General features: G+C 40.6%; 1 protein-coding gene across 2 annotated transcripts; it reads right to left on the minus strand.

Moving 5' to 3' along the window:
• Window positions 1-4,086: 4,086 nt before the first annotated feature.
• Window positions 4,087-28,326, minus strand: LOC147610246 (protein CURVATURE THYLAKOID 1C, chloroplastic-like). 2 transcript variants are annotated; one of them, XM_086786344.1, is made up of 6 exons: window positions 28,058-28,326; window positions 16,256-16,353; window positions 15,960-16,046; window positions 8,959-9,021; window positions 8,832-8,869; window positions 4,087-4,287 (listed from the first exon to the last, which is right to left on the minus strand). In XM_086786344.1, exons 1-6 carry the CDS (start codon window positions 28,320-28,322, stop codon window positions 4,164-4,166), a joined length of 675 nt encoding a protein of 224 aa, XP_086642470.1. In that variant the 5' UTR covers window positions 28,323-28,326; the 3' UTR covers window positions 4,087-4,163. The 2 variants fall into 2 exon arrangements, with proteins under 2 accessions (XP_086642470.1, XP_086642471.1); XM_086786345.1 differs by lacking the exon at window positions 4,087-4,287 and adding an exon at window positions 8,418-8,752 and having other exon boundaries at window positions 28,058-28,318.
• Between the last annotated feature and the right edge of the window lie 43,763 nt (window positions 28,327-72,089).

Genomic DNA, 72,089 nt, shown 5'->3' on the forward strand with positions numbered 1-72,089 from the left:
TTCTAAGAAAAATGTGAGTACTAATTCAACTACATCAAGTTTGCTAAAATCGATTGTTCTGAGAAAAAAAAAGTCTCATGGGGGGCTAGAGGGGTTCATTGAAATCCTTGTGCCATCTCTCACCTATGCCCTCCTCTCTCTCTCTCTCTTGTTGAGAGATGTGGTGCCATGGAGTAGAAGAAAGATAGGGAGTGAGTCACATGAGCAACAGGAGAAGCATGCACATTAGAAAAAGGAATAGGCTAAGGTCCAAAGCCAAAGGTTGAATTACATGGTCATTTGTAAAAGGTGAAGTCAATGGTCAAAAAGGTAGCACATTGAAAGCACAAGAAGACACATGGCATGTAAGCATTTATGGGCACATGGGTGGCACAAGGATGCACACATCTTGTGAGTTAGGAGCTCCGTGAGGGCTATGAAAGGATATATTTGGATTAACTCTAATTGAATGACATCGTGTGGTTTTCTTATGAGCCTTGCCATTTTTTGCTAATATTTTAATTATCTTCTTAATCATCTTATTAGTCCTTAAATGTGAGTTTAATCACTTGCTATGAGTTGTCCTAGATCCATGATTTTTAACATGGTATCAAAGCCACCTAAGACTAGCCATAATAGGTGATAAAATTGGTTAAGAAGATTAGTATTAAGTTAAGCATTTTCATAAAGAGCTCCAAATTTAGCTATGGTTATCTTTGTTAGTAAACAACATTGCAAACAACAAAGACAAAAAGGAGCTTAAGAAAGCGAGTGTGTAGAGAAGGGCGACCTTTCGGGTCTTATCAACAACACTAAAGAGAGGTGCACCACCACCATTACGAGTTGACAAAGGAGCATCGCTTGCAAGCAGCTCAATAAGTTATAAACAACAAAGCAAAATCGCCTTGAAGCAAGAGTTGTGTGCAACATCATGGACAACAAGGAAACAAGGGTAGCAACAGAAACAAACAAATCTAGTCGTAAGGCAGATTGCCATATAGGAGAGAGCTTCCATCAGTTTGTCGTTGAGAGTTAAAGGTAAAAAGAGTATGGCGCAAATTGATTAAGGCTCTTGAGCGTCCAACAGGGCAGGTAGCGAGAAAAGCTCTGTCAAGTCCAACATTAGAAGAGAGCACACTCCCGCCATTCTCCAGAGGAGAGAGAAACTAGCTGCCACCATAGCCACACAGAAGAAGCTTTCAAAGATAACAAAGAGAATAGTGAAAGGTTATGTGCAACCCTTAGGTCCAAAAAAACCTTGTCCTCTTAAGGACCCTTTAGAGTAAGTTCCAAAGCCAAAGGTTGAATTATATGGTCATTTGTAAAGGTGAAGTCAAAGATCCAAAAGGTAGCACATGAAAAGCACATGAGGACACATAGCATGTGAGCATTTATGGACACATGGATGGCACAAGGATGCATGCAAAGAGTTCTCTTTTCTTTTTAACAGTCCGCCACATCTTGTGAGTTGGGAGCTCCATGAAAGCTATCAAAGAATGTATTTGGATTAACTCTAATCGAATGACATCGTGTGGTTTTCTTATGAGCATTGCCATTGTGTTACTAATATCTTAATAATTTTCTTAATCTTATTAGTTCTTAAACATGAGTTTAATTACTTGCTATGAGCCACCCTAAATCCATGCTTTTTAACATGGTATCAGAGCCACCTAGGAGACTAGCCATAGTAGGTGGCAATATTAGTTAAGAAGATTAATATTAAGTTAAGGGTTTTCATAGAAAGCTCCAAATTTAGTTGTGGTTGTAACCTTTCTTCCTCAGAATTTGTATAAACTTGGAGAGGTTATCTTTATGAGATAGAGAGGGAGAGAAGAGTTTCCTTCATCAGTAAACGACAACAACACAAGAGTATTTGTGCACAAAAGAGGACAAGCATCTAAAGCAAAACACCACATCAACATCATCATCATCAACAGTTCGACAGCAACGTCGAGTAGCAAAAAGGCTTGGCAAAAGCTCACGCAACAACTAGAGAATGGCATAGAGAAGAAGAAGCCATCGTCCAACCTCTGTCAAAACATCGCCAACAACAAAGACATAAAGGAGCTTAAGAAAGCAAGTGTATAGAGAAGGGCGACCTTCCGGGTCTTATCAAACAGTAGTAAAGAGAGGTGCACCACCACCATTACAAGCTAACAAAGCAACATCTCTTGCAAGCACCACAAGTAGCTCAATAAGTAGTGGACAACAAAGCAAAATCGCCTTGAAGAAAGAGCTGCACGCTGCACCGCGGACAGCAAGAAAACAAGGTAGCAGCAGAAACAAACAAATCTGGTAGTAAGGCAGATTGCGATAGAGGAGAGAGCTTCCATCAATTTGCCGTTGAGAATTGCAGCTAAAGAGAGTTTGGCACGGATTGATTAAGCCTCTTGAGTGTCAGCAAAGTAGGTAGCGAGAGAGAAGCTATGTCAAGTCCAACCGTGGAAGAGAGCGCACAACCACCATTCTCAACAAGAGAGAAACTAGCTGCTGCCATAGCCACACAGAAGAAGCCATCGACGATAACGAAGAGAAAATAACAAAAAGAATAGTGAAAGGTTTTGTACAACCCTAAGACCAAAAAAAAACCTTATCCTCTTCAGGGGAAGACAAAATCTTCAAGCCTATGTTCTACATATATATACTTTGTATCATCTCAAAAATAAAGACACCCATCATGAAGAAGCTAAATGTTATAAGCACACATGAGTATGCACACATGCACTTACAAAAAAGAATTTATCAAACATTTTTAAGCGGCGAGGTAAGCACACAAATCTCTCACTACCATAAGCAAACATTGTAAAGGCCGCTATATGAGTAGGCCCAAAGCCAATTCTCAAACATTGTAACACATGTGCTTAATGTCAAATAGAGAAAGTCAACCAACTCCCTGTACCTAGTTGCTTAAGACTAGTAATAGAGGCCGCACCATTTTTAAGTTTGACTAGCCTAACGTGAAAACTAGTCATCTTGATTTGAAATGCACTTGACCTTTCCACTACCATAGCCATAGTATTCTAGTAAAAGATTCTCAACAGCGAGCTTTTGCTTGTGCTAATCTCCTAGGCCAAGCCTTCTCACTCTCTTACTAAAGTTTGAAATCAAATGGCAAGAGTTGAGGCCAAGTCATCACCACCAAGTATCTAATATGTGGTGTAAGAAAAGCAAAGGTGAGAGATCACTTACAATGGTTACATGAACTCATGCTATTCATTATAATAACATTCATTTCCACCGTATTCAATGATCTCCTTGCTTCCAATTACTTGCCGATTACAAAACCTCTTACCGAACGAGAAATCCCTTATTCGAAAGGCAACAATGATAACACCAAAAGCCATGTATAGTAATAGCCACTAATACTTTTTACATCAATCAATCTCTAAATTGATTTGGTAATATCAAAGCAATAACAATCACAGGAATGGCATGGACAAAGCCACCCATTGCTAATATGAAGCAATTAATGCCAAGAACTTGTAATAGAGATGCAAGAAGCTTCAAGAACGATTCCAATATGTGAATCTTACAAAGATTCAAGTAAATGCTTTAAGAAAGCATGGAAAAGCATCCATTTGCTTCAAGAAAGCCATTCCATACATTCAGAATCGCTCAAAAGCAACAAAATGCTTCATAATCTTGCCAAATGAAAAGCTTACCAAAACCCTCAAGATTCAAGCAATGTTGAAGAATCACAATAAAAAGAAATCTTTACATTATGCTTGCATTCTTTCCAAAATATTTGCTAATTACGATGAAATCACTATTTTGTGCATAAATCTTGGAAAGCACAAACTTCTTGATAAAACCTAATCACATGAAAGCTTGGAAGATGCCATTACCTTGGAAATAGATAAAAACTTGAAAAAATCAAGCATTAAAGCTTTGCTTAACCATATTTGATGCATTGAAGCTTGGAAAACACTCTTAAGTAGCTCCTAATGTGCATAAGCATTTAAAAAAACACCCTAGAGCTCTATTTTTGCCACCACCCAACCCTATGGGAAAGTAGAAACACAATAGCACTTGCTCATGACAACTATACGTCAAGAATGGTTCAGAAATTGCTCATAAATGGTCCCAACAAGTCCCAATAGCTATTGGTTTGCTGTCTTGAAAGTTAGGGTTAACAAAAATAAGCTAGAAAAAATTAGGCATCATATCTCTATGGCTTGATTTGCTTAAGTTTTGATCAAGAAAGGCTCAAAATTGCTAAGGAAAAGCTTAGGAAAAAATGCTTGAACTAGGGTTTGGAAAGATTCAAGAAATTTGGGAAAAATAGATCGCTGCAAAGTTGTGATACCACTGAAACAAAGTAGAACACTGATTAGCCCGAGTTTGCACAGCTCCTCAATAGAGAAGGGAACGGTCTTCTTCTCAAGTGGAAGAAGTCACCATAGCCAAAATTAGAGAGAAAAGTGTAAATTGTGATTAGTATATTCATTAGCCTTATTTTCACTTATATAAATGACCACCCTAAAAGTGTCCATGGATATAGTCAACCTACTTCCTAACCTTTGGCCCCTTTCACATACACTTAATCCCTTGGCCTTAGGCCGAAAATGGATATGAGACTTCTTTTAAGTCACACACACACACGTGTATGTATGTATATATATGTATATATATGTATATGTATGCATATATATGTGCATGTATATGTGTATGTGTGTGTGTGTGTGTGTGTGTGTGTGTATGCATATGTATATGTGTATATGTATGTACATGTATGTATATATGTGTGTGTATCTATATTATATATATATATATATGCGTATGTATATGTGTATATATATATGTATGTATATGTATGTGTACACACACACACACACATACATATATATACACATACATATACATACATACATACATATGTATGTATGTATGTATGTATGTATGTATGTATATGTCATGAGTAGGTGTGTCCTTTATTACAAGTCTTCAAGGTAGTTTTAATTGGTTGGTACAATGTTAAGTAAACATACCTCTAGACTCATGCCTGTTGACTCGCGCCTTAAGACTCATGGCTCACATGTCCAGACTCACGGCTCATGTGTATTGACTCGCGTCTTTTTTCACGGGATTATGGGCTTATTACTCCCAACCCGAGAAATGTTGGCTTGGTTTTGGAGTTTTCAGAGGTTTTTTGGACTTGGTGAGGAGTGATTAGTCCTAGTTTTTGGTGTATATAAAAGTGATTGTGTGTTTTTTGTTTGTTGATTTTACATGCTCTATACCCCTCACCATCTCCCAACTCTCCTGCCCCTGTTCAAAGCGCACCCCCCCTTTCGCTTTCTCCCACAGGTCCACCTGGTGCTCTCACCCCCGTCCTCCCTTTTGCCTCCCCCTTTTTATATCTGCAACCCACGCCCCATCTCCTGCTTCCCCGCCTTACCCTCTTCCCCACCTCCCCTCCCTGCTTCCGCCCACCCCCCTCCTTACAATCTTGTTTTCCCTTCCAAGTGTTTATTTCTCTCGGGGTTCTTTTATCCATGACAAGTTTCGACATCTTCTGGTCTTAAACCCCCAAGAGGACTCCATGGCAGCTGCTCCGTCATCCCCAACCGAGGCCACCATCCCTTGCCTCTTCTTTTTCCGAAGAGGATCTCTAGCTCCTCGCTTTGACAGTAGCCTCTTTGGAGACCTCCACCTTGGTATGCAAGATTGTGGGTAGCCGCCCGGCGTACGGACAGTTTAGGGATTTGTTACAGGCAAGCCTTCTCAGTGCACCTAGAAAGATCACTCACATTCATCCTCTAAGGCATGGCTACTACTAGGTAGAGTTCCATTAGCCTACAGCTTCGGACAGAGTGATGCAGCTCAGCCCCGTCGTGCTGCGTACGGCCCAAGGCTTCTTTGCGAAAAATAGCAAGGCTTCGACCCGGCGTCCAACCCTTTGGCTGGTTTCTCAGGCTTTCCTGTGGACAGCCTACTTCCAATTCTTACGAAGCAATACATTCTTCTCCTCCAGGTGATAGGTCATGCTATCAGGAGGGTGATGGAAACCCCCACCCCCCCCCCAAACCGCCGCTTCAGCTCTTGCATGGATGGCTGGGATTCCAAAAACCAAGCCCTGGCTGAGGCCTGCGCAGGAGAGTGGCAAACCATTGGCCCCATGCAAGACTGCCGGTCTCAACGTCGAGAGCCGAGAGGCATTAGCAAGCTTGTCAAATCTAGGATGATACGCTTGTGTCAGAAAACCGTTTTGAGCATTTCTCAGCAGCCCCCCGACTATGATGGGCCCACCTCTATTCCTTGGAGGAACCCCGCCTCCTTTCCAGGAACCGTTACCTCGTCGGGACCCCCCTCCAGATTTTCAGCCTCTAGTGGGGATCGTTGACCCTCCAGTGCATGCAGCGGGCCCGGCCTCGCAGCCATCTTCTCCCCCACCCCCCCCGCTCCACAAGTGAACCCTTCTCCCCCACCACCCCCCCTCCCGGCCTCCTCCCCCTTCCCCGCCATCTGCTCCGACGGTACCAGATGGAGCCAGTCGACTACAGTTTTTCCAATGCCTCCCCATTGATGGAGCAAGCATGTTCGAGGAGATGGTGACTCCCATCCGCATTTGTGTCGTGCTATACCACTCCAAGCCGTCCACCCCAGAGAGTGGAGCGTTGATCTTCTCCTTCCGAGTCCAGCGCCAGCTGGCTGTACAGACAGCCATACAGCAACCGTACGCCCATACGTGTGACAGCAATTGGTGGTTTCTCTCTCTCTCTCTCTCTCTCTCTCTCTCTTTTCTGGCCGCCTTCAATCTGGTGGTTGCAGTCGTGTTGTACCTGTTTTCTGTTGGTTGCTTACAAGACTGATTTGGGACAGTTTTGGGACAGTTTTGTCTTGGCTCTAGGAAGAGATCTTGGCCTGAGTCTTGTTTATGCTTTGTGGAAAGTTGCTCAGTATATTGTGGAAAATTCGGTGCATGACTGCACCCTCACCTTGGATTCTTTGTAAAGCTTCTACGTAATAAAGAAGTTCCTACAGGGGGGGCGGCCGTTCCGGCTCAGTGTGTTGTCTCTCTATATTTTGTGGCTTCCCGCAGCATTATTCTCTGTTTTCATATTTGAAGTGTCTTCTCTACTGTTCAAGGTCCCCATGGATCGGGCTCCTGCCCATATTATTACGTGGGGCACTATTGCTTGGGCCACTAAGGCCGCGATCATCATGTTGTATGAGGAGGAAGGTGGGGGACTAGTCCTTCAAGTCTCTCACCTTTGTATTGCCATTGTGCTAGTTCCAGCTCCACCTAGTGGTCATTGGACCCCGGGTTCTAGCCAAAGATGGGAGATTTACAATAGTATAGCTGCGTGGCATATATGGAGAGCTCGATGCAGCGAAGCCATCGAATGCACCCTCACCCCGCCAACGGAATCTATCCGGAGCATCTAGCTCGATATCATTCATACCCTCCGCGGTCAATGGGGGCAACTTCAAGGCAGCTCAAACCGCATGAGGGAGCGTCAAAAGGCCTTCCTCAGGATCTCGCAGTAAGGTCCCTTTCTTACAAACAGTGGTGGCGAGCCACTTGGCATTACAAACCACTTGTGTGGTTATTTCCGCCTCCCCCCATTGTATGAGATAGCCTTCTCCTCCTAAAGCGGCCAACCAAAGGAGAAGTGCATCCTCCCCTTTGTTCATCAAGTCTCACATTTCCCCTTTGGGGGGACGGATTCATACTTAGCCATTTTGGCTATTTTTCTTGGTAACTAATAGAAGGATCTTTTTCCCCAAAAAAAAAGAGAGATTGGGGATTCCTTGTGAGGGTTTGGAAGTCTTAAGGTTATTAATGATGAAGCGGCATTAATTAATACCACAACAAATTTTGAGTGAATATAATAACATAATGTTGTTGGGAATCAAGGTCTTACCTATGTATGAAAGGCTTCTAAGCCTAGTACGTGTGTGTGTGTGTGTGTGTGTGTGTGTGAACATCCCTAAAAAGGGTATGAACACTCATTTATATGTGTGTATCGTCAAGCGCCACCTTCACATAAAAGAGTTCCCTGAACCCTGGGGTCAACAGACGACAATCTCCAACCAGTCTTGGCCTTTTTAGTCAGTCATGATCAAGGCTCAACTGAGCATCTACACCTAGTGAATCACATCTATCTAGATAAAGCCACATTGGCTGGCCTGCACTATTGGCAATACAGTTACATAGAAGAGCAGCTGGCCGACCACATCAACTGGGATACAAAACCTCTGCAGCCAGGATACCTGCAGGAGCTGTTAACTACCAACCCCCTTTATGAAGGGTGCTGGGAGAAGTCCGGGGCAGGATTCAACCGGGGTTGAAAAGACAGTCAAATGGGCTTTGTTATCGATACAGACACGAAGGTCAAGGGGAAGCAATCCTGAGCATGGTCTGTTTCTTTAAAAAATGGCATTCGTTGTATCCAGAGTAAGTTTCTCAAAGATCCAAAATTTTACGCGAGAAATTCCAATAGCAATTTCTTTAACTACTCTTGTTCCAGTCAAGACAATCAACTACAAACCTGTGAAAATAACTTTTCCCTCTAGGCCAAATCTCAAAAACCTAGCCTCTTTGAAACAAAAGGCTTTTTGACATTGATCATCTCTCTATGCTTGCTGATGTCTAAGAGACGAATCACAACATAACCAACTGGTAAGTACTCTAGCATCACAGACCCCAAAATCTGTGGCTACCTCTTACACACTCACGAAATCTGCTTCATGATATATAAACTATTCCCTGCTATCAGAACCAGTGATTTTATTCAAGATACTTTCTATTTCGCTTAGTAATTCCTCCCTGCACACCACGGGCCACGTAATCTCAAGACATGGACTTTGCAATGCACTATATGAAACACAAAAGAAATGACACATACCTGTCAGGTTTGAACAAAAGGTACCGGTATGCAAACCACTACGTCAAGTCATGACATTGGTAAGTATTTGATTGAGGTCTCAGACTACTACTTGTACAAAAACAGATAAAATTGAGAGATTTCTTACCGAAGAATACAAGGCACCAACCAACTCAAAGAAGCTTGGAACAAGAGGCAGATTATTAATGGCCTGCATGTGTGCCTCGGGAAAAAAAAAAAAAAAAAACTTTAGATCAGCTTTAGTGTTGTTAGATCTCCTTCTTTAGAAACACTGTTTTTAGTAGACAATAAAGACAATAGGGAACGGCACTTCACAGGGTTGGGGGAGGCAGCTCTGACTGATCTACGTACCATTTTGGACATTCTTTAGTTTCCATACGTGGATGGGCTTTGGAAGGCACGAGGACACATGAAAGGATATGATGTACAAGCTTTGGGAACAGGAAATTATCCAGTAACAAAGGGCCAAAAACACTTGAATTTTGTTGATGACCATGCCTGGAAGGATGACTTGGAGGAGTTGTGTGATGGCAGTGAAGCCTCTGGGAAACTCAAACATATATGGGAAACCACTCTCGTAGGATATCGGAGCAGGCTTGACGAGGACCATATGAAAAGGTTATAAGGAGGCCACTTTTCTGTGTTTTTATGGTGTAACTGGTTCACGTATACATACTGATGAAGGCAGGACAGTTTATAACGTGTGCACCCTGTATTGTAATGTGATGTGAACAAGATTACTCACCAGGCTTGACATCTTGGACACTATGGCATATTTAGGCATTCTTCTATATATTGCCGATGTTTTTGTTTGTTTTTAACCCTCTATAAGCTGAAAAAAGTAAGTTTTACGTCAACAGGACTATGTATTCAGTTTCTGAGCAATATGCAATATCTCTTTTGCTATACGATCATGTCTGTACAGTACGTACAGCTCTGATGCACACCCGTACATTCCTTACTGCTCGTACTAGGCCCTATATTGCAGCTCTGAGACCTGGTTCTGCCTTCTACTGGCTGATTTACAGTTTGTACTAGCTATACCAGCTGATTTATTGTTTGTACGGACTACACTGGATGATGCACTGACTGTTTTATAGTTTGTACCGACTATATTAGATGATTTACTGTTTGTACCGGCTGATCTATTTTTCTGTACTGGTTGTACCCGGTTGTTTTGCCAAATGTACCTGCTGTTGGGCACTTATACCGACTGTTAATGCCTTTTTTCTATTATGGGCTGCATATGGACCTGTTTGTGCAAGTGTACCAGGTTGTACACGCATGTACTTGCGGAAATTTATGGTGTATATTGTGTTTCTTCATTCAGCTGAATTATTTAAGGTCTATGAACATGGGAAAAATCTGTCAGAATACGCACCGGAGATGATGACCAGATCTGGGAACACGAGCAAAAACACATGCAGAAAAAATACAGCACAAGAGAGAGAGAGATATAGGCGTGTAACTCTGCTCTGTATACACAAGAAGATCCCGGTATGATACACTAGTGGCAAGGGGGCTGGGGGCCTATATATATGCCCCCACATGAGCAGTCGGCCTGCTGAAAAAGGCTCCACGACTGCATCATCAGTCGGCCAGCACCATGCAGCCAGTCGGCCAGCACTGAGGGTCCACGACTGCATCAAGTACAGTCGGCCAGCACCTGTACACACATCCTGATGTAGTCGGCCAGCAAATGGATCCTCCTGCCAACTCAAGGTTGCCTCCCAAGCCACAGAAAAAATGGGAAAAATAGGGGAAAAATGCGGAGAGTGGGGAAAAATGATAAAACACCTCATAAAGGCGGGCACACCCACAACAAAGGCCCTGGTGTATAAATCTAGACAGGAGATGACTTCTAACACCCCCTCTCAGCTCCTGGCTGTGAAACCAACCACTGGGAGCTGGGGTGCCGCCTGAGCAAATCCTGAGAGAGCGACTTCATGAAGAGGTCCACTGTACTGTCCTCCGTTGAACAGAACTCTAGCAAGATGTCATCAGCAACGATCTGTTCACGAACAAAGTGCCTCTGGATGACCATGGGTTCCTCCAGTGGAAGCCCAAACCTACAATGCAACCTCTGCATCCTCACCACCTCATAAGCAGCATCACAAGCAGCCCGGTACTCTGCCTCTGTGCTCGACAGGGCAAAAGATGACTGCCTCTCACTGCTCCATAAAACTGCTCCTGGGCCTGAAGTAGATCTCCTCGTGTCCGGATCTCCTCCCCAAACCGAGTCACTCCAACCGTGGAGTCGGACTCCATCCAGCAATCCCCCTCCTATGTACAAGAGTCCATGATCCTTCGAATGTCGCAGAAACAACAGGAAACGCAATCCTGCCTCCCAAAAGAGTCATCCGCAACCATGAGCTCAACTGCCTCATCAGGAAGCTCCCGTCCAATCTGATGTCCATCAACCAGATCAATGAACCATCCTGCTTCTGAGTCAAAGAGGCATCACACTGCTCACAAGGATCAACACCTGTTACGGTGCATAAACAAGTCCTGGAAACCTCCTGAAAACCACGCAAGGCCTTCTGAAACCTGTCAACCACCCCCTCTGAATCCGGAACCACAAAGCCTGGAGAAACCACCTCCTTCTGCTAGTAATCAGTTGCCACCTGCCTGGCTTTCCGAAAGGTCCCCGTGGAAAGAACATCCTCATCTACTGGAGGTTCTTTGTCCCGAACACAACGAGACATCAGAGCATAAGTGACCTATTCAGTTTCCTCTGACTCACGAACACAAGAACCACCAACATCAGTACTGGAAAGTTCCTGCCAACTGCTGCCATCTACTGGCAAGCTATCCACCATTTGGTCTCGAAAAGCCTACACCTGCAGCGTATCCACACTTAAGTGGCCATTACCAGACTGCAACTCATCACAAACCTGAGGACCTGGGAGAGAGTGTTGAAAGCTTGTAAACTCCATTCTCCACTCCACCTTCCCAAACCACTTGGCCTGTTGCTTTGTCCCGGAAAGCAACAAAATGCTCATCAAACTCCACCCGTACGCCAGTCTTGCAAACCTGATGCACTGACAACAGATGAAAACCAAGTGCCGGAACATACAACACCTGGGAGGAATGCTTCCCCCCTCTGCCATTGGGAACTATCTCCATCCTGCCCTCACTGTGAACTGGGATAGTGGATGTATCCCCAGTAAGAATATGACCAGAAAGCCTGCAGAGATTCTGTAAACCGGAACGGGAAGGAGTCATGTGCCTGGAAGCACCACTATCGAGAATCCACTCTCGAGTATCCGTTGCGGAGAGTCCTCCAATCTCCTCCCTGCCTGAAGAAAATGAAACAGCGGTGTCCACCACCTCCAGGTGCACAAAAGCCGGAGTCTTCATGATTGTTGCTGAGGAATCTTCACCCTTATCGGTCTTCCGCTTGGGACACTGCCTCCAATAGTGGCCTTTCTCGCCACAATCATTACAAGTCCTCTCTGCCTTCAGTTTCTCGCGGTCAGCGTCGGACTTCTTCTCAGAAGACTTCTCCGATGAAGCCTTCCCTTTGCCCGAGTTACGGCCGTTCAACCGTTGGCCAGTTAAGGCCTCCGAACCTCCACCCTGAGGAGGGTTCGTGAATCATTCCTCCTAGTCCAGGACCATGGGCACAAGCTCCTCCCACGTGATGGTGCTGAGCCTGCCACCACTGGTAATCAAAGACGAGTAAAATGCTGAGTACGAAGAGGGCAAATGTGACAGCAACGTTATGGCCATGTCCTCTAACGATATCTCCTTCCCAGCCTGAAGAACTTCCTGCTGAAGAGCCTGCAGCTTGTTAATATGCTCCCGCATCGTTGACGACTTTGCAGGGCTCATAACCCGCATCTGTACTTCCAAGGAAATCCTCTTCATGGGCGATACCTTGTTGTAAAGAGAGGCCAAATGCTGCCATATACCTCTGGCCAGCGTCATATGCTTTACATGATTGATTACCTGTGGTGTGCAGTTGAGAAAGATAAACGAACGGACCCTGGCGTTGACACGATCCCACATCTGTGTTTGCATAGATCTTCATTATAGTTGGAGTGGATTTGGAGACCGGGCGGGGTTTTCAGTGAAAAGGTTGCCAGGAAGGGAAGGATGACACGTTTGGGACCCTGTGAATAGACCATGGGATGATGACAATCATCCAAGAAATAGAAGTTGGAATCCCGTCATCAAGTTTAGCAGAGGGGAATGTCATGTGCAAGACGTGTGCAGACTAATCCCAAGGCTGATCCCTAGGGGCGACAGATAAAGAACCAGATTAGAACCTATTAAGGACCAAATTTTGGAGCTTGTGCTACTATTTTGGGCGGGAGTACCTTGTGGAGAGGACAAGAGGCTGTCGGCCAATTTTTAGAGGAGCATTTCTCTATCAATTGCAGCATTGTATTGGAATATTTGTCCTGGACCTAGCCGACAACATGTCGGCCGCTCCATAGAGGTTTTTCACTCCACCATGGAGTTGAGTCATAGGTTAAGACTATAGATTACGTGTTCTCACCTTTTTGATGGCAGCCATGGGCTCGCCAAGACCTGTACACCTTTTTGTACATTATAAATATATTGAATATTCAGCTATCTCTCACTCCTCTCTCTATCTTCTATATGTGTTTTGCATCAAGCATGTTCCACGATGGTGTTTAGGGCTGAAAGGATACTCCGAGAGCTTCCGCACATCGTCGGGGTGTGGATACGCCCGGGCTTGTAAAAACCGAGGCAATAGGAGCGGTAGAGAAAAAAACATACTTTGATACTGAGATGGTAAAACTTCGAGAAGAGATGCTTAAGGAAGTAGTTAGTTCACTTGCCGAGTGGTTTTCAAACCATCTTCTATGATACCTAGTTCGGTAGCCCTTCTTTCATGCCAGAGCTTTATGTGGGTTCCACGAGGGAGCAAACCTAGGAGTTTGAGGATTCCTGATTGAACCGAGGAAATACACTCGGAATTCCACCCTTTTCTAGGTAATAGGAAGATACAGATAATACGAGGGTTCCTCAAGGGGAAGGTCCTAACCGGATGGATGCAATTGTTGGGATTCGGAGTCTCATGTGTGTCCCCTCGTGTGTGAACCACTATTTATGTGCGTGAACAGCCCATAAAAGGGTTATTGTGCTAGTAGTGTGTAAACACACATTTGCTTGCGGGGAAAAGGGGGAGCAAGGGGAGGGAAGGAGGTTCGGGCCGCTAAAGGCTCTGAAGGGTCAGAGAGCCTCACAAGAATCTGAATACCTACAGAGGGGCAATGGTCTCCAGATAGGGGGACTGGAAGTGAGTTCCTTGAGGGGAGGGAGGGGGGGTCACCACCATTGGGGAGCTGCTAAGATAAATACTCGTAACGGTTCTCTAACACAACTGTATCTGTGTCCTACTAGCCTAGCACGCCTCACGGCGCCGCTCTGCTCTGGTGGTCTACCAGCCGTTTGCCACTCTCCTACATTGAGATCGACTGAAGTCCGGTCCTAGTGCTTTGGTGCCTAGAGGCCGAAATCCCTCCCACCCCCTAAGGAGGATCTGAACTCGGAACCTACCCGGGGGGAGGAGCCACTAGAAGCGCCCTCCTGGTCTAACGGCAAGGACAAGCACTAGAAAGGTGTCCCATCTATCAGCCGGTGAAACATTCGCCTGAGAGGAAAGAGGACTCAACTCTCTGCAAAATAGGGTCCCCCCCGAGGCAAGTAAGTGATATGGCATGAGGCACCGACTCTGGAGAGGCTATGCGAATGGAATCCCAGCCGTCCTAGCAAGAACTGAGGCAACGGTGGGGAGGGGTTCCTGTGAAGAAACAGCACTTTTCCAGCCATAAAAAGATATTTTCTGGAATTTTTTATTTTTTATTTTTTTGAGTTTTTTTCTTGTCTTGGCTTTTGGCCGACTCCTGTATGGTGACCGACCAGCACCCCTCTATGCTATAAATAGCACAGCCTCATACCTCATCACCAGTGTACCACTTCATTGCCATATTAGGTACCACCTGGCCACCTCCACTAGGGGTTCACTGTGCATTTTCCTCTGTTGGTCCAGGCCGCCATCTGGAGGACTCATATCACCCAACGTTCGGCTGTTTTCTGGCGTTTGCATCAGGCCTACATCAGTGTTACATCTCAGCATATGCCAGCGCCTACTTCAGAGCACTTATCAGCGTTTATACATCAGCTCACACCAGTGTTTTGCTCCAGCAGACACCTGCGTTTTGCTGCAGCTCACATCAACACTTGTCATCAGGTTGTCCTCCGTTTTACATCTGCGTTTACATCAGGTGTACATCAGCGCTTATCATCTGAGCCTTACGTCGCTTACATCAGGTACGTAGCACCCTTATCACCAGAGCTTGCACCACTCGGGACGGCAACCCTCTCTGCTTCAGGTACGCAGCACCCATGTCATCAGAGACTGCACCACCATCATCGTCATCGACGTTACCTTTTTCCCCTACCACTATCACCTCGGAGTGCTCTGCCACACATCGACGCGAGCCTTCGTCATCGACCGTGCTTCACCTCCGACATCCTTCTCTACTTCAGCACTGGTCTTCTTTTTGCTCAAAGTCACCTCTCATATGAGGGCTCTTGTACATATCTGCACTCACCTTTTTATATATATTCACTCACATATTTCATGCTGTGTGGTTTTACTCTGATCTCTTGTATATCTGGTCCTTCCGTCCTTTCGCCCTCACAGTTCCATCACCCTCCCAATAGAACCAGCAATCACCGGGAGAAAAGGTATTCATTCCTAAGACCAGGAAAGCCTGAGACACCAGCCAAAGGGAGGTAAGAGGGACTGGGACAAAATCGAGACAAGGGAGCACAGAATGGGAAAAATGTACAGGGTAGTTGAGGGTGGTCTTAGAGTTTAGCAGAATGTCATAAACACTCAAAGAAAAGACGTAGTCGATGAGTGTGTGTAGGTAAAGGTTTTGCAAGCAGGGTAGATGTAGGTGCATGCCTATGAGGGCAGGTCGATGTGAAGCTGCCATGAATTCATTATGCTGGTCCACTTCAGTACAGGCCCCAAAGGCAATGCAGCAAGCTACTATAGATTTGCATTACATCCAGACAAAAAAAACTTCATTGTAAAAAATTAATTAGATTGAGGAGATAATCATAAATTGTAGAAGTGCGTACACTGACAACACCCATAGATGCCCACAGTGTAAGGAAAGCTGCAAAGCCAAGAGTACCAAGGGCTATCTTGTCTTCTGTCTTGTCCCACTGATGTCACGCATAAATAAACATCACCATTTAAGTAATGAATACTGGTAAGTCATAAAGTTGAATAAGAGCTGCATCTCCAAAAAACTGCAGAAAGTATATACTAACACAAATTTGAGTCTAAGAAGTATTCAAATAGAAAGGCGGCATGCAGTCAAGTCATGATGTACACATGGCCACCTGCACAGAGATGCAACAATAGAACTTACTGCCTCTTGAAGACTCTCAAAAGTATCTCTCGCGACCTTATTAACATCAAAGGGTTCTTCTGTAGCCATCGCAACCACCCGTATACCTTGTTTTAATCCTGAAAAACCAGAAGGGAATCAGCCAGATTAATTAGGCACAATACTCACTGACATTTGTACTTCATCTGACCAGATTATTGTAACTTTTGGTCTCATAGGTCATTTTGGCCTTTCGAAGACATTAATACAGATTTCATTTCATTTCCTCTCTCTCTCTCTCTCTCTCTCTCTCTCTCTCTCTCTCTCCAGATTTTTCCATGACTCAGTATTCTCATGGATTTGTTGTACGTATTCTCATGGATTTGTTGTACTATCTTTTGGTCTCACATACCCTTGGGGTCTTTTGAAGACCTTAATATATCTTGAACAATATACTATGAGATTAGAGAGGTTTCCTTGCCTCTTCGGGGAGGGAGTTGAGCCAATTGACCCACTGTCTCATCACTCGTGTCATTGACTTCCTAGACCAATTATATATATATACCTTCATAAGGTCAGAAAAATCTAAACTTACGAATTGAGAGATTTGAGAAAGAAATAATAGTGAAGAAGGACAAAGACAAAAACAAAGCATTTGAAAGATCAAAAATAAATAAACTAACAAACCTAGCTACTAAGGAGAGGAAATCAAAAGATAATATCAAACGAAGACTTTTAATTAAGACATTAACCAAAAAAAAACCCAAAAACCAAAAAACAAACAAACAAAACAAAACACACAAAAAAAACCCCAAAAAAAAAATCAAAACAAAAAAAAGGGTAGACACTGCCCTTGAATCTTGAAATTGAATCAAGAGGTAAGACTCCCTTCACATCATCATGAGTACAACACAAGAAATAGCCAAATTTAATGGGAAGCAGTTTTACACATGGCAGACAAAAACCATGTATTTGCTTATGAGGAAAAATCTGTGGGGACTAGTTAAGGGAAGAGATGAATGCCCAGAGACGAGAGGAAAAAATGAGTAGAAGAGTAGGAATGAAAAAGCATTGGGACTTATTGAAACTCAATTTAAATGATGAAATCATTCATCACATCACAGGGATACAGTGGGCAAAAGATGTATGGGATGAACTCAATAAATTATTTGGCACACAAGCTAAAAATTCAAAGATAAATCTGTTAATGGAATTCTACAAATTGGATATGAAGGAAAGTGAACCTTTAATCACACACTTGAACAGATATAAAAGCATTAAGTAACAGCTGGCAGCTATTGTAACTTGGTTGAACACAATGCTAATCAATACACTTAAATACACTAAGATTTGAAGGACACTTGCTCAAATACAAGAAGAAAATTGCTGAATTGACAAGAGACACACAATGAGCCGGAACGGCCGACTCCTCCCTTGAGTAAATTGTATTACTATTGGATAAATTCAATACATAGCTTCACGGGCATCCATTGCTAAATCCTCCATGCCAATGCATATGAAATTCAGCATTTAGAAAACAATGGTATGTCGATGTAGATCACCAAGGAGCTGCCTTGATGCCCGGCCCGACTTCAGTGCCCATATTCTCTACCATTGGCTCTATGTTCAACCAAGCAAGGTAGCAACATCTTCAAGAGCACATAGGACAAGAGAAATACTACACAGGGCGGCTAAACAAGGAGTCCTGCCCTTCTACTGAATAAGTAATGACAACACATTGTCCAATTAGCTTACCAGTCTTCATAGAAGTTGTTGCAAGCGGAAGCCTTCGCGTTGGAAGCTTTAGAAGTGTTGATATCTTCGATTTGCCGCAATCCTTCACGACAAAAGTCTTCAAGAGGATGAAGGGAACCCTGGGAAAGCTTCCCCTATGGTTCAACTTGAGAAAGGAAGGCTGAAATTAGGGTTTTCAGCAAGAAGACCAGAAATTACAGCAAAAATGAGAGCTGTTTTGCTGAATTTCAGTCATCGGGAATGAGTAGGAGAGTGATTAGCACTTGGAAACACTCTTGGAAGCTTGGAAAACACCCTAGCAAGTTGGGTATGGCTATGGAGAGCTTGGAAATGGAGAGAAATGGTGAAAAAACAGAGTTTTCAGCCTCCAAAAATCCTCATGAAGAGAAAACACGAATTTTCTCTTAATAAGTAAGTGAATTGGGGTCCAATCAGGTGAGGGGACATGGGAAAATGCCCATTTATGAGTAAAAAGGGAGGATCAGGTCCTGGACATTGAGTCTTGTCCGCCTCAGGACTTCAGCGCGACGAGTGTGAACTTGAAAACAGTCATAATTTATATGTGACTTTTGAGCGCCCAAACTTTAATGAAGTGGGAACGCACTCACTTATAAATATTGGCTAAGTCCTAAGGGCTATTTGAGCCTAGATTGGGTAATACTTACCACCTGTTCACATGCCACACAACCATGTCAGCAGACAGTTTCACACGCACGGTTCACGGGCGGGCGTCCCCTAGCCCGGAACTACACATAGGTCATGCAGGCATGAAAACAGCATGCAATTTCATTTGCAGGCAAGCACATAAAGATGCTATGCAATGCAGCATTGGCATGAGCAATTTCCGTTCATGAAACCATATAAGATCAGGCGTTTCCAGGCAAGTATATGCGATACCAGACCCAGTGGAAAGCCAATCCTCCAAGCATTTCCGAGCATGTACACAAAGGCACAAGTCCCAGCGGAAAGCTAAGTCCTCCAGATATTCCGAGCATGATAACGTCAAGTCCTAGCGGAATATCATATCCAACTATACAGCATGACACGTGTCAATCACATGCATAGGCACATTCCATAAGCCATGGACACCAATCCAATATGTACATAGTGTGAAAGCAAGAGTGAACCATTCGGGTGGCCAAATGGTGACATTCCCCCCCGCTTCTAGACAGTTGTCCGCAACTGAAATGCATCCAAATATGCCTGTAGTAACTGCGGGCAATCTCCAAAGAACTCTTCATCTACCCATTTAGCATCAATGGGAAGATACTTCTTAAACTTCACAAGGTAACGCCTCACAACCTTGCCTGCAGCAGCAAGTTTGCGTTCCTTGTGATACACAATTTGCTCTGGCTGCAAGATCTCCTCAAGCTCATCCACTTTTGGTGGATCCTCAATGACCATTTCAGTGGGCTCCGGCCCCACATACTTGCGAAGGAGACTCACATGAAAAGCATTGTGTATGTGCCAATGACTAGGTAATGCCAATCTGAAAGCCACTTCATTGATCTTCTCGATCACTCGAAAAGACCCATAGTACCTGGTTGCAAGCTTAGGATATGCACCCTCTTTGCCAAGCCTCTTTGCAAGTCTTGCTTTCTCAAATTTCAGCAATACCCAATCATTCTCTTTAACATCCAATTGCCTTCTATGCTTGTCGGCAGCCTTTTTATGCTTGTCTTGTGACCTTGCAATGGCTGTCCGCACCTGAGCAAAAGCAATATCCAAGTCTCTTACATACTCATCAGCTGCAAATATCTCATCCTTTGTGCGAAGGATGGGTGGCAAAACCACCTTACCATAAACAATCTCAAACGGGGCCTTTCCCGTAGATGCATGTACTGTGTTGTATGCAAATTCCATATGCGGTAAGTACTTCTCCCAAGAAGACTTCTGATCCGCCACATAACATTTCAAGAGATCCAACACAGCTGAATTTGCAGCTTCACTTTGCCCATCCGTTTGAGGGTGATAAGCTGATGAGAAGTCCAATTTGGTGCCCATATTATCAAATAAGGCCCACCAAAAGAGACTTGTAGTCTTGGGATCTCGATCCCCCACAATGGACTTCGGCATTCCATGATGTTTGAACACTTGTGCAAGATATATTTTAACCATATGCTCAGCTTTGATGGTCTTTTTGACCGGCAAGAAATGAGCTTGCTTGCTAAACCTGTCCACAATTGTCCAAATTGCATCATTACCCTGTTGGGTACGTGGCAAGTCCATAATGAAATCCATCGTAATACTTTCCCATGGCTGCGTGGGAATAGGCAATGGCTGAAGCAAAACCTGGTGCCTTTGGCCTATCAAATTTGACCTTTTGACAGGTGATACATGCACGTACATGTGCCTCTATGTCCTTCCGTATACCTGGCCAAAAGAAATACCGCTCAATCATGTGCGTAGTAGGCATTATGTCTCTATGACCAGCATATGGAGGAGCATGGCACTCATCCAAAACCTTTTGCCTCATGTCAGACACCACACATAGGCAATTATCTTTCATAAGATAACCCTCTTTGATCACATATGAGGCATGTGCATGACCAGCCATCAAATTAGTCCAAATAGTGGCAAAATCAGCATCCGTATGATACAAATCACGCATGGTAGACAAGTCCCCATGAGAGGCAACCGAGATAGCTGCTACATACGGCTTTCGTGACAATGCATCGGCCACTACATTCTTCTTTCCCGGGGTGTGCAAGATCTGAAAATGAAACATAGAGAGGAAATTGGCCATCCTCATATGCTTCTCTGACAACTTAGTTTGAGAAAGAAAATACCTCAAACTCTGGTGATCTGTCTTCACAGTGAAATCAGTCCCAAGAAGGTAATGTTTCCATATAGTAAGTGCATGAATTACAACCAAGAGCTCTTTCTCATAAATGCCAAGAGATAGCTTTGCATCATGCAATCTACGACTCTCATAAGCCACGGCATGTCCCTCTTGATTAGGACAGCTCCTATGTAATTTCCAGATGCATCACATTCCACACAAAAAGGCTTTTGTAAATCCGGAACAATCAACACTGGACCATGAGTAGTTTGCATCTTTCAATTTGAGGAATGCATCTCTCTCTACATTAGTCCATTTGAACACGGCCTTCTTCTTTGTCAAATCATGCAAAGGAGAAGCAATCCATGCAAAGTGCTGAATGAACTTGCGGTAGTAAGAGCATAATCCAAGAAAACTACGGATCTCATGGACCGAACTCAATTCGGGCCAATTCCGAATTGCATCAATCTTTGCAGGATCCATCCGCACTCCATCTTTGGACACAATATGCCCAAGATAATGTATCTCTGACAAGAAGAACTCACTCTTCTTTGCATTTATGAAGAGTTTATGCTTATGGAGCTCTTCAAAAACAATAGCCAAATGAGCTTTATGCTCTTCTTTGGTCTTCGAGAAGACTAGGATGTCATCAAAGAAGACACCTGTAAATTTCCTCTACCCACGGAATACGCGATCCATCATTCTATTGAATGTAGCCGGGGCCTTTGTAAGACCAAAAGGCATAACAAGATACTCATAAAGCCCAAATGCTGTCCTAAAAGCAGTTTTGTGTACATCCTGAGGCACTACACGCACTTGATGATATCCACTCTTGAGATCAATTCGGCTAAAGCATGCCGATCCATCCAACTTGTCAAGGATGTCGTCTATGCGTGGAATTGGAAACCGATTCTTGATAGTAAGCTTATTCAAAGCTCTATAATCCACACACATACGAAAGGATCCATCCTTCTTTTGAACCAAGAGGACGGGTGAACAATATGAAGAAGAGCTTGGCAAAACCAAACCCTTCTCAAGAAGCTCATTCAATTGCTTCATGATCTCCTCTTTTTGGGATGCACTTACACGATAGGCTGGCCTATTAGGTGGTGAGCTACCCGGCACAAGATCAATGCGATGATCTTCCGGTCATACAGGTGGTAACTCATTTGGTAACTCATCAGCAAAACAATCATTGTGCTCTTGCAAAAATTTCAGCCTATCATTACAAAGAGTGTTTACATGTACATTATTTTCCTGAACAGGATCTCGTACAAAAATCAAGTACGCAAAAATACTCTTTTTCATTCCTTTCTTAATTTGTACATGAGATACAAGGGGAATGGTATCACCCTCTTCACCAGCATCAATTACATGTTCTCGGCCTTTATGCATGAAGGTGATCCTGTTAGTCTTGTAAGCCTTACATGGATCAATACGTGTATGCCAAGGCTTTCCAAGCAATACATCACAGCCATTCAAAGGCGCCACAAGAAAATCCTCATGATCCACATAGCCTTGAATGTGTATATGCAACTTGCCAAAAATAGGCATGACCTGCACTTCTCTACCAACAAAGGCAGCCCCTGCTTCAATTTGAGGACCCATGTCCTCCACTTCAATACCCAAAGCAGCTGCCATCTGAGTGGATATGAAATTTTCAGATGCACAATCATCAAACATGAACAAAGCAGGCTGAACCTTGAGTTGTCCCCAAGCTTTGCATACAACCCTATCTTTGCTATCATGTGAAGTGTTGCCCTGCACATCCGGAACCATATGCACATTAGGCTTCGGTACATTAGCATTTTCAGCTTTGTTCTTCTTATTTGGACATGCTCTTGCCATGTGCTCAGTGCTGCCACAAGTAAAGCATTTGCCTTCACGCATATATTGCTCCTTCTTCTCAGCACTAAGACCAAAGTTTGCCGGCTTATAAGGGCGCTTTTTAGCAAACTTATTTTCAGCTTTTGGACCTGATTTGGCTTGGTTTTGGTCCCATTTAGGTGGCTGTCCATCATTTTGCAGGTTTTGGACATCCCTCTCTTTGCCTTGAAATGAGAGTTTAGCCTTATTGGATCGACTCAATTTGAGTTCCAATTGCTCGGTGGCGGTGGCGGTGGCGGTGGCGGTGGCGGTGGCGGGCTGCGATTAATTGGTGTAAGGTATGACCAGGATACATTTGTAATCCCGCTTTGTACATGGGTTGCAATCCCGATTGAAACCTTCTCTTCCTTTCCGCCTCGGTGACATGCATAAATGGAGACACCTCCAAGAGCACTTTCCAAAACTTTTGTACATATGCATTTACCGATTCCCCCTCATTTTGCTTTACCCAATCCCACTTCATTGTTATCTCATTCAATGCATTGGGAGGCAAGAATTGAGCATAGAACCTCTCCTTGAACTCTTCCCATGATCTAACGGGATTCGGTGAGAGCTTCTCCGTGAGCCACCAATGGGCAGCAGTGCCTTTCATGAACATGCTTACATGCCGGGTCATGGATTTCTAAGTGAAATCCTCATCACTGAAAGCAATATCAAACTGAGCAATAAAAGCAAGTGCCTTTGATGCATCATATTCCCCATGATATGTGTCAAACTTCATAGATTTGTCTCCGGCTTTGAAGTCATGAGACTTTGATGCATGTGTGTGCATCTCAACATGTTTTCCCCCATGTTTGTCCTTTGGGACAGCCCCTGTGACTCGCATCATTTTTGGACCAAAAGGTGATACATAAGGCATAGATACATGTGTCCTGTAAGCATGAGGCATGGCTGGCCCCTCAACATGCATTGATACATTTTCAGCCATAACTTCTCCCTCACGAGCACACTTGTCGAAGGCATGAGTGGCATGAGAGATACGCGGAATACCTGCACCAACAGAAAATTGCAGCCCATGTTGCATGTGTTGTGCATGTACATTTTCAGCCGGCAATGGCATTTGACATACATTTTGACCACTGCCATAAACATTGTATCCTTCACGGGCTACATAAGGTATTCCTGCATGGCATGAAGTCACTGATTGTTCCTCTCCCATAGCATGGAGATTTATCCTCTTAGACATAAATTCTTATTCGGGCACTTGTCAGGATTCCAAGACATGTGGGATGGTTGCCTTTTCTGCATAGGCATCCTCGGTACGAGCGAAGTATGCACGTGCTGCATCCCTCGGTTGCATGTGCAACTCTTGAGCAATCATTGCCATTGCATGATCCATATAAGATTCAGCTTTCTTGGCGTTCAAACGATCATGTACCAATGGATCCTCGCGGCAATAGAGATTCAATTCTTCTTCTTGTGCATGGAGAAGAGCCTGCATACGAGTAAGTTCAGCCCTCAAGACTATGGACTCTTCTTCTTGCATCTTCTCTTTGCCCACGGGACAGCTGTCCCACATATTCATGTTCCCTATTGTGCACCACATGAGTTTGCTCATCCTGTAAAGCATTGGAGGCATGCATTTCATTGTCCCTGCCTCTTGTATTAGCATCTCCAACATTCATTGTATGGCTGTCCATAATGCTCTAAGTGTAGAGATAGCTAGTGTTCACGGTGATCGTCTCTCACGATAGAAGTGAAAGAGAACCGTATGCTCTGATACCAATGTAACTTGGTTGAACACAATGCTAATCAATACACTTAAATACACTAAGATTTGAAGGACACTTGCTCAAATACAAGAAGTAAATTGCTGAATTGACAAGAGACACACAATGAGCCGGAACGGCCGACCCCTCCCTTGAGTAAATTGTATTACTATTGGAGAAATTCAATACATAGCTTCACGGGCATCCATTGCCAAATCCTCCATGCCAATGCATATGAAATTCAGCATTTAGAAAACAATGGTATGTCGATGTAGATCACCAAGGAGCTGCCTTGATGCCCGGCCCGACTTCAGTGCCCATATTCTCTACCATTGGCTCTATGTTCTACCAAGCAAGGTAGCAACATCTTCAAGAGCACATAGGACAAGAGAAATACTACACAGGGCGGCTAAACAAGGAGTCCTGCCCTTCTACTGAATAAGTAATGACAACACATTGTCGAATTAGCTTACCAGTCTTCATAGAAGTTGTTGCAAGCGGAAGCCTTCGCGTTGGAAGCTTTAGAAGTGTTGATATCTTCGATTTGCCGCAATCCTTCGCGACAAAAGTCTTCAAGAGGATGAAGGGAACCCTGGGAAAGCTTCCCCTATGGTTCAACTTGAGAAAGGAAGGCTGAAATTAGGGTTTTCAACAAAAAGACCAGAAATTACAGCAAAAATGAGAGCTGTTTGGCTGAATTTCAGTCATTGGGAATGAGTAGGAGAGTGATTAGCACTTGGAAACACTCTTGGAAGCTTGGAAAACACCCTAGCAAGTTGGGTATGGCTATGGAGAGCTTGGAAATGGAGAGAAATGGTGGAAAAACACAGTTTTCAGCCTCCAAAAATCCTCATGAAAAGAAAACACGAATTTTCTCTTAATAAGTAAGTGAATTGGGGTCCAATCAGGTGAGGGGACATGGGAAAATGCCCATTTATGAGTAAAAAGGGAGGATCAAGTCCTGGACATTGAGTCTTGTCCGCCTCAGGACTTCAGTGAGTGTGAACTTAGAAGCGGTCATAATTTATAAGTGACTTTTGGGCGCCCAAACTTTAATGAAGTGGGAACGCACTCACTTATAAATATTGGCTAAGTCCTAAGGGCTATTTGAGCCTAGATTGGGTAATACTTACCACCTGTTCACATGCCACACAACCATGTCAGCAGATAGTTTCACATGCACGGTTCACGGGCGGGCGTCCCCTAGCCTGGAACTACACATAGGTCATGCAGGCATGAAAACAGCATGCAATTTCATTTGCAGGCAAGCACATAAAGATGCTATGCAATGCAGCATTGGCATGAGCAATTTCTGTTCATGAAACCATATAAGATCAGGCGTTTCCAGGCAAGTATATGCGATACCAGACCCAGTGGAAAGCCAATCCTCCAGGCGTTTCCGGACATGTACACAAAGGCACAAGTCCCAGCGGAAAGCCAAGTCCTCCAGATATTCCAGGCATGATAACGTCAAGTCCCAGCGGAATATCATATCCGACTATACAGCATGACACGTGTCAATCACATGCATAGGCACATTCCATAAGCCATGGACACCAATCCGATATGTACATAGTGTGAAAGCAAGAGTGAACCATTCGGGTGGCCAAATGGTGACAGCTATTGGCAAAAAGGTAGAAGATGATGAGGCACTAGCAGTGCTTTTGAAGAGTGTGGACAAAGGTGAATATGAAAATATTATAGCAACACTAAAGAATATACTTGAATTGAAGCTGCACGAGATAGAAGGAACTCTACTAGAGCAAGAGAGCAGAGGCAAAGAGAAGAAATGACTCGACTCAACAGCAGGAGAAGAAAAAGCATTCTTCACCCGAGGAGGATTCTCTCGAGGACGAGAACGAGGAAGAGGCAGAGTAGGAGAAAGGACCTTCACTTGCCACAACTGTGGAAAGCCAGGACACATGGCAAGAGACTGCTACAGCAAACCCAATGGAGAAGGAACCACATCGGCAAACTTCACGGAGGCTCCAAAGGAAGTGGAGTCGGATCATCTTTTCTGTGAGAGAGAGAGAGAGAGAGAGAGAGACCCCACAACCCAATGTAACCTGCCCCAACAAAGTAAAACCACCTCTGAGCCACCCATGATGTAGGCCACGTGGTAGATGTATGTGTGAGCACTTTAGTCAAGGTCGCGGGCACTTGTAGTAGCCTTGGACACATAGAGAGAGAGAGTGTCAAGGACTATGAGTTTAGGGACTTGAGGCACTCGTCGCGGGCTATCAAGTAAGAGAGAAACTTGGTATAGGATCCAGGTGTGCTAGGAGTATTCACTTGAGAGGAGGTGTTGAAATATACAAGTGAATAGGGTGTGTGCGGGAACAAGCCCTTGGCAAGAGGCTGTAGAAGAGAATGTGTAAATGTGAAAGAACCTGTGAAAAGGTGAGAAGAATCTACTGGGAGAGAATAAAGGGTAGCATGAGAAGATTTAGGAAGAAGGGAGATATTCTCGGAAAAGTGAAGAGGTGGAGAGAATCAAGCAAAAGAGGTGGAGTGAATCAAGGAAAAATCAGTGGGATTTGATGCTTGGATGTAAACTCTATAAATTGAGACATTGGCCTAATGAAAATTTGCTGGTTTTTTATTATCTATGCCTACGTTAAGCTATTTGTTAATTATTCACTGATCACGTCTTAATTATTCACTGATCACGTCTTAATTATCGTCTAATCACTTTGTTAATGATGTTGATTCTAGCATTTGATCCACCATAGCTTATCACATTGCTGTAATTTCAACAAGGTGCAGAGTTGTATACCAATACGGAACTGTACAGAAGCTGGTCAAACTTATCCATAACTTGATCTTCCTAGATTGTTGTTCGCACAAGCTCTTGACATATGTCTGGCTCCAAACCAATAAATGGACAGGCCCTGCTTAAGTACACTAATAATCAGTGTTTCCCCCAAGAGCAACATCTTCTTCTTCAAAGAAAGGAAGCCAGGGGGCTTACACACTTAACTATTAATGCAAATAAACACTTATGGATAGCCACAGCCTTATTTATGGCAAAACTTAAACCACAAAATTGTAAAAGAGATATGCACATCTATCACCTCACTAGGACCAGAACCCCTCAGAAAATTTTATTACCAAGGAGTATTTCACTTTGTAGAAGCTTGGGAGCCTTTCAATTCTCCACAAGGAGATGGTCAGATTATCCACATACAATGTCTAGTGTTACAAATACATCTGGGCCTCTGACATATACCCAAAGGTACCAAACACTCGTGTAGAAATTCCAACACTTGCGTGGGTGCTGATCTTCCCCATATTCACAAGCCCTCATAACCACCATAAGACTCAGCTAAATCAATAACCACATATGCACCATAAATACCTATGTGTGAACTCTTGCACATGCAGCCCACAGCTAAATCGGGCAAAATCAACTGGTACAAACAATGATTCAATATTACATATATAATGTTCATTTTCCCCTTTCAGTGCAGATAAACATATATGTGTGCTTAAATGTATGTCTGGAGTAAATACCCCGATGCGAAAATACGCCCCCCTCCCCCCCCGCTCCCCAAAAAAAAACAAAAAAGAAAAAATTGATAAATAATTTTGGTCGTACAGATGTAGAAATGTATGTATTTACGTATGCATGCGTGCACGTACGTTTGTACGTATGCGTCTAGAGGAGAAAATACGTTCAGAACAGACGATGATCCAGCGAGGCCAACAAACCTGGAGACTTGTTGAGGGGAGGGGAAAAGGCAATCTTGATGGATCGCAGGGAGGAGGTCTTCCAGAGGGGAAGGCGCCCTGAAGAAGCTGCCCTTGCGAGCACACAGGATGTCCTGCTAACCCGTGCGCTTGTGCCACCATTGCCGCTGCTGCCTAGCAGGGCCGTCACCGAACTGGCAGCCATGACCAGTGGCAAAAGAAATGTGCTGTTGCGAGACAGTTTCACACTATACCGCCCGAATACCTCGGCCCAAGGTTCGCCCATGTGCCTAAAGTCAATGCAGCTCGCACAGCCCATTAGTGGAAGGGGGCATTAAAAATTAATACACACAAAATTCGTTGTGGTATTAATTAATGCCTCCTTCATTAATAACCTTAGACTTCCAAACCCTCACAAAGATGTCAGAATACGCAGCGAAGATGATGACCAGATCTGGGAACACAAGAGCAAAAAACGTAGGCAGAAAAACAGCAGAAGACAGAGAGAGATGTAGGCGTGTAACTCTGCTCTGATATACACAAGAAGATCCCGAGAAATGATACACATAAGGTATGGGGGCTGGGGGCCTATTTATATGCCCCCAGGTAGGCAGTCGTCCTGCTGAAGAGGCCTCCACGACTGCAACAACAGTCGGCCAGCAGCACAGAGGTCCACGACTGATGTCCAGGCAGTCGGCCAGCCTACTGATCCTCCAGCTGCCTCAGGGCTGCCTCTTAAGCCTCAGAAAAATGGGAAAAAATAGGGGAAAAATGTGTTTCATCGACGTGTTTAGGGGGCAATTAATTTGAATAGCGCGGGCAGCAGGCTGAATTAATCTCTCTCCTCCTATAAGCTACATGCCCTAATCACTGCCATACGTCCTACCAATTTTGAATTGCTCCTTGGCCCAAGCATAAACCCGGCCACGTCAGGTATTGACACCTTGGGCACCCTGCATGCACAAGGATTCAGTGGGCATGGTAGAAATGCATGGCAAGTTCATAGGAAGGGCGGGTGAAAGAAAGAAGGGCACACGCTGATCCCTCGATGAAGCCATGGTGCTAAGCCTCGAGGACTTACACTTTGAGCATTGGCACAACACCTAGCTGGATGAGAAGGTTGAAAGATAGACGTGCTCCCAAGGTAAGGGCAAGAATCTCGATCGATTGCCACCACAGTATACCCCCCTTCCCATAGTCAACTTGTAAACGTAGGGGATCGTAAACCCGGGCAGTCAATTCGATCGAGGAGAAGGGTGGCTACACTTTCTCATGATGAGCGACCATGGCAACGCGAAAAATGTTGCAAGCTACCATGACTGGGATTTGACTGAGACTCCACACAAAAAAGCCATAGAAGATAATTTGTTATTGGGAAGTATTGAGGATTCAATGGGTGTTGATTTTTGTCTCCCTTCTCCCTGTCCAACGATAACAGTTATTTCTCTTTGCATGAGTCTTTAAGTGAGTCTGATCAGGACAAATATGCCTCTAATGACAACATGGAGATGGAGGATCTTTTTGACAGCGATGGCGTTTGGTCTAAATTGTAGTCCATTCAGGAAATTGACCCATTTGCCTTCATGTCTTCAAGGTTCTTTTTCATTTAACAGGGAAACGACTTGATGATAGCATACATTGAGGATGGGTTCTCGGTCACTTTGAACATGCTCAAAACCATGACACACGGGGCCTCTTGGATTTGAAGAGGTGGGCGAGAACGAAAGATTATCTCTGCATTGTGGTTACTAAAGGTGATTTGAGATGCCTTGCATAGAGGGATAGTTTGAGGATTGCATGCATAGAAGACTACAAAGGCATTGTCATGGCATGTCACTCAAGTGCACATCTTGGAATGAAAGAAACAATTGCCATAATCAAGTCAACATGGTGCACTAATGTGAAGAAACACGGCATCCCTCTGCCATATGTCACAGAATTGATCAGTGCAAGTGGGTGTACAACTTGACCTACTTTATAGAAGAGTCATTGCTCCGGTTTACATCAGAGCTGTTACCTTTGTGTGCAGCAAGACCATTGCTTAGGTTTACATCAAAGGGAAGTCAAGAGTGGCATCAGTGGTGGTCAAGAACAGGCACAGAATGGGAGGCACAACACTTGAGTTTTCGAGAAAAAGTAAGAAACAGGTAAAGATGAATGCTATGCCTTGGTTTATTTTGGTGCTTAGGTTTATCTGTGTGTCTAGGTTTTTTTGTGTGCCTGGGTTTATTTGGGTGCTTGAGTTTCTTTCTCGCAGATGATTTGTTTGGGTTTACTGCAATTGATTCTGAGAACGATACAACATTTATGGTGGTAACAACAAGCCACAAACAGCTAGGCTAGCAGGTGGAGAGGGTATACTTCAAAGGATGAAGGTGACTCGGTCACCTTCATCCTGAGAACGATACAACATTTATGGTAACAACAAGCCACAAACAGCTAGGCTAGCAGGTGGAGAGGGTACACTTCAAAGGATGAAGGTGACTCAGTCACCTTCATTGATGAGGGTATACTTCAAAGGATGAAGGTGACTCAGTCACCTTCATTGATGAGGGTATACTTCAAAGGATGAAGGTGACTCAGTCACACTTAAAATCATTGATGAGTCTACAATGCTCTTTAAGATCTTGAGTACCTGACACCAAACCCTCTGTTGTCCATGCAACATTGCCACATTGTCATGTGAAAACCAATCATGAGTGAGCTGCAAAGCAAGTCAAGTGCAATAAGTGAAGAATAATGTTCATAACACAAAATTTAAAGCAAACAGATTGTAATATGAATGCTTACCCAACCCTTTGGCATCTTTATGGCATCCTCCACCAAATGCTTCATACACACCATGATGTACAAGCCACAGTCAATGGAATTTGGTTGTTGGGGCCCCTCAATGCTCATGAACTCAAAACCTATCAACATGCAAGTGATGGCTCTGAACATGTTTTGGCCATGCTTTGCATCACTCTGCACTACAGCAAACCAAGGTATGTTAAAAGCAAAATCTAAGCACACATGTAAACCCGTGTAGAGTGGCACACTTAGAGGATGAGCACTTATTGGTAAACTTGGGGGAGGCATTCCTTTGCATTAACAAGGCACAAAGAGTCAAAGAAGAGTATACTAGGTTTCACACTGGGAAGCCAGGGCACCCTCTTATGTGAATTGTTGTACAATGCAAACAAACACCAATGCCCCCTGCATAGAAACCAAACCAAGTATAAGTGAAAGTAAAGACTAATAGTACAACTTGTCCAAGAAAGCGGCCCTTACCGAATCACCAAAGGCAGGAAGACAAACATATACGACATGAAATTGAGTCCTACCCCAACGTGCGTATGTTTGGCTTCTTTCTGTCATGTGATCGGACTAGCATGCCATACCACAAAGAGTCAACAAAACAAACTTAATCTAAACATGTATCACGCAAGGTATTCATCAGCCATATTGCAAATAAGTTTAGGGTCTTTGTGCTGGCCTTATCCCCCAACAATCTATTTACTGGTGTCCTCATGCCCTCAAACAAAATTGAGCAAGCCACATCCAACCTACAACAAATAGAACCCCACAGTCATACAAGTAAACATCACCACATCGTCATGTGAAAACAAATCATGAGTGAGCTGCAAAGCAAGTCAAGTGCAAGAAGTGAAGGATAATGTTCAAAACACAAAATTTAAAGCAAATGGATTGTAACATGAATGATGCTGACCCAACCCTTTAGAGTATACTAGGTTTCACATTGGGAAGCCGGGGCACCCTCTTATGTGAATTGTTGTACAATGAAACACCAATGCCCCTTGCATAGAAACCAAACCAAGTATAAGTGAAAGTAAAGACTAATAGTGTAGCTCGTCCAATAAAGTGGCCCTTACCAAATCACCACAGGCAGGAAGACAAACATATATGACATGAAATCGAGTCCTGCCCTAGCGTGCACATATTTGGCTTATGTCATTTGATCCGACCGGCATGCCATACCACAAAGAGTCAACAAAACAAACTTTATCTAAACATGTATCACACAAGGTATTCATCATCCATATTGCAAATAAGTTTAGGGTCTTTGTGCTAGACTCATCCCCCAAAAACAACCCGTTTACGAGGGCCTTGTTAATCTCCGCCAACTACCTGTTTACTGGTGTCCATTCCCTCAAACAAAATGGAGCAAGCCACATCCAACCTACAACAAATAGAACCCCACAGTCATACAAGTAAACCCAAGCATACAAGGAAACCCAGGCATACAAGTAAGCCCAAACATACAAGTAAACTTGGGCATATAGGTAAACTCGGTCATACAAGTAAACCCGAGCAATAGTAAAATGCTGCACATACACTCACCTTCACTCGGCCAAGTGGCTCATTGGTTGGCTCAGCTTAGTCTCTAGCTCCATGGTCTCCAAAAAACCAACTTGCCCTATGTGGAACAACAAGTTGAACCTGACCTCAAGCTCGAGGGGACTTGTTATTGTTATCGGCATAGAAATAGTCAACGCTTTCATCATTCCAGGCCTCAAGTGCCTTGTGGTGACATGAGTACCCACTGCATTTGCCTCCTCCTCCTCATGCACATCATTGTGCTCACCCTTATCGCCAATCTACGCACTGTCACCATTAGCATTGATGTTCAATGCCCTCCTCATCACCCTTGTCATCAACCTGTTATTAGCGAGGGAGGGTTTCAAACAAAAAATAACACTCTACAATGCATGTGTATTAGACATGGCTAATGCTTTATTACATAGTGCAAAGCAAAATTCATGCATCATGGGCAAGCATATCGGAGCAGGTCCAAGGCTTGAAAAGCTCATTGAGAGGGCAAATGCGCATTCTCCAAGCCCATCACAAGTTGTAAGAAGGGACAATAAAGAGTACCACTATAGGTACACCCATGTACAAGGCCCCAACTCCTTTAACAGGTGATTGGGATTAGCCCGATGCAAGAGATGAAAATGTAATGTAATTGATGTGGATGATGAAAAGATGCACGCAAGGACATAGCTTGAGCTCTTGATTCAAGCGCACGTGCATGCGCGCGCGCACACACACACACACACACAAACCCTAGAAGAGAACACACAAGGTGAGAGGCTGAAAATTCTTCTTCTTCTTCTCACAACAAAAGAGGTATACAAAGAAGATAGAGTGACTAACACACATAATAGAGTATATACAAGCGGTCCATAATGTGAACATGCTAGGGGGAGTGGGTAGATGTGGACTAGTTGGTGAAGTCCAGCTGTAGAATCTCTGGCGAGGATATGTCGATGCCAGCTACTAAACCCGCTAGTTGGTGAAGTCCAGCTGTAGAATCTCTGGCGAGGATATGTCGATGCCAGCTACTAAACCCGCTAGTAATGCAAATGTCGAATGGTCATGCATGCGTCTCGTGGAGTGTCAGCTCAACATGTTTAGCTTGACACCTCAACACTCCCCCTCAAACTCAACTCTATCTCATGAACTCTAAGAATATCTCGAAATCTACGGAGCTTCTAAGCTCCCAAGGCCTTTGTGAAGATGTCAGTGACCTGATCCTATGTGCTGACATAGGCTAAGTCGATGTCGCCTGCCAAGACTCTCTCCCTGATGAAGTAGTAATGTACCTCAATGTGTTTTATCTACGCATGGAAAAAAGGATTCATGGCCAACTGTATACTACTAAGATTGTCACTATATATGACAACCTTTCTCTCCACATGCAACCCCAAATCAGCAAAGTAGTTTGCGTAACCAAGGTACCTCACATGCTGCCACCACCGCAGCTCCTCTCTACTCAATAAAGCAACTGTGGGCTGCTGTACCTCAATGTGTTTTATCTACGCATGGAAAAAAGGGTTCCTAGCCAACTGTATACTACTAAGATTGTCACAATATATGACAACCTTTCTCTCCACGTGCAACCCCAAATCAGCAAGTAGCTTGCGTAACCAAGGTACCTCACACGCTGCCACCGCAGCTCCTCTGTACTATGCCTCTCTACTCAATAAAGCAACTGTGGGCTACTTCTTACTGCTCCATGTCACAGCAATACTCCCCAATGAAATCATAAATCCACTGGTAGATCTCCTATCTGAGATGCTACCTACCCAATCTGCATCTGTGTACCCATATAGCTCCAATGGTACACCTGTTGCATAAAATAATGCATAATTAACAGTGGCCCTCAAATACCGAAGTCAAATACCGAAGTGTGCATATCGCTGTTAATCCAATTCTAGTATTAACAAGAGCTACCACCATTATCTTACATCAAGGAGTCACGGTAGGTACACCAAAGGGTCATACATTCAAGATATGAAGTAATAGTGTCCAAAGCTACAACTTGGACGGGCGCCCGTAATGGTGTAATGGAGTATTTATGGCGATTTCCACTTCAAGAGCGAGTGGTAGCAAGATAGGATGAAGTCCTAAAGTGATGTACTTCATGGATATATTATGAGAGTAGTCATTGTAATAGCATTAGGCCCCTTATGAGCCTAAAGTGCCCGATCGGCCACAGTTTAAGTGAGTGTGAACACTTATGGCCATGTATATAAGTGAATTTCTCTTATAATATAACATACTCTCCCATTGTGTAATTGAGTCTTACTCTTGCTAATCCTCTTGCTAATGCATGCTAGTGATGAGTGTGTGTGAAGTGAAGTGATGAGTGTGTGTGAGTGAAGTGAGGTGAGAGGAGGGACGAGGACCCGTAGTGCAATCCGACGGTGTGACAACGCTCGCGAGAGATGTGGTGAAATTGCTTCTCAAGGAGTTGTAGAGCTTGGAGACCTCAAGGGTTACGAGCTCGGCCATTGGAAAGATCCTGATGACAGTTGTAGTTCACGAGGTAATCTCTTTTTGGATATGTTTCAAGGAGGGTTAGGGTGAGCCATAACATTTTTGGTACCGCTGCTGCTGCCGAGGTGCCATCCCTTGGCTTTTTCCATTTTTTTGCTTTTAATCTATGCATAGTCCATTGCCCATTATCTTGATTAATGGTTTCCCATGAAAAAGATGTGGATTTGATGGTGATTTATGTGAGATTTGGTGTAGAATAGCTCTCTTTTTTATTTTTGAAAAGAATGTTTTTTGCTTAATTTTTACATTAATTTATTGTTTTTGTTGTTGTTTTGGTGGTTTTTCATGTTCTTAGGGCTTGCATATAGTTTGTATTAGGCTTAGTTTACATCCATCATATCAAACAATGCAATAGAATGCAATTTTTAGTGAATGTTAGCTCTCTTTAGTTTAAACATAGAACTAAGATCATGAATTTTAGTTTAATTGTGTGTTTTTGTTGAAATTGTTTGGATTAGAGTATTAGCAAGCATTAGGAGTAGCTTAATCTTTCAAAAAATTTCTTAAAACCATAAAAAAACCCTTGAATTTGACTAATTTCTTTTAATAGATTGGTTTTTATCATTAAGGGTGATTAATCTTGTTCAAAAGGCCAAAAAATTAGAAAATGTGTTAATTGGGGTCTAAATTGATCATATGAGTAGTTTTAGGATTTTTGAGTGTTTTGAGAGCATCTAGATACATCAAAACACCTAATCACATCAATTTTTCATCAATTGTAGAAATTTGACTCTCTTTGCTTAATTTTACCTTAAAAGAGGAGACCATAATTAAGAGTCTAATTAATCTCTTATTTTAGATTAATTTACACAATTGTTGATGCACAAAGATTAGCATTCCCTTGCTCTATCCAATGATGTGCTCAATTGTGTGAATTAATTAGGGATTAGTGGTTAATTAGAGTCTTTGATTAGTGTAAAAGAGGAAAATATTAATCAAAGGATTAATCTTAGATTAATTTTTAATCATTTTTTTACATAACTCATTAAGGCTAATGAGCATTCAATGAGTAGATACTCATGAGCTGTCAAAATTATCCATTTTGGGGGTCATTTATAAGGGGTGTCATTAAAAGGTTGACTTTTTTGATTCCCACTTACCTTTTTAGGAAAATGCCCATACCCCTTTCATTTTAAATTCAAAAATATTCCCTCCCAAAAAGGAAAATTCGTATTTCCCACTAGACTATTTTTTTTTAAAAACATCGATGAAAGTTCAGGCCGTGAACACTGTCATCCCCTGTTGTTTCAACAAAACTTGGTCTTTCAAGACTCTTCATTTCCTTGAAACACTCACCATGACTTGTCATGTGGTTCAAAGCACCTGAATCAACATACCATATATCATCCTTACATGCTGCTACATCATTTCCAGACACAACATTAACTACATGTTACATAATAAATAACCTCTCATTATCCTCATTATTTCTGCTAGAGGATGCATAGCTGTTTTGTTGCACTTTTCCATTTCGCATGTCACTCTACTTCTTATAGTAATCTACCTGCACATGTCCAAGCTTACCACCACAGTAAAAACACCCTCGTGTATCATTATGCTGCCTTTGCCAATTACCATGACCTCAAACTGGTCTCTTCCACCTATGTATTGTTATTGTGAATTCTGGGATTGTTGCTGCTGTTAACCATAATTTTGATTACCTATTCAGCCACCACCTTGGCCACGTCCACAACCTCTACCTTGTTCTCTACCTGCACTTGTGTAGAAGGCCTGCTGCTCTGAACTATTTTTGTTTTGTAAAGACTATTGATCTTCACCCAAGTTCTTTTCTTCTCAATGATTAGCATTGACACTAAATCTGTGAAGTTGGGAATGTTCTCCCAAGTTTGAATAGACATCTTGAACACCTTGTATTGTGGCCCACCAGTGATGTAAATGTTGAACGATCATGTAGGCACCTCGTGAGTGTCAGCTCATGTTGAGCTTAACATCTCAACAGATGATGACGATAGTCATAGATCTAATATAACGTACATATGAGAGACAAGAAGTCTATTGGACGTCACAAGAAAATACAATTCATGGATGAAGATGTGGACACAAGAAATGAATTGAGTGAGAAAATCATAATGGAAGCACCCATACATAAGACATTTTGGGCAATTAGGAGAACTTCAAAGGGTAGTGGAGTAAAGTTTTTGGGTTATATATGTAGTAGTAAGTGTGGTCGCATGATTGTAGCATGTGCAAAGGGAGTACCTGCACTATCATTTTTTTCAACAAGGTCCCATGCTACTGGGAAGACTAGTCAAATGATGTGATTTTGCAATAATGACATCATGCATATATGGGCTGTGGATAAGAACATTGAACTTCCCCCACACAATGTGCCTACTATATGGCCAGTGGGCTGAAGGCACAAATCTGACAGTTGAGGAGATCAACGCATTGGTGCTTTCAGGCTTTAACTTACAAAAAAGTAAGCCACTAGGAAGGGAGCAAAAAACTCCATTGAGCTTAAGTAAACCAGAAGTGCCTAGAGAAGAGACAAACACCACATGCAATGATATGTCACAAGATGGCCGTTGCACAAGATACAAAACATGCATTTCACAAGACTCTACAAAAAGGATCAAGAAAGCACTAGATATTTATGCACAAGTTACACAAGAGCAGGTGTTTCAAACTTCCAAACATGAGGCTTTCACCATTGAGATGTTTGGAGAAGGTTCTCATGTGGGAAGTTATGATGTGCATATCAAAATGCATCCATCATGCTCATGTCCAGATTTTTTGGGAAGGGTCAACTAACAAAAACCCTACTTAGAATGTAATCACTTATACTTTGTGTACATGAGAGTCATTTGATTGAGCTTAACTGAAAATATGTTTATTCACCAACCAATTTTGACAGAAAGGGAGGTAACCAAATGTCTTCATAGGAACAAACTTACCCTGAATTGGTTTAGTGGACAATTCATGCTCCTAATTGCACTTTAGAGATGTATGGGATGTGCAAAAATGTTTTGGGGTATCATTTTATTGGAATAATTTCCATGGAGTAATTTTATTTGAGCTTGTATCATTTTATTGAGATGTATCACTTTATTGGAGTAATTTTATTATGCTATATATATATATATATATATATATATATATATATATATATATATATAGAGAGAGAGAGAGAGAGAGAGAGAGAGAGAGAGAGAGAGAGAGAGAGAGAGAGGCTAAGAGCCCCCCATTATTAAAGAATTTCTCGCCATATTTGGCAATGATGTTAGTGGGTGTGGAGAGTGTTAAGATAAACAATATCCTTCATAACCCATTCCTCAACATCCATAATTATTAAGATAAACAATATTCTTCATACCCTGAGCAAAATAGACGTGTCTAAAATCAATTTCTAACCTACTTCAGGAAGCACTAGAGAGATCATTTTACCAGAGTGAAACCCTTTTGATGCTAACTCAATTCAGACTAATTATTGGATACAAGAATACATTTGGTTGTAATACATGAAATCATGCCCCTAAAATCCACCTAGCCTTTGGTCCTAACAATTAACCCCCTGATTAAGAAGCTACGACTCCTTCTCGGATCCACCTCACGCGAGGAGATTTGGGACAAGATGAGACAACAAAACATAGATGTACGTAGAGGAGAAATGGAAACCTTGGAAATAAGAGCTGTCCCCTGCCCCCGGTCCTTTGAGCCTTAGATTTAGCCAACTAGATATGCGAAAATCACCATTAGCTTCATCAACTTTGTGAAAAGGGCATTAAACTGCCCTATTTTTGGGCAAGCTTTAGTGAAGGAGAGCAAGAGTAGGACCAAGAAATCTCAAGGTTCTTTAGGAAGTTCCTAAAGCATGTAGAATGCCATAATGTTTTAAACATTCAGTGATCCTAAGCTATGTTTAGCCCAAGTTGGCTGATGGTGGACAGGAAGCCCAACAACGGCCAAGCAACAATCATAGTTACGAAAATCAAGACATGCCTCTCTTAATGTACCACTAGGGACAAGTATTCTACAAAATACCCAACACGCAAGTACAGATAGTGCAAGCAGGAGTCCCACTTTCTATAAGAGCCCATTATAGAAGCTTCTTCACCATGGAACCAAGTTCCAGTTCCTCTCTATTTGGACGAGGACCAAGGGAAGGGTAAAGAGAAAATGACTAGGACTACCTTGAACCCAAGGGATCCACAAGGGCATTCACATAATGTGTCCTTAGCCACAATAAGCATGTAGCCTCAAAGCCAAGCCAACGTAGGACAAGTGTCATTAGAAACCACATAACCCAGCCAAATAGGGCATCATAATCCAAACCCTGAAATATAGGGATTTGTGCAACCACTTCCTTACATTCCACAACCACGTCCACCACTACCACGTGAACATGAAGAAGAAGATATGCTTAGGATGACATTTAAAATGGGAAGGGGGTCCACAAACATAGCACCTAGAGGGTCGAAATTGGGAAAAACTAAGCTAATCCACATCTTAAGAATGATGACCAAATTTGATGGAATTGGAGATTCCATTTAGTATTTAGAGAGGTTTGATCAAGTTTGTAAGACCAGGGGAAGGATTGATGATCCCACCAAGATTTGTTCATTTAGACTTTGCCTAGGCCAATGCTTTGGGTCACTAAACCCACTTGAAAATGCCAAGTATGAAACACACCTTCATTATGGGATTCTCATCTAGTAGAGACAGATGGGGGGTCCCATTGCACAGATCTATAAACTCAAGCAAGAGGAATGAGAAACAATGTGAGACTACATTGCTAGAACCAAGTATCTCCACATGAGATGTAACCTCCATGAAATATTGGATGATTGTAAGATTCCTCCCCCACCCCCTTTTTGATGTCTAGTATCTTTCCCTGTAATCAATCCCTCTTCAGAAATATAAAGACCTTGTTTCTATCTGTTTTAGCCTAGAGAGAGAAAAATATTCTAGAGAGAGAATATTCAGATTTTGAATATTTTTGGATAGAAAAATATCTCTTCTAATTCAGATGAGTTCCCCTGAAACAGAAATTCAAAAAGAATTTTCCAATGTGCAATTGGAATTAATTGAAAATAGCTATAAAGAACCTTAGCCTAAGGGTCTAGATTCTCAGAAATCTTTAGACTATGGTCCAATTAAGGTTTCTATGGACCAATAGCATCAATCCATGTGTAGGGAGGAGATAAATCCAACTTGTAAAAAGAAAATACCCAAAAATGAGTAAATGCTCACATGAGGTGAAGAGTTGAAAATGTACAAGGTTTATTAGTAAAAAATTATGAGCAATATTAAAAGTATGACATATGTAAGGAAGGGGAGTTCTTTAAAGGAGGTGCATATTTCACATAAGATGAAGAGTTGAAAATGTACAAGGTTTATTAGTAAAAAATTATGAGCAATATTAAAAGTATGACATATGTAAGGAAGAGGAGTTCTTTAAAGGAGGTGCATATTTCACATAAGATGAAGAGTTGAAAATGTACAAGGTTTATTAGTAAAAAATTCTGAGCAATATTAAAAGTATGACATATGTAAGGAAGGGGAGTTCTTTAAAGGAGGTGCATATTTCACATAAGATGAAGAGTTGAAAATGTACAAGGTTTATTAGTAAAAAACTATGAGCAATATTAAAAATTTGACATATGTAAGGAAGGGGAGTTCTTTAAAGGAGGTGCATATTTCACATGCTTGAATGAGTTTTAAACTCATAAAAATTGAGATATTTCATCTCTCCTCTCTCCTCATTCAAGTCTAGTTCCAAAAAGTTAGCTTAACTGACCTAAAAATGGTCAAATATTGACCAAACTGATTTAGAAAATTCTAGAATCAGTTTGTTTGGTTAGGAGCTCAATTTTTCCTATAAATAGAAGCCTCACCCTTGTTGAAAAATATATAGTGTTTATGCATCGTTACTCTACTCCACCTAAGCCAAGAACTGTGAATTCATTTAATAATTCACTAGTTTTTGGAGCTTCCCTCTTTCTTCAATCCCCATTAGTGGCTCCATCAACATACTTAACCAATTGATTGGTTGGGGGCCTCTACCGTGAACAAAGAATCAAGCAAGTTGTAAGGTAATTAGTGAATATTCATCTTTCTATAATTTCTCAATGTTTCTCTCTTCTCAACCCCTCTCAAGCTTGAGAAGTTTAATTGGTATGGTTTTTTTTAAATGCTATTGAAGTTTGAATAGTAGTGAAGAGTTACATAATTTAAAAAATGCTATTGAAGTTAATTTTCATTTATGTTTAAATTCTAATGATTCTTATGTAAATTCTCTCTCTCACTCAAGAAATGGTCATACTCATGACCCATTCTCAATCCAAATCAAGCTTTTCATAAAGCTTTTCCTTAACCCAAGATTAAGCTATGCTTGAGGCCAAATTAATGGCTTTTTCTTATGCTTTTAGTTTATGTATATTGATGATTCAATCCATTATGGATTAAGGATCCAATTAGAGAATCATTTTAATTATTTCCTTAATGATAAGCTTTATCCCTTAGAAAAATTGAGATTTATCAGTCATAGCAGCGGAGCTATGGCAAAATTTTTATAAAAATTATGCATAAAGAATTTTCATTCAAAGCATAAAAAGAGGACTTCCTACCATATTCTAGGAATCATCATCCTAGATTAATTGAAAGAATTTCATTATAATCATGGAGAAATTGAATTTTAATATTATGCATAAAGGATAAATTTTTATATCAAAAGTGTTATTTTTACCATTTTTATTTTCATGCATAGAAGTATGCATAATGGATAAATTTTTATATCAAAAGTGTTACTTTTATCATTTTTACTTTCATGCATAGAAGTATGCATAAAGGATAAATTTTTATATCAAAAGTGTTATTTTTACCATTTTTATTTTCATGCATAGAAGTATGCATAATGGATAAATTTTTATATCAAAAGTGTTACTTTTATCATTTTTATTTCATACATAAAAGTATGCATAAAAGAAAATTTTTATATCAAAAGTGTTACTTTTATCATTTTTAATTTTCATGCATAGAAGTATGCATAAAGGAAAATTTTTATATCAAAAGTGTTACTTTTATCATTTTTAATTTTCATGCATAGAAGTATGCATAAAGGAAAAATTTTTATATCAAAAGTGTTACTTTTATCATATTGGATTTCATGCATATAGGTATGCATAAAAGATATTCTTTTTATACTAAAAGTATGATTTTCCTCATAAATGGATTTTATGCTTAACTTAGATGCATAAGAGAAATTCTTTTATTCTAAAAGTATAATTCCCTACCAAATTGAAATCATGCATAAGAAGATGCATAAAAGATTGATTTTAATTTCGAAAGTGTTAGTCTCCTTAAATGGAATTTATGTATAAATAAATGTGTAGAGAAATCTTATATCAAATAAAAGAATTCTCTTTTTTTTTAAAAAAAAAGATATGAAATGTGATAAGATGTGATAAGAGGTGTATGAGATGTGATAAGAATTGATAAGATGCGTATGGAAAGTGATAGGATGTGATAAGAGGTGTGATAAGAGGTGATAAGATGCTTATGAAATAAGTTAGGATGTGATAAGATGAATTAAGATGTGTATGGGGGGATGAGGTAAGAAGTGTATGTGATAGGATAAGATGTATATGGGTTGTGATAGGGCGAGAATGGATGTGATGTAAAAGATTAGATGTGAAGGTATATGGGGTTATATAAATGGGAATGTGAAAATGGATGTATGTATATGGAGATGGGAGTGTGGATGTATGAACATGAAAATGGATATATGCATGAAGATGTATATGCATAGATGTAAATGTGGATGTAGATGTGGATGTATAGATGTGAATGGATGTGGATGTATAGATGTGAATGGAAATGTGGATGTGGATGTATGTGAATGTGGATGTAGATGTGGATGTATGTGAATGTGAATGTAGATGTGAATGTGGAATGTGGATGTATAGATGTGGATGTATGGGAATGTGGATGTGGATGTATGTGAATGTGAATGTAGATGTGGATGTATAGATGTGAATGTGGAATGTGGATGTGGATGTATGTATGTATGTGGATGTAGATGTGGATGTATGGATGTGTATGTATGAATGTGGATATGGGATGTGGATGTATAAATGAGGATGTGAAAATGGAGGTAAGCATGTAGATGTGGATGCATGTATGTGAATGTGAATGTAGATGTGAATGTGGAATGTGGATGTATAGATGTGGATGTATGGGCATGTGGATGTGGATGTATGTGAATGTGAATGTAGATGTGGATGTATAGATGTGAATGTGGAATGTGGATGTGGATGTATGTATGTATGTGGATGTAGATGTGGATGTATGGATGTGTATGTATGAATGTGGATATGGGATGTGGATGTATAAATGAGGATGTGAAAATGGAGGTAAGCATGTAGATGTGGATGCATGGATGTGAATGTGGATGTGGATGTGGATGTGGATATGGATGTGTATGTATGAATGTGGATATGGGATGTGGATGTATAAATGAGGATGTGAAAATGGAGATAAGCATGTAGATGTGGATGTATGGATGTGAATGTGGATGTGGATGTGGATGTATGGATGTGGATATGGATGTGAATATATGATATGTGATGTGAAGGAATCTGAAGTGAAGAGATGGAAAAGGAGGTGATTGGATGAGTACACATATACATGGAATGTGGAATAAGTAATGTGGATTAATGAGGGATAATGTGGAAAAATGAGAGTTAATATAGAAACTGTATTTGTAAACTGTTTGTAAATGCTGTTTGTAAATGGCTGTTTTATGTCAAGAATGCTGGGGAAGCATTTTGACCGTCTTGTGATTAAGGTCGTGGAGACCTAATTGATAAAGTTGCAACTGCTGACGGAGAGTCAATGGAGGACGTCTCGCGTAGCAAGGTCGACCGAGGTCTTGACCAGCCTCGGTTCGATTAAAATGGTGAGCTTCCGGTACGGTGGATGAGGGACCAAGGAAGCGGCCTATGAGTGAAGCGCTAGGTCACCTGCGAAGGATCCTAGAGGGTGCTGACCATACGGTGCTCGAGCTCTGGGTCGCCTAGGATACCCACGCGTGCGTCGAGGAAGATATTGGAACAAGGAGTAAGAGTTGTTTTGTGAAACCGGGCATGGATCTGGTTGACTGACCTTGCTGGTCCTCAACGGATGAGTCCATGGCTCTTTTATATGGATCTGTTGGTTGATCTTGCTGATCTTCAACGAGAGTCCATCTTGATAAGTGATTATATTGCCGAGTATTATGGGCTAGGAACTATGGAAACGGCCTCTGTGTGGACAGGTGGTGAGCGTTCTAGTTGCCAATGATGCCATAGATACTCTGATGAAGGAATGATGGGAAATTATGAATCAACTGGATAAATTGGAAGATTGTGATCAGTGGTACTATGGTTTCATTAAAGGATTGTTTTAAAGTTAGCTGATGCTAAGAAAAAGGCAATTTTCATATTGGGTGTGTAAGTGGTGTGGCTAGTTTTATGTTTGCATGAACTTCCGGCTAGGGGGCCTTGGAACTCTTTTCCTTGGTACCCGGGACAAAACCTAACCAAATTCCAAATTGGATCCCATCACTACAGTGGTTGGGCGGTTGGCTAACCCATGGGATCGGATGGGGTTAGGCTGGACTGATGGATCCGTAAATCGAGATTTAATTTCTATTATTACGATAGATGAAGTAAATCCCGGATAGAAATTGTTCTATGGATAGGAATCAACGGCTGTGCCTCTTGATGGGGAAAAAAGCGTTGATCCCAATGATCCAAGTGCAAGTTCTTCCTTGATTTGACCAAGTACCGTTAAAGGTGCAGTCAGATCAGTTTGATCAGTAATGATCTTGACTACGTTAGAGTAAAGAGTTATCCTGGTGGAATCGCCCGTGCTTTCCGGGTAAAGGAAGTTTTTCCGGTTTCGGTTTTGGACAAACCGACGGATTAGTCTCTTGTCCGGATATCCGTGGGCGAGGCCCCGAGTGTGGGACCCCTGTCCCGCGCGAGAAGTGCTACTTCCGCTGCTAGTACCCCGAATCCGTTGCTCGGTGGGAACAGGGATCTCACAATGATTTATTGATTATTATTTGATTTATGATTGGTCTCAAGAGAAAAAGGTTTCATGACCATGTCTACAAGTCTAGACACTATAGCTTTGATGAGTGTTGTTGAGATTAAGGCAATAGCCCCAGTAGATAATCTTCAAGATAGGGATGTAGAACTCTTTCACTTGAACCAAGAGATAAGGGACGCATCATCCAAAGCCTCATCAACTAAGAGTGCCCAACCATCACCACTTACATTCCCAGCCAAGGATATAAGCATGGATGAGTTGGTAAAAAAATCTGCTAAACTGATTAGGCCGACGGTTTGCAGGAGCCACTTCCTCAAGCAAGACATTCACATGTAATTCCACATAGAGATATGGATTGGTGTACAATTTTCCCCACAAAAGCATACTAATATAGTCTGTTACTAAGGCCTAGACCAACAAAAATTTTGTGCTCATTGAGAGCACCACCATAAGAACTATGATACAACCCATTATTGGTACCAAGAAAAAGAGCCTATTATTAGTACCAAGGAAACCCAATAGGGTAGACTCTAACACCACAACCCATGCTCATGGTGCTAAAGAAACCACTAGACCTACCAACCATTCTAAATGCACCTCAATTGATAGATAATCCAGTGCTTGTTTATCGAAACCCATTATTGAGAGGTAAGTATAGACTACCATGAACACCATACCCACCTTTGTTATTTACCACCCCAACTACCTCCTGGTAACTCAGTGACTTTTCTAGTAGACTCCGAGACAAGGGATCTATGAGTCATATGAGCATTACAATTCATATGGATTTCTAGAACAACCTCCATCCACTATCCCTCCTTGTTCGAAGCTTAGGTGCAACAAAGAGTGAGAGACTTCACATGCCACCTCTTTAATGTCACATAGGACACCTCCTCAATGTTTCCATTGCAAGTGCCCATAGTGTGTTGCTAAGTGTCCTCATAGAGCCACATCACACAAAGTACCCCAACTCCATACTTAAATCTAGTGCCAAACTCCAATGTCGTTCCATATGGAGACCTTGACCAACAAGAATTTTGTGCTCATTAATAGCACCCACCATGGGAACAATGATACAACTCATTATGAAACCCAAAAGGGTAGACTCCAACACCACAACCCATCAAAACCCCTTACTGTGAGAGGTATGTATAGACTACCATGAACACCATACCCACCTTTGTTATTTACCACCACCACTGCCTCCTGGTAACTCAGTGACTTTTCTAGCAAACTCCGAGAGCCTGAGACAGGGGAGCTATGAGTCATGAGCATTACAATTCATATGGATTTCTAGAACAACCTCCATCCACTATCCCTTCTTGTTTGAATCCATGGTGCAACAAAGAGCGAGAGACTTCACATGCCACCTCTTTAATGTCACACATGACACCTCTTCAATGTTTCCATTACAAGGGCCCATAGAATGTTGCAAGTTTCCTCATAGAGCCACATCACACAAAGTACCCCCACCACTCCATCCTCAAATATAGTGCTAAACTCCAATGTTATTCCATATGGAGGCACACGTTATAAGTGTGGATTCGAACATGATTTCAAGTATTATCCCAATAGAGTGACAATCATCCCAATGGCAAGAACATTGGCCACTTCGACAAGTTTCAACTTTGTTAAGCATATAATGAGGACTTACTCATACAAACCCCCTTCATATAATCACTAAACCAAGACCAGGTTAAGGAAACATATCCAAGGCAGCAAAGAAGCAGAAATAACAAGCTTCGACTTTAAAGCCAACAACTAAAGGGCCTAAGACATAAATCTTAAAGACCATAGTAGCCCTTTAAAAAGATAAAGGACTGGAACCAGAGGTCCAAAAGAAGAAAACATTGAAGAGCATGCAAAAAAGGCAACCCATGATCAGTTGTTTGTCAAGGACAATGATGTTGTGACTATCAAAGGTGGTTTGAATAAGAGCTCAAAAGCTACCTCCCTTGCAAAGAGAACAAGCAATCTACCACTTAAACTTGATCTTCCCAAAGAAAAGAAGCCAATCAACTATGCAAGCCTTCCAAAGAAGCTCCAAGAGTACTCCAACCCCATCTCGGAGAAAAGAGCAAATGAAACAAGTCCATCTTGGAAAAAGAGAATAAGAAACAACCCCATCTTGGAGAAAGAGAAAATGAAACAAGACCAAGAGCTTGTAAGGAAGGTGTGGCTGAATTAGAGCCACAGCCCTCAAGCAAATTAAACAAGACTAAGAGCATGGAAAGAAGCTGGCTAAACTCCTCCATCATCTCATGGAGAACCACAATAGACCACATCAGACTTGGGAAGACATCAATCTCCACCTCCATTAAAGATAAACCCCATCTTGGAGAAAGAGCAAATGAAACAAGCCCAACAGCTTGTAAGGAAGTTGTGGCTGAGAACTAGAGCCAGTCCTCAAGCAAATTAAACAAGACGCATGGAAGGAAGCTGTAGGCTAGACTCCTCCATCATCTCATGGAGAACCACAATTGACCACATTAAACTTGGGAAGACATCAAACTCCACCTCCATTAAAGATATTATCCTCTGGACTATGTAAAGATCTAGTGGAAGGACCCATCATACAATAGAGAACCACAACACACTTGAGAAGACATAAAGCTCCACCTCTATCAAAGATATTATCCTCAAGACTATGCGGAGTATAAGACAAACAATTTATCACAGATAGCTCAGCAAGGGACTATCCACAATAGGGCTTTGTAAACTTGAGTATGCTATGCTCCACCAATGGACAAAAAATTAAAGCAGTCATGAACCAATTTGTTCAGAGGTTGGATAACACCCTTGATACGTTCCATGGTAGCCACCACCATCGTGGCCCAATGACCACACTTGCCATTCTAGGAGCCATAGTTGCCACATAAATTAAAGGTCGACCACTAGCCCTAGGTATAGTTGCATTGATATATGTGAGAAAAAGAGTGACAAGGTTTTTGGTGAGACAAGGAGAAGCTAAAGATATAGGCATTTTATCTTTGGTTAGGTTTGATGATCGTATATAACTAGCATCACATTATGTTTTATGCTCATCGCAACCTATCTAAAGCCACATACTTAGGGAGTTAAGTGTTCCTTTGTCTTGGATCCCAAAAATAGTAGCTTTGTTTGTGTGTATTGCATAGTTTTGTCTAAATGTGTGGAATATTCAAAATACAAGCATCTCTATTTTGAGATTTCAATATGAGGATGAAACTTGGTCGCATATGCATAAGCAAGCATATTTTCTCAATATTGTTTTTTAATTTTGATTTATCTTCAACCTATACTAAGTAGGGAGGGGGTGGGGAGCCTCCTGGAGGTCAGTAGGCTAAAATTTGGGGTTCAATTTCCCATAGGCTTGTTATTATAGGAAGGTTTTTTGCACTTTCAGTAGGTCCACGACTCAAAAGAATTCATCGAGGATTACTAGATGAATGGTTTCCTTGAAGGGTAAGATGTCATGCTTTTGGCATGTTGTCACATGTTTTTTACATCAGTTTTATGATAATAGTTTTATGGGGATGCATTTACGAGGAATACTCTTATTGCAATGTATGTCTTGCATGTTGTAATGGTTTTAATATCTTGATTATGCCTGTCTCATGTAGATGCAACCAATGCAAGAGAATGCTCAATTTATCACAGATAGCTTTGCAAGGGACTATCCATAATAGGCATTTGTAAACTTGAGTATGCTTTGCCAATGGATGAAAAATTAAATCAGACATGAACCAAGGAGAAGCTAAGGATCTAGGCATTTTATCTTTGGTTAGTTTTGACCATTGTATATACCTGACATCAAATTATGTTTTGTTCTCATCACAACCTATCTAAAGCCCCGTACTTAGGGAGTTAAATGTTCCTTTATCTTGGATCCCAAAAATAGTAGCTTTGTCTATGTGTATTGCATAGTTTTGTGTAAATGTGTGGAATATTCAAAATATGCATATCTTTGCTTGAGATTTCAATATGAGGATGAAACTTGGTTGCATATGCATAAGTAAGCATCTTTTCTCAATACTTTTGTTTATTTTGATTTATCTTCAACCTATACTAACTCTAGCGAGGGGGTGGGGAGCCTCTTGGAGGTTAGTTGGCTAAGATTTGGGGTTCAATTCTCCATATGCTTATTATAGGAAGGTTTTTTCACACTTTTAGTAGGTCCACGACTTAAAAGAATTTGTCGAGGATTACTGGATGAATGGTTTCCTTGAAGGGTAAGAAGTCATGCTTTTGGCATGTTGTCACATGTTTTTTACATCATTTTTATGATAATAGTTTTATGGGGATGCATTTACGAGAGGAATACTCTTATTGCAATGTATGCCTTGGATATTGTAATGGTTTTAATATCTTGATTATGCTTGTCTCATGCAGATGCAACCAATGCCAGTCAACCAATGCAAGAGAATGCTCAATTTATTATAGATATCTCAGCAAGGGACTATCCACAATAGGCTTTTGTAAACTTGAGTATGCTCCACCAATAGACAAAAGTCAAAGCACTCATGAACCAATTTGTTCGTAAGTTGGATAATCCCCTTGATACATTCTCTTGACAAGCCATGGTAGCCACCACCATAATGGCCCAATGACCACACCAACCATTCTAGGAGCCACAGTTGCCACATAAATCAGAGGTCAACCCACTAGCCCTAGAGATAGTTGCATTGATATATGTGAGAAAAAGAGCGACAAGGTTTTTGGTAATGGAGAAGCTAAAGATCTATGCATTTTTATCTTTGGTGGTTGGGTTTGACCATTGTATATATTTGACATCACATTATGTTTTATGCTCATCACAACCTATCTAAAGCTCCATACTTAGGGAGTTAAATGTTCCTTTGTCTTGGATCCTAAAAATAGTAGCTTTGTATATGTGTGTTACATAGTTCTGTGTAAATGTGTAGAATATTCAAAATACGAGCATCTTTGTTTTGAGATTTCAATATGAGGATGAAACTTGGTCGCATATACATGAGTAAGCATATTTTTGTTTATTTTGATTTATCTTCAACCTATACTAACTAGGGAGGGGGGGTGCGGAGCCTCCTGGAGGTCAGTAGGCTAAGATTTGGGGTTCAATTCCCCATAGGCTTCTTATAGGATGGTTTTTTTACGCTTTCAACCTATAGGTCCACAATGTCGAGGGTTATTGGATGAATAGTTTCCTTGAAGGGCTTATACGAAGTCATGCTTTTGATATACTGTCACATGTTTTTACATTATTTTTATGTTGTGATAATAGTTTTGTGGGGATGCATTTACGAGGAATACTCTTATTGCAATGTATGCCTTGGATATCGTATTGGTTTTCATGGGGATGCTAGTCAATCAATGCAAGAGAATGCTCAATTCATACAGGAAACAAGCATGGAAAATGCAAGACAATTCATTAGTTCTCTTGAGCGCCTCACAAACTTCTTGGATGTTAATTTGGAATAAGAACCAAAGTAGTTAGGATAAGTTTCAAAATGCCATAGTTGTTCATAGCTTTGTTCATGGGTTTCGTGCCATGGCTTCATTATTATACATGGGATAAATGACATAAATACAATTTGAATTTTATTCATATCAGTTTTATGTCTCTAATGGTTGTGGGAATAAGGAATATGATTTTAGGTATTGTTGATATGTCCCAGAGTGTGGATTTCTTGTACTGATTAAATGTCCAAGTGAGTGATCAGGGGAGGTGTTTGATGAAAATTCTTGATGAGTTGTGACTTGTATTGTGGTTCATCCCTCAAGTGTGCTTTCCTACATTTCCAATGTATTTCAGCAATACCATCTCTGCCCTCCTTTCTAATTCATTGTGGTTTGTTGGTGGCTCTTTTGTTGATATGCCATGGAAGCCAAACAATCTCAAAGTCACATAGACATGCATGCACGCTACTAAGCACAAAAATTCATGTAATTATATATTCACACACACATGCATGGATATATCCTAATGAGAACACATATCTGCACAGTCTCCCACACGTTCTATCACTAAGGAAATGTTCAATTCATAAATTTGTGCATACTAAGAGAATTATTCCATGCACATAAATGCCTTTTATGCAAGCAAAATTATAACAAATCCCAGACAACCCGAAGACCAAGATAGCTAGACTATACTCTAAAACCACTGTTACAAATTTTGTATGAGACATGGCCAAATATCCACACACTCACTCTATAGGAAAGTAAATGCACAAACACAAAAGTTAATAAATAGTACTATACTAATGCTCTAAAACATTATTATGAATTTAGTATAAGACATGACCAAATATTTATAGACTCACTCTATAGGAAAGAAAAAACACAAACACAAAAGTTGATAAAATAATGTTATACTAATAAACCTAGAGGCCAATACACACTCACTCTCACATGCAATTAATTCCCAACTTATACAAAGTACAAAGGCCATAATCTCCACACAAGGACTATACAAAGCATCTAAAGATCAAATGGAATCTATCCCTACTATGTACGGATTACATGGACCGAATAAATAAGACAAAAACAAAACCACCACATACAAATTGCATGCAACTCATTCCCACAATATATAGAACATATGGACCATATAGATTACATGAGGATTCCAATCCACCAACCAGATACAAAGTATATATATTTCCACACATACAAACCATTTAGAGCATAGACCACACATCAAATTCAACAACCATAAAAATGATCACGATTCCAAGTATGTAAAGATCTTGTGCAGCTTGCTTTTTGACTATGTATAGAGGCCATATAAACCATACAAACAACATTGGATACCAAGTATGTAAAGATCTCAAGAGTCTTGTTTATGGACCATAAAAATCATGCCAAGAGGAAACCAAGCATGTAAAGATCTTGATCAGCCCATTTTGACCATGTGTAAATGACATGGAACATGCAGAGAGCATAACATTTTGACCATGTGTAGACCACATGGATCATGCATAACACACCATGAGAAGATGAAGCATACATAGATTACTTCGAGTCCATTCCAACTGTATACATAACACATGGACTGTACAAAGCACACCTAGATATGACCAATATGGAAATCACATACAATCCAGTCATACACTTGTATGTAGACCACATAGACAAGATGATAGGGACCAAACATGGGCTATATAGAGCACACACACTAAGCATATAGAGATCACATACAGCCCATTTCGACCATGTGATAACAAAACACACTGAGATAATAGTGAGTACGTAAGACCTTGAGCAACCCGTTTTGGCCATGTACAGAGACCACATAGACCATGTAGCAAAGCACACCATGAGAAAACCAAGAATGGGTTGTTGCAAGATCAGGGTGCCCAGTTTTGTCCACTCAGGCACCTTGTAAACAGTAAAAAAACAGGCATTTGTTTACCTTTAGTGGCTAATCTCTCCTAGTAAATGAAGGAATTTCGTTTCAAGTTCTTTTGTTGGAACATCATATTCAAAGTTGGAAATATAGTTGCATAATTTGATTAAGCATAAGATAGTCAAAAGTCCTCATTTTCTTAGGTACAAAGTCAATGTATACACCCTGTCCCAAATTTGAACTGATTCCATAAAATGCTAATATCTTTTACAAATAAACTCATATGAGATTCCCACTTTGTACCTTAGATCTTCACATAATATGGAGCTTAACTTGATTTTTTGAGAAAATTTTAAGATATTTGTCTATTTTCTTTAAATATTTCAAGGTCTTTAAAGTGTTATAATATACGCCACTTTTTGTACCCACAATAGCTACCACTTAAAATCCTCAATCTTGTAGATCAAAAGAGTGGGTAGATACTGAGACATTAGTAGAATGTGGTGGTTAGTAAAAATTTCAAATCCAATGGTTGGATTTTTAATGATCTCTTTTTCAAAATTCTTCCAGACTATCAGAAGGCCTGCAAATATTAATAATCTAATTAGTAAAATTACATTTTTTATGTGAATCATCTAAAATCTATAGGGACTAGTGTATTTGTAATGGTGCATCTATGGAAAAATAAATTGGATCACTCTAAGTATGGAAAGATCATTTGTTTGTCATTTCATCATATTTTTAATTAATTATGATTAATTAGATTAATTTAAGTTATATTGGGTTAATTTAAGGGCAAGCGTATTTTCTATTATTTGCTTGATCTCATTTTAAGTACCTTGCCCCCCAAATTTTGCTCTCCAAGCATTGTCCCAGTCCAGCATAAACTAGATAAAACTGAACACCCTGATCTTGCAACAACCCGAATATAAACACCCATTCTGATCATAGGTGGATTATATGGACTATATAGAGCACACTGAGAGAAAACTAAGCATGTGAAGATCATATACAACCCATTGCACATATGTACTAACCATATGGACCATCCAAAGCTATGATCTAAGGATGATACAACCCAATCCACACATGTACGGACCATATAGACCATTTAGGACCATATGGATGATACTATGTAAATATCTTTATGTAAATAAGTATAAAGATCTTTATATGGACCATTTAGGGCCATATGGATGATACTAAGTATTTAAAGATCTTGAGAAGCCTATTTTGACCATGTATAATGTCGTATATCCACCATACAAGCTACACCAAGGCAACAACGAGCACGTAAAGATCTTGGGAAGATTGTTCCAAACATATGTGGATCACATAAATTGTGCAGACCACACAAAGATAACCTTTTCTTTAGCTTTCACCCTTGCATGCTCTTTGATTCAAATTGAAACTAAATGCTTTGACCTTAAGCATGTAAATAACTTTGGCAATCTATTTTGACCATGTATAGAACCATATGGACCAAGCAAAGCACACCATGAGAAGTGAGAGCATATAGAGATCATATAGATAAGATCACATAGAGCCCATCATGACATATGGATCATAGAGACCACACCGAGATGATAACGAGCATGTAAAGATTTTGAGCAACCCTTAATAAGAGAGCATATAGAGATCATATAGATAAGATCACATAGAGCCCATCATGACATATGGATCATAGAGACCACACCGAGATGATAACGAGCATGTAAAGATTTTGAGCAACCCTTAATAAGGGAGCATGTAAAGATTTTTAAAGAGTCCCAAAAAATGGCTAGTACTCAATAGAGTGCTCCCTTATTAAGAAGGCAAGACTCCTTCATGTCTAGATCAAGCGAGGAGTTTTGGGATGAGATGAGCTACTTGAATGCAGACATGAGGGAGGAACAACAGAACCCTTAAAAAATAGCAGCTGCCACAATCCTCCGAGCCACCCTATCGAGCCACCCTAGATTCACCTACTAGCTTAGTAAATAATGTCATATAACTTTGTGAAGCCATGGGAATGAGTAGGACTAGGAACCTCAAGGTTCGCTCCCTTAGAAAGTGGTTAGAGTCCATAATGTTTCAAACTTTTGGCGTTGATTTTGAGTTGGGTTTATTCTATGCTGAATAGGGCCAAGTAGCCCAACAACTATAGTTATACATAAATCAAGATATGTCTCTTTTATTATTCCATTAGGAATGAGTATTCCACAAACACCTAAAAAGATGCAGGGGGGAAGAGAGCTTGAGCTCTTGCAACAAGCACACACTCACAAAACCCTAATAGAGAACACACAAGGTGAGAGGCTGAAAATCTTCTTCTTCTTCACTCAACACTCAACACGCCATATACAAGATAAGAGTACACATAATATGAAAGGTACTCAACCAATACATACACGGGTTCTCTATAGTATGAACCCAACTAAATGAGCTGGCGCTATAACTATGCCAGTCTCTAGAATGGCTGTCACATAGCCTGTCATCCCACTGGCCGCATATCACCCATGATCTCACCAACCATGCCAGTGGTGTAAGTGTGGGGCCTATCCCCCAAGCGGGTCATCAGTGTCCACCGTCTCACTGGATGAGCTCGATATCTCAACACTGCCCCTCGAGCTCAACTCCATCTCATGTACACCAAGCGAAGCCCTGAATCTGCGGAGCTTCTCTGTACCCAATGCTTTGGTGAAGATGTCAGCTACCTGATCCTCTGTGCTGACATAAACAAGGTCAAGATCTCCTGCCACCAAGACCTTCTCTCTGACGAAGTGGTAGTGGACCTCTATGTGCTTTGTACGAGCATCAAAGACTGGGTAGCTTTCTCAACCAAGCTACCTCACATGCTGCCATAGCAGCTCCTCTGTACTCGGTCTCTATACTAGATAGAGCAACCATAGGCTGCTTCTTGCTGCTCCAAGTCACAGCAGCACTCCCCAAAGAAAACATGAATCCACTAGTAGATCTTCTATCTGAGATACTACCAGCTCAATCAGCATCTGTGTACCCATGTACACATATCTCTGTCCCAGTCTCATAGAATAGTCCACAATGCAAAGTAGACCTCACATACCTCAGTATGCGTCTCACTGCATCCAAGTGCGGTTTCCATGGAACCTGCATAAACTGACTCACCAACCCAACAGCATAGCTCAAATCTAGCCTGGTGATCGTCATGTATCTCAAGCTTCCTACTATGCGTCTATACATAGTAGGATCCTCCAAGATCTCTCCTGAATCTGCACTCAACTTGCCATTCTGATCCAATGGCACAGAAATAGGCTTACAGCCTGTCATACCATACTTGGACAACATGTCCAAGCCATATTGTCTCTGCAGTAATCCAATACCATGTGGTGATCTAATCACCTCAATGCCCAAGAAATATCGGAGCTCCCCCAGATCCTTCATCTCAAACTTCTCTCTAAGCAAGATCTTTACATCAAAGATCTCTGCATCATGGTCCCCCGTAATGATCAAGTCATCTACATAGATGACAACAACACAACCCCTCTATCACCGTGTCTCATATACAGCGAGAAATCTACATTGGCTACATGAAAGCCAATAGTGACAAGATATTCAAAAATCTTGTCAGACCATGCTCTTGGTGCTATGCTCGGGGTGACCCACATCCTCATAACCAGGTGGCTACAACATATACACCTCTTCTTGCAAATTCCCATGCAAGAATGCATTCTTTACATCCATCTGATGTAAAGACCATTGCTTTGACGCAGCCACTGCTATCACAACTCTCACTGTTGCCATCTTGGCAACTGGGCTGAAAGTTTCCTCATAATCAATGCCATATGTCTGCGCATATCCTTTGGCTACCAATCTAGCCTTGTACCTGTTTATGCTTCCATCACTGTTATGTTTAACTTTGTACACCCACTTGCATCCAATGGCTTTCTTGCCTTCAGGCAATTGCACTAAGTCCCAAGTTTCATTTCCATATAGTGCATTCATCTCCTCATCCATAGCTTTCTCCCAACACACATTTCCAACAGCCTCATCAATGCATGTGGGCTCAACAACCTGCACAACCTTTGCCATATATGCATAGTGATGTGCCACATAACCATCATAGGTAAATCTGTGCACAGGATTTTTCACTCTCCTAGATCTTTGCAGCTTTTCATTCATGGCTTCCATAGCCTTCTTTACACCAGGTGTTCTCATAGCTGGGATCCCAAGCTCCTCATCAAGGCTCATATCTGAGCCACTAGACTCTCCATCAACATGAGAATGCTCTGCAGAAATGTCAGGCATACCAAGGGGCTCAACCACTTTCTCTTTTCCTTTACGTGATGTACTAATCACATTTGCAGGACTGGTATTATGATGCAGCCTGCCACTCCATGGTCTATCAACAGACCCACTAGATGAGGACTCTCCTGGTCCACTCAAAGACTGTGATTTGCTGACCTGCATTCTGTGCAACCACACTTCCACTCACATCAGCCCCAACAGCTTTTTTTTCAGCAGCATACCAGCTGCTCATCTCATCAAATACAACATCCCTGCTTACCCTCAAATCACGTGTATAGCAGGGTTATAACACCTGTATCCCTTTTGCTCAAGGGAATATCCAATAAACACATATTTTTTAGCTTTCGGATCCAGCTTAGTTCTCAGCTCATCTGGCACATGCACATATACAATGCATCCAAAGACTTTCAGATGAGACAAATCTGGTTTTCTGCCAGTAAACCTCTCCTCTGGAGTTACATCATGTATGGCTGCAGTTGGAGTCCTGTTCATGATGTATACTGCTGTAGAAACAGCCTCAGCCCAATAGCTATGCATCATATTCTTCTCTTCCATCAATGCTCGCGCAATCTCAGTAATGTGCCTGTTTTTTCGCTCAGTAACTCCATTTTGTTACGGAGTGTATCTGCATGTAAACTGTCTCCGAATACCATTCTTCTTCAAAAATTCAGAGAACTCATTGGAGAAGTACTCTCCCCCTCCATCTGACCTTAGGCACTTTACATATTTCCCTGTTTGCTTTTCAACCAAAACTCTGCAATTCTGAAAGTGAGTGAACACCTCACTCTACTCCTTCATGAAATATACCCACACTTTCCTTGTGTGGTCATCAATGAATGTCACATAATACCTGCAGCCTCCCATAGACATGGTCTTCGTAGGACCCCATACATCTGAATGCACATCATCTAGTGCATTTCTGCTCACATATCTATTACGTGGAAATACATGCTTTGTTTGCTTTCCAAATTGGCATGCTTCACATATTCTCTGCATACCTTCCACTTTAAACTTTGGTAGCCCTGTCACAATTCCTTTAGTCTGCATAGACTTCATCCTCTGCACATTCACATGTCCAATTCTTTTATGCCAAATGTCTGTGTCTGCAACAATTCCTGAACCATTTGCAAACATCGCAGCACTCATTTCAGGCATGTCTACATCCAACGTAAACATTCTGTCCACTCTATTGCCTTTAAAGTCTTCAACATAACAATCATCAGGGTTAAACCGAACCTGCAAACCCTGCTCAATCATGTGGCCAACTGAAACCAGATTTTTTGTTATGTTTGGAACGTGAAGTACATCTGCAAGATACTTCACTTTGCCATCCTGCATAGACAATGGCACATCTCCAACATGGGCAATTGGATGAGCAGTGTCATCCCCTGTTTCCACAAAACCTGGTCTTTCCGGGTTTTTCATCTCCTTGAACCACTCCCCATGACTTGTCATGTGGTTTGAAACACCTGAATCCACATACCATACATCATCTTTTTGTGCTGCATCAACATTTTCAGACATGGCATTCACGACATGTTGCATAACAAACAACCTTTCATTATCCTCATTATTTCTGCTTGAGGATGCATAGTTGTTCTGCTGCACTTTCCCATTTTGCATGTCAGCCTGCTTCTTATAACATTCTGCTTCTTATAACATTCTGCTTGCACATGTCTAGGCTTACCACAATAATAGCATTCACGTGCATCATTATACTACCTTTGCCAATTTCCACGGCATCTTTGACTCCCCCTGCCTCTGAATATACCTCTTCCACCTGCGTGTTGTTGTTGTTGTTGTTGTGTATTCTGGGACTGTTGCTGCTGTCCATAATTCTGATTACCTGTTCGGCCACCTGCTTGATCGTGTCTAGGGCCTCCTCTACCTTGTCCTCTTCCTGAACTTGTGTAGAAGGCCTATTGCTTTGAACTGTTTTTGTTTTGTGAAGACTATTGGTCTTCACCCAAGCTCTTCTCTTCTATAATCAGCATAGACACCAAATCTGTAAAGTTGGGAATGTTTTCCCGAGTCTGAATAGACGTCTTGAATGCCTTGTATTGTGGCCCGAGACCATGTAGACAGACCTCCACCTTATCATCATCATCTACTGACACACCAATAGATTGTATTGTGGCCCGAGACCATGTAGACAGACCTCCACCTTATCATCATCATCTACTGACACACCAATAGATGCAAGGGATTCCACAATACCCTTTATCTTCATGCATAGTCATTCACAAAAATGCTCTTTTTCTCCACAGTATGAAGTTCATTCTTCAACTGTATCTTACGTGCCTTGGTATTTGTTTCATAGAGCTTTACCAAGGTGTCCCACGCCTCCTTGGGGGACTTGGCATCCTGAATGTGCCCAATCATGGTGTCCTGTATACTAATGGAGAGCCAATACATAACTTTCCTGGCTCCTTGGTTCCAGTCTTTAAACTCTTTCACATCTGCAGAGCAGTCGCCGTTATCTCCAGTGCCTCTTCATGCTCACCTTCTATGTAGTCCCAATAGCCCTTTCCCATCAGAAAATTCGTCAACCTGAACCTCCAAGCATGGAAGTTATTCTTATCTAGCTTCTCAGCCACAATCTGGGTTATCCCATCATTTGACATCTTGCCAAACACACAATTTTACCAGAAACAGCACTCTGGTTTGTCCTGCACAAACTGTTGTATTTCCTGCCAGCAGTACTGTAGTACTCTCAATCATTGACTTCAATGTGCATACATACACCCAATGGCAACTGTTGACCTCTTTGCAACACCCACACTGTCTGCACAGTCAATCTGTCTTCCTACAGTTCTTAAAACAGAGTTCTGCAGAGAATCGATGACTTACCCACAGTGCTTGAAATCGCTTGCTTTTTGAAAAATGGAGGTCCAAACGCGCCTGAAACACGTTTTCCGCCCAGAAAATGTAGTCCGATAGGACAGTATAGTTGCCCTATAACTTTACTCCCGCGAAGAAAGCTCCTCAATCAGAGATCGTTTGCTGGTGCCTCCCGTAGAGCTCCCGACAAGGGTGTAGTCACCAACACAAATAGGGAAGAGTAGTTGAAGCTCTTACCCTCGTACCGCTTCCTATGGTTCTCTTGCTTGCAGCTCAGCCCTTAGCACAAACTAGGCTCTGATACCATGAAAAGATGCAGGGGGGAAGAGAGCTTGAGCTCTTGCAAGCACACACACACTCACAAAACCCTAATAGAGAACACACAAGGTGAGAGGCTGAAAATCTTCTTCTTCTTCTTCTTCACTCAACACTCAACACGCCATATACAAGATAAGAGTACACATAATATGAAAGGTACTCAACCAATACATACACGGGTTCTCTTCAGTGTGAACCCAACTAAATGAGCTGGCGCTATAATAGTGTTTTATGCACTGTTACTCTACTCCTCCCAAGAGCCAAGAACTGTGAATTTTTTAATAATTCACTAGTTTTTGACCATTCCCTCTTCTAAAGATTTGGTGGCCACTCTTGTTGCAAACAAGAGTAGATCCCTCAAACCATCAAGCCAAAGGAAAGCTCCCAGAATTCATGTAAGTTAAACATCTTATATTTTTCTTTACTCTTTTAATGGTTTTCTAATTTTTATCTTGTTTGAAATGATAAATCGATGCTATGCCTTGTTGGAAAGGCTTTCCCCCTCTCTCATTCTTAAAATTAGCCCTTCTTTATCCTAGCTAAGTGATCTAATAGTTGGAATTAAACTTTTCATATTGTTTCTTTTTTAAAAGTGAATTTTGATTAGTTTAGAGTGCTTAAAACCATTTGGGGATAATTTTTAAGTAATTTTAAGATAGAAAAAATTTGAAAAATGGTTAGCCATACAAAGGAGGTTATGGAAAAATTTTCTAAAATTTGGTAAAATCAGTTTTATCTTTTATTATTCTAAAAGAATAATCCCTATTGTTCGTGTATTCTAAAAGTGTCATTTTCATTCTATGTATAGAAAAATGCATAGTAGAAATATATTTATGCTAAAAGTGTTATTTCCATTAGATATAAATTCTATGCATAGAAAGATGCATATTGGTTTTTTTTAAATTATAAAAGAGTGATTTTCATGAGATATAAATTCTATGCATCAAAAGATGCATATTGGTTATTTTTTTAATTACAAAAGAGTGATTTTCATTAGATATAAATTCTATGCATAGAAAGATGCATATTGGTTAATTTTTTTTAATTACAAAAGTGTTAGTTTGATCAATATTGATTTTTATGCATAAATAGATGCATAAAAGAATATTTTTTTATTATAAAAATATTACTTTCATCAAAATGGATTTTTATGCATAAATAGATGCATAAGAGAATATTTTTATTATAAAAGTGTTACTTTCATCAAAATGGATTTTTATGCATAAATAGATGCATAAAAGAATATTTTTTAATTATAAAAGTGTTACTTTCATCAATATTGATTTTTATGCATAAAAGAATTTTTTTAATTATAAAAGTGTTACTTTCATCAATATTGATTTTTATGCATAAAAGGATTTTTCTTTTATATAAAAGTGTTATTTCCATAGAAATTGAATTTTATGCATAAAAAGATGCATACAAAATTTTTATATCAAAATAAGAGTTCTCTTTAATCCTTGTGTAAATGCCATGAATATAGGTAAATGAATTAAATACTCTGTGAAAGAAAATTTTACTGTTTCATATTCTCTAGGATGGTAATGAGAAAATTTAGAAAAACTATTGAAGTCGAAATTTTAGATAAATGATTAATTTATTCCTCATAGGAATTCGTGGCTAGTTTTGAATTCAGTTAAGCAAAATACTTGATGAATGAAATTCAATAAAGTAGTAATTGAAATATTACCCTTCGATAAAGATAGTTCAGGGAGAACCTTTCCAGACTCAATCCCCTGAATCAGACTATGACCAAGACATAACTCCTTTGTTAGTTTCAAGAATAGACGATGTGACCAGTTCAGTAATCTACACTCAAATCACCCGCCGAATCTGAAACTATGTTGAGAGCTTTGATTTTGATCTGAGGATCAAGATTACAGAATTCGAGGAATTCTACTTGAGAATCCAGACCTATGATCTAGAAGTATTGGGATACAGATTTAAGAAATACCCATTGTATTCAAAAGAAATTCAAAACTGAAATTTTGCACAAAAACCCTGTTTTCTTAAAGGAATGTCTTACGCCAGAATGCTGGAGGGAGCATTTGGTATATGTGTGTTCTAAGGGAAGTTCGGTTGCAACAGCTTGCGGGGAGTGTTCAAAGGACGGTTCACGCGGCAAAAACCTGCCCAGCCTGGGTATGGTGTAAAATGGTGTGCTTCCGGTACGATGGGCGAGGGCCGACGAAGCCTCCCTGACTGAAGTGCCAAGACACCTAAGGAGGATCCTGGAGGGTTCTGACTAGGAGATGCACGGGCTCGCGGTGCTGACACCTATGCGTATGTCGTGGAAGATATATATATGTATGATGACGAGAAACTTATTGTAATCTGTTTACTGGATCTCATTGCTGACCTGCTGGTCTCAACGGAGAGTCCAGAGTGATATTGTTTTGTGAGAAACAAGGATTGAATGGAAATTTTGAGTTGTGACATCTATACCCAGTAATTGTTTGTCAATGGATTGTTTTATAAATTAAAGTTTAAAGAGGAGTGTGTGAGTATTTGTATTCTAAAGCAAAAGTTAAGGGTGAGTACTTGTCTGGTTCTACTATTCCAGTGGTCGGGCGGTGGCTAACCCATGGGCCGGATGGGGTTAGGTTGGAATCAGTAGAGTTTTAATAATAAAATTGATTAATAAGATTACTCTTAGAACTCGAATAGTTAAATAATAACCTGAAGACTTCTCAAATGAATAGATCAACAGCTGTGCCTAATTCATTTAGAAAAAAAGCATTGATTCCTTCAAGTTAAGTCTGTTATAGTTTCCCTTCTATCCGATTTATTTAGATGAAGGTTAGTTCAGTCTTGACCTCGTTAGAAAAATTCGTTAAGAAATTAAAAATGGTGGTATCGTCCCCGCTTTCTGGGCATGGGAAATTTTCTCAGTTTCGGTTTTTGGAATGACCACTAGCTTAGTCTCGTGCCCGGACATTCGAGGGCGAGGCCCGAAGTGGGAAATCCTGCCCTGCGCAAGAGGGAGTTGCTTCCGCTGTTGCTGCTAGCAATCGGGAATCCGGTGCGTTGAGGGGGCACTGTGATCTCACATGTAAAATATTTAGCTTTCCACTTAAGCAGTCTATATTTTGCCATTCATGCAGTTGATGGATATAAAGCTGCAAGCAATAAACATGCTTGTATTAAAACTCTATCTAATAACCATGGACTCAAAGCACAAGAACACAAAGCAGAGAGATATAAACTTACTGTTAGGCTTATGTTTCGCACAAAAGTTGTCATGATGTACTCGAATCTCTTTGTGCATATAAATATGCTAAATGAAAGCCTCTGTTATTGTACCATTGGTGTGTCTCCTGAACTCTATGATTCTACCTTTCCATTGTTTGTTGGGGTCTGTTACATATTTGAGCTTGACCTTGAAACTCCCACGAGTACTTGGTCTCATTAAAATCCAATTTAACTTACTGTATTGATCACGGATCCAATTACCTTCATCCTCTATCCTAACACCTCCACTGTGTGAATACTACTGATATTCCTCCTCCTTGGAGACATCTACAATAAAAAACAAAGCACCAAATTAACAAAGTTAGACTACATGATTAATAAATATTTATGTTAAGATTGTAAGCAATAAATAAATATTATAACAACAAGAAATAAACAGCAACCTATTGCTTTGATTCATACAACCTTGTTGCTTACAACCTATGAAAATGAACATAAACACATCAAGAAAAAACATAAAAAAACCCTAAACCTATGATCATTACTCACATTATTTTATGCCACTTAAAGTCAAGATAGTTATCTGTGGTGTAGAGAAGATTATAAAGCAACAAATAAAGATTAAAACAACACGAAATAAACAGCAACTTATTGCTTTGATTTGCACAATCTTGTTGCTCACAACCTTGCTCCTGTGAAAATAAACAACATATCAAGACAAAACATAAACAAACCTATCTTACATCAAGACAAAACATAGACAAACCCTAAACATATGATCATTACTCATAAAAATTTAATGCCACTTCAGATCAAGATAGCTGTTTGTGGCACAAAGAAGAGAAAGTTCATGTGAGAAAACGTACATAACTCGTAGAGGTTTTTTCCAAATGAGATGAAATTTTATGAGGAGAGAGCTATGGTGGAGAACAACATACCTGTAGAATTTCATGAAGAAAGCTAGAGTTGCAAAAGATATGAAAAAATTGAATTCCGCTAAAAAAAGGGGGAAAATGAAAAGGTGGTGAAATGCAAAAGGAGGGAAAGTAAAAAGTTAAACATAAAAAAAGGAAAAAAATGAAATTCGGTTTTCAAACTTCCATGTGCTGACCACAAGGTACATCTGACATGAAAGAATAGTTTATGACATGAAATCTGACATTTCTCTATTTTTTAAAGTTATGGGCTCTATTATTTTATTGTCCTAAGAGATTTAGGAAAAGATATGATAAAAGGATCCATGTTACATGGATCTAGAATCCCAGCTCTCTCATTGGTCAGGCCAATCTTTTTTTATTCACTCCTTAAGGGGAAAAATGGAGAGTCCATATTTCTCCTAATGAGAAAAATCTTCTAAGAACCTTGAAGTTCATGCATTCCTCAGTTTTGAGAGTTCTATAACAATCCCCAGCTTTACCATCAAATGTAAGGCTAAAGGTGTTGGTCTTGGTAATCTCATTTTGTTCTCCTAGGGCCTCATAGACTTAATCAAACACTTTGAGATGTCTCCTAGGGTATCCATACCTGATGAATTTGTGATTCAGTTTGGCTATCTGTACAGCCCTTCTAGAATTTGTTCGGCTCGATGTCTCTCATAAACAGGTGCCGTGCTTTCAACTACCGCTCTGCCTAAAAGGCTTGTACAAAGGAAACTGGGTCTACTGGTAGAGCAGGTGCTGGTAAAATGGGTGCAACAAAGGGTGATAGTATAACTACAAGTGCAACATGTGGTATAATATGATTATGCAATGGTCTGTATCCTAACAGGGCTAGGCGAGAAGCATATGGAGGTGGCATGGGTCCCACTGGTGCTGCAGCTAGGTGAGCATGTGGTGGCATTGGTTTGGGTAGTGGTACCATTATTTCATCCTAGGATGTGAGTGTAGCATCCATGTACTAGAGTGGAACATGAAAAATGGAGGTTATGAAGTGGATGCTCCTCCCATGGCTTGGTCGGCAATGGCAACTATGTTAGGAGCATGAATTGTATGCATAGGGGGGGTGGAAGAAACTATGGTGGCTACCATGATAAACCGTGGGCATGTAGCTAAGAGGCAATGTTGCATTAGTCACATGTGCCATAGTTGGTGGTGTGGCACCAATCATTGTGTCAAGAAGTGTGCTTGCATTGTCTCATGTGGGGAGAACTCTAGAATCTAGGAAGGTTAAGGTCATGCTAACTAGTTCTTGGGCTTCTATACGGCCTTACATGATAGAGGGTGTAGTCTGGTCCAGGATATAGCTAGGTGAAACTATAAGAGTAGGATCTTGTGGGCTTATAGGAGGTGTTACCATGTTGTTCGTTGTGGGGACTCTAGCCTTGGATGTCACACTTGCTCTATAGGTATTTGGATCCTGTCATGTTCAATGATCTTATATATGCATTCATAGATGCCCTATAAATGTTTCTCCTTAGTTGTGGCTCTAGAGATTGTCCAGACAAACTCTTCCCAACTAACATCATATGTTTAGGTAGTCCCAAAATCTATAGAGTTTCTGTTACTGTGTTGTACTCCCAGTCTTCTATGAGTAGATGTTGGTCTAGGATTTACATGCCTATTTCCCTCTTGGAGGCATGTGCAAATTCACCACTCATGTCTTGGCTATCAGGTATATTAGCTGCATAGTCTTAGATTGGGATTAGTTTTGGGATAGACTGAGCTGCTTGGGTCATTAATCATTGTTATGCCAAACCATAAAGTTTCTTCTTCTTTTGCTCTAGCAGCCCGAATTAGTACCTCTAGTACTTGCACTTCTTCTAATGTTCTATCATCAAGAGCATAAGCACTTGTGCAAGAGGTGGGTAAATGGATAGAGTAACAACAAGAGGTACAATAGAAGCTACTTAGTTAGGGATATCAATGTGGATGCTTCCTCCTTTTGCAAATAAACGAGGCTACATTTGGTGTTACTCTAGATTCAACCTCAAGTCCTCTATTGATGGGCTAATATGTGTTATAGAGTGGTTCAGAGGTAGCAGAAGCCGAACCTCTGAGATAACTCATCATACAACCAAACAAGTTGGATGCTGATTTAACTGATGTAGCTAGGACAAGACTTCCTCCCCCCTAGATCTTGAAAATCTTCCATTGAGTCAAGTTTTAATGAGGTGTCACTGGTAGCAAGTCTAGGACCCTATGCTATACTATTTTTTTAAAATTTAAAATTATAATATTTATTATTATTATTTTTTTACGGTTTCAAATTTGATTTTTGATTTCACAGATTACCCAAAAAGAGATGATGTTAGGATTTTTGGGTTTTTTCCTAGAATCTCTCTTTGACTTGGGACCTAAAAGTGTGCACACATTAAATATGGTCAACCAAATAAGGCTAACAATTGGTGGCCCAAATTATAGATAAATTAAGCCAAATTAATCCATGTTATTAGCACTAATATAAAAATACAAAAAAACATGTAAAACATAAAAATCAATGTATTTTGTAAATTCTACCCAAATCCTTGTTTTTATCCCTGATTCTCTGGTGCAAGGAGTCAAAATTGGGACAAACCCCATGTTTAAAACTAAGTTTTAGCTCTATTTAACCATATTCATTAAATTATTATTTTTTTCTATGTGAAAATTCAAAAAATTAAATAAAAATGGAGAAATTAACCAAAACAAGAGTTATAGAGATCAAAGACATAGTAAGGGTAACAAGAAAAACTAAACATAAATTTCTTAAAATAACAAGAAAATGCAATAGAAAACAAGAAAAATGCAACAAAATAAAAGGTTTTTTGACATTTCATTTTCACTCCATGCTTGAAAAAACCAAAAATATAATAGAATTAAATCATTCCCAAGCATTCAAAATGCAATGTGGTTTTGTAGTGAGGCTATTCCCTAGCTGTGCAGTAACTCCTTGTTCCATGGGAAGAGCATAGAAAACTACTCTTCTTGTGGGGCTTTGCCTCACTACCCTTGAGAGCACGTGGAAGATCAATCAAAAAACCAATATGCTATGGTCTAACACACAAAGCACAGCTGGGGTGTGTCACGCACCTTGTAAACGCTTGCAGCTTGCCAATCCTCATAGATAGCATCATGGAAGAAGCACTCAAGAGCTCAACCCCCTCGTCGTGTTGCTGTCACAAACTAATGGAAACTTGACCCTCCTCACAACTCAATCTCACACACTCACTCACTCACTCACTCTCTCACACACTCACTCTCTCACATACATGCAAGTAAGCACACAAGAGCTTAAACAAGCAATAGCATGGGAGGGAAGAGAAGAAGAGCATTCTATTGAATTATCATAGGAGAATAAGACATTAGCTTTCCTTTTGCCCTATCTCCTTCATTTCTAGGGTTTACACCATTTGGGTGGACAAACTTAAAAATAAGGTTCTTGGGATCTCTAGCACACCTAGGCTAGTGTAAACACTTATCCAAAGGTAGTAACCTAAACTCACCGATTCTATGGTATGCCTTTCATAGATAAGCGATGAGCGCACACACAAAATATACAATACATGGCTTTTAAGTGAATTCGAGCCATTCCGGTCCCTAGAGCCCAAAGATGGTAAAAATGATACGATGGTGTTGGCATCGATGCCATAGAGTATAGACTTGTAAATATTTATTTTGTAAAGCTTAAAAGCTTTATCCTAGCCCTAAGTAATATCTCATATTGAAGAGCTCTCTATTTTAGGTAAAGAGAGAGTGCCATGTAAGGAAAGAGTGAGCATTGTGCAAAAAATCATAACTTTTGTATATTTAATATCTAATATTGAAGAGCTCTCTATTTTAGGTAAAGAGAGAGCGTCGTGCAAGAAACTAGAGAGCAATGTGCAAAAAAAAGGCACAACTTTTGCATTTTTGGAGGCTATGGCCTATTATTTTAGCAATTGAATGCTTAAAAATACTCATGTGTGGGGCCACACACGTGAGGAGAGAAAATTGCACCTAATGTTTTGTGTCATATAAGAGCTAAGTATTTTCATGTGTTAATTTCTAAAGCTTGGTTTATGTTTAATTTATTATAATAGCTTAAGTTAAGTGTGAATAATTATTTTTCTTTAGAATTTTTCTTTCACAAATTCCTAGATGGGAATCCTTATGTCAGTGGTATCAGAGTACGGGCTAGGTCAATTTGTGGAAGAAATTGAAAAGGATTGAAGAAATTAAAGGCTAAAGGCAAAGGTTGAAAAGTAGAGGTTGAAGAGTAGAGGCCAATTTATGGAAGAAATTGAAAAGGATTGAATAAATTAAAGGTCAAATGCAAAGGTTGAAGAGTAGAGGTTTTGGTGACCATTGGGGACAATAACTAAAGGGCAAAGGAAGGTGGGAGAGTAGAGGTTTTTGTGACCATTGGACAGAGGGCAAAGAAAGGTGAAAATCCATTTTTTAAAAAACTCAAAGCCACTCAAGAATCTAAAACCACTTTTCAATCCCTTAATCCGCTTCTTAATCGGACACCATATGTTCTAAACACACCATAGGTGTGTTTAGCAAGCAAGGGAGGTGCCAAAACCACTTAAATCTTAGTAAATTAAGCAACTTCTTCTTATCCACTTCTTCAAGGGCTGTAGGCAACTCACAATAAGCTCTCCTTCATGAAATATGTGCCTACTTTTAGCTCATGTGGTTTTGATTAATTGGGATTAAGCTCCATAATCTCAAAAGTCTTAAAAAAGCTTTAAAAAGGCTCTAATCTTTAAGTTTTAGAGTTTTTGGTAGTCAAATGAGTTGTAAATTTTTGGTGGGTACCTAGAGGTTCAACCCCAGTAATTTAAAATTTTCACAGTATTTTTTGGGGCTCGCAAATCAATTTATGGCTAATTTTAAACATAAAAAAGCCAATAAATAGACAAAAAATACCAAAAAACCTAAACAAATCCAATTGAAGTTTTCAAGTAGTGTGGAAAAAAGTACAATTTAATTTCTCAGCTATATTTTGTTATACGCTCAAGCTCATACTACATACCTGCACATAGCCTCCATCAGAATTATTGTGTGAAGCAAGACTCGAGGTCAACCTTTGACAAAACATTTTATTCAGCTTCAACATGAATTCAAGCCAATTTGGGAGCATTAAGCTAAGTCAATTTGTTATACTTTATTTGTTTGTTTGAACAAAATGGCCAATTTACCTGCACAGGAATTATGATGGAAAGAAAGGTACTTGAGTGCTTATTGCATGGCTTATTCAAGTGGACTCGATTATTTTTAGGAAAAAAATTCTCATAAAAAGATACGATTAAGTGTGCTTTTAATCATTTGATTAAAAGTGCTGCTTTATTGGTGGAATGTGATTAAGAAGGGCTAGCATCGACCTAGGGCATGGAAGGAGTTCCATAAGCTTTTAAAGAAAAATTTTCTTTCTTTGCAATACAAGGCTAAAGCTTATCAGTAACATTGGGACATTTTATGTTAAGTGGAGAAAGAGAATGTCCAAGCTTACATCGATAAATTTTTGGATATTCTATTATAAGTTCAAGTGAATGAGAAGATCAAAGAAAGAGAGAAGAAAATTTATTAACGGTCTCAAGCCAACCATTAGGGAAGATGTGTAAGAGTTATAATTAAGAAGGAGAAGACATTTTTTATTCTTGTCAACCAGCTTAGTGCTCACCCTGCTCCTTATGGTTTCCTGTCAAAATAAAGTCATCCACATAAATGACTATGATCATGTATTTGCCAAAATGTATAAGTTCTCAAATTATTTTATCGATGACTTACCTCTTGGTTTACCTAAATTCTTTCCAAAAGATCATAAAATTAAGATATTCCCTAGAAGCTCTCTGCCATGTAAATCTCCTTATTAAGTTAACATGCTTGAGTAGAAAGAGATTAAAAAATAAGTAGCAGAATTGTTAGAGAAAAGACTAATAAGATCAAGCAGTTCTTCATTTGGTGCTCCAGTTCTTCTCATAAAAAAGAAGAGACTTGCTAGAAAAGCTTAAGGGAGCATAAGTCTCTTAGGGGGTTCATCTAAATATATGTAAGTATAGCACGCAAGTTCAAATGAAGGAGTTTTTTAATTAAAAAATTTAAGGTAAATTTACAGGAATACATTTACAAAAAGGGGTTTTTTAATCAATTTTGAAAAAAAACCCGTAAGTCTTTAAAGAAAAAGGGGTCATTCTATTCATGAAAAATTCATAGGTAAGGGGTTTTTTAAATACCCCTTGAATGCATGTGATACATAGGGTTTCTTAGTAGTGCACCCCCTGAGACAAGTTTTTAGTAAAATTAACCTTAAGTCTAGCTACCATCAAATTCGTATAGCATTTTCAAGATTCGTATGACTTGCTAGAAAAGCTTAAGGGAGCACAAGTATTTAGTAAAATGAACCTCAAGTCTAGCTATCATAAAATTCGTATGTTATTTACAAGATTGGTTTTAGAACCCAAACCAGTCACTATGAGTTTTTAGTTATGCCATTTGGTTTGACTAATGCTCCAACTACTTTCAATGAAATGCTGAATAGAATATTATTGAAAAATCAAAATTTTATTGTAGTGTTTTTTTATATTATCTTAGTCTTTAGTAAGAATCATGAAGAGCATATAAAACATTCTAGTATCTTTAGTTTTATTGTAGTATCTTTAGTAAGAATCATGAAGCACAAGACAGAGAGAGAGAAGTCTAAGGAAGCAAGATAGAGAGAGGGAAGGGAGCACACACAAGACACAAGATGTAGACATAGAAGGAAGAATAGTATCACTATGACAACATAATGTACAATGCTCTAAGGAGTCAATACAATTGGCTAGGGTGAAAGGTGCAAGAAGTTGTCAAGAGGGAGTGTACAAGGTGCTTGTAAACTAGAGAGTGTCATTGGCACAAGAGTGAGGCAGATATGTATAAGGGTGAGGAGTTTGTGGTGAGGTGTAGCTGGTGAGGTGGCTTCCAAAGAGAACACCTAAATATACACTTGATATTCAATCCCAAACATGCACATAGGCTCTAATTCACCATTCCCTACACACACACACACACACACACACACACACACACACGAGCTAGCATGAATGAGGAAAAGCACAAGACAAGATAAAAAGTGAGATTACCTTCCTTGAACATTAGATTATGAGTTGTTAAGCTTTTATATTGTCGTTTATACTTTTCCCTTTGTATTATATATCAATAGCCAAATCATATAACTAAGGGCCAAGTAGTCAATCAACTACACTTACATGCTAAAATCTAAACCCATCCATTACCGCAAAATGGGCTTATTAGACAAGGGACATTGATTGTATAAACATGATCACATACGCATGTTGTTGCACTACTTGTTCGATTCCCATAGGGTGATTACATCATATGTCTAATAGTCATCCTAAGCTTAACCAGAGTATAACAAACTATATTGTCAATTTTCTTATGATCCACTCGCCCTTGAGTTTGTAACCCATGCCATAACCATTCCCTCCATATTGTGTGGCAGGGAAGAGGACTTAATAGTCTCGCCTTCTTCACATAGATTTTCTCCTCATAATCTGAAGATGGTTCCATCAAGGATGAATAGCAAAGGGGTGGGGATGCCTTGGAGAGGTGTAGCTACAAGAATGGCACGAAAGCATGAAGCACTTCTTTCATATTGAGTATGCTAATAAGTTGATTCGTGAAGAGGGGAAGTGTAGTAAAGATGTGATAAGTAATCGAGGCAAGTAAGTTGCATATGACATGTATATACTTACCTTGGATTGTAATTTGAGATAGAAAACCTTAAAGAATTACCTCAACATTTGCATTAACATGACATTTAAAAAAAATAAAAAACCTTAAGAATCTTCATTTTTGCTCCAATGTCCCATTTATATGGTCAGATTCTATGGACAAAGGGAAAATGGTATGTTGATCTCCATACTGCATTGGATATACTAAGGTTTTTTTTAGTGCTTCTCTTGTACCATTAGCATTTTCCAGTGCCCTCATTAGTTCTCTCATTTGCATAGATTGTCTTGGCAAGTTGGTGTTCGTTATCAAAATGGATGAAGCTCAATTGGCTAAAGAACACAAGCTTGAGCAGGTGAGCATTTGCAAGTTGGTGTTCGTTATCAAAATGGATGAAGCTCAATTGGCTAAAGAACACAAGCTTGAGTAGGTGAGCATTTGCATCATGAACAAAGCCTTGCAGTTTGCTCAAGGGGATGAGGAAGTAGTACAAGAGTTCTCGGTGTGCAATTGGAGAGAGACATATGGTGGCTCGCAGCATTTGAAACTCTGAAAGAGTGCCATGAGACATTGAAGTGGTTTTTTCAAAGAGCTGGCATAG

This window comes from Cibotium barometz, chromosome 49 (assembly GCF_041138505.1).
Source record: "Cibotium barometz isolate CiBa-2024 chromosome 49, ASM4113850v1, whole genome shotgun sequence".
NCBI lineage: Eukaryota > Viridiplantae > Streptophyta > Polypodiopsida > Cyatheales > Cibotiaceae > Cibotium > Cibotium barometz.

Coding starts and splice junctions, on each gene's coding strand:
- LOC147610246 (XM_086786344.1), bottom strand. CDS start 28,322: ATGGGCGAACCTTGGGCCGAGGTATTCGGGCGGTATAGTGTGAAACTG. Junction 16,354..28,057: donor TCCCCTCAACAAGTCTCCAG/GTTTGTTGGCCT, acceptor CTGGTTTTTCAG/GATTAAAACAAGGTATACGG. Junction 4,288..8,831: donor CTTTTGTTCAAACCTGACAG/GTATGTGTCATT, acceptor ACTTTGTTTCAG/TGGTATCACAACTTTGCAGC.